The sequence below is a fragment of the Cryptomeria japonica genome, chromosome 5, assembly GCF_030272615.1.
Source record: "Cryptomeria japonica chromosome 5, Sugi_1.0, whole genome shotgun sequence".
Classification (NCBI taxonomy): domain Eukaryota; kingdom Viridiplantae; phylum Streptophyta; class Pinopsida; order Cupressales; family Cupressaceae; genus Cryptomeria; species Cryptomeria japonica.
The window spans coordinates 86382257-86454345 of record NC_081409.1 but is presented as its reverse complement, the minus strand read 5'-3'; positions in this window follow the sequence as shown (position 1 = coordinate 86454345).

Here is a 72089-nt window from a genome sequence, read left to right as displayed (position 1 = left end):
ATTTTTAGATTGAAGAATACATTGAACCTGGACAAGATTGAAGATCTGATGGCTATGATTGATCATGGGAAATGTGATCAAGGAGATTAAGCGGTTAGAAGATTGTTTATAAATAGGAAACTGTTGATAAACAATGCATGCAGGCAAGTGTATGCATAGGGATGCTACATAGTGATTACCGAGCACAAAAGCTTGAAGACCTGTTAGAATATCAGAGTATTGATGCCCACTAGATAGACAAGATTAGTTCTATGTCTAGATTGTATTGAACAAATAGGAATATGCTTTAGCATTTTAGATGTGAAGTTGCAGATAGGTTTTTATTACTTTTATTTTGTGAAAGTGACAGAAAATCTCTTAATCAAGTGGACTTAATAGTCTTATATGTAAATCCTCTAGCAAGGTGACATTTTGATTGAGTGTTTGAAATCCTTTGACAAGGTCACTTCTAACAAAGTGAAGATCTTAACAGATCTGAGGGAAATCCCTTAACCGGGTCACATCTAGCAATGTGTTTGTAATCTTTAACAGGATTTGCTTTTAACTGAGCATACTCTAGAAGAGTATATTTCTTAGTGGGTCCAAAATCCCACAGTGGTTTTTCCCTATTTGGGTTTCCATGTTAAATTTGGTGTTATGAGGTTTATATTGTTCATATGCTTTTGAGTTTGCATGTTTGACAGTTTTTGGTTATATGACTGATATATATGTTACCGAGGTTGAATCTGATGTTTTTATGGATGATTAAGTTTGTATGATTCACCCCCCCTCTCATCTTATTGGCTATTGGATCTGTACTTATATTAAGTATCAGAACTATCAGTAGGTATTGTCGACCAATCCATTGTTGAAGATTTGCAAATTCATTATCAATCTTCTCCAATTGATCAATAATAACCATAGTTAGCGAGTCATCCTCATCAAGAGAAGCATGAGAGTAATGAGTCTCAATGATGTTGGGTATGTCATGTGTAGGATTAAAGGAAGCACCAACATTGACAAGAAATAGGTTAGTCGATTGGGGCTCCATATTGGTGCAGGAGCACCTATTTGATTTCATGCCTCCATGAGGCCATATTGTACAAATTGCTTAGGATAGGGGTTTTAATGATATAATAAGGCCCATATAAAAATTTTAGGGGTGTTTGAGTCCTAAAAAGTTATATCTAAGTTATTTTTCAAAAATTGTTAAAAGTTGTCCAATATTGCAAAAATTGTCAAATGTGTAAAAATGCAATAATGTAAGAAAAGTTACAAAAGGGGAAGATGAAGAGTCAAGGAGTTTAAAATTTAGTTGTAGTTGGTTGAGGAAGTTTAAAGGACTTTGAAAAAGGTCATTTCCATTGTTTAATGGTGTGGTGTTAAGAATTTGATTTTAAAAAATTGATTTTACCATCATCCTCTACAATTTTTGAACGTTTCTTTTTAGTTTTCATGCCTTGTATGGATTTGTACGGGAAGATAATGATGAAAAAGTGATTGATTGTAAAATTAATGTTAGTCTTATTCTAGATAAAATTTGTTTTATTGAAAACCATGTAGGTATGAAGAAGTTATGACAATTTTTCTCCAGGCGGGTATATTCAGATTTACACAGGGCAACAAGCAATAAAAATTGCATATCTTTCATTTTAACCATTAAAAATTCGTAAAAACTTGCATGAAGGTCTTTTTTAAGGTCATTAATTTTTTTACCATTGGTTTAATTCATTTTGGAGAATATTAAGATGATTTTTGAGGAAGCCCTAGGTGATTGTTATAGGGTTTTTATGCAATTTTGTGAGTTGTGTACACGGGTTTATCAAAATATTCATGGAAAAACATGGCTATTGATTTACAAAGATTATAAAAGTCCAATGTAATGTGGTTGAGATTTTTTTGAAGTAATTTTTGTTTGGAAACCATATATCCAAATGAACCCTCTTGGTGAAGCCTTAATTAAGCCTCTGTTGTAGGTTATTAGTCCATTTTAGGACAAGATGTTACAAAACAAGTGTACCTAAAATCAAGATATGTTGTTAATGGACCAAATGTCTATCTATAAATATAATTTTATTATTTATTTAAAGAATCTAAGTAAATTGATGGTTATTTGAGTCAATTTGAAGGGCTAATTGGGGCTAAATGTAGCAAAACAATCCAATTTTGGAAGGTTTGGTCCAAAACAACCTATGCAAAATTGTTGAAATGTTTTAGAAATCTGAAAAGGTTATCCAAAAAATCCTTTTACAATCTTGAATAAAGGTCTGCATCAAAATATAATAATGACAATCCAGTTTGGAAAGGCTACAAGGGTATAGTGAAGTCTACAAGGAAGAACATTGGGTTGAGGTTTTGAAGTTGTTTGTAGGGTTTTGGGTGTTAGTGTTTAACATGGAAAGTTTGTATAAGGCCTGCTAAATTTTTCAAAAGTAATTTTGTTGATGGTTTCTCAAAATGTGTTATTGCAAGGTAAACCAAGAATTCCTAAAGGAATGAGTTGTGAACAAATTGTTGTTGAGTTTAGTTGAGTGATTGAGAAGGGTGGTGGTTTGCCTCCTGATAGTTCTGATACTTAATATAAGTACAGATCCAATAGCCAACAAGATGAGATAGGGGGGGTGAATCATACAAACTTAATCATCCATAAAAACATCAGATTCAACCTCGATAACACATATATCAGTCATATAACCAAAAAAATGTCAAACATGCAAACTCAAAAGCATATGAACAATATAAACCTCATAACACCAGATTTAACGTGGAAACCCAAATAGGGAAAAACCACTGTGGGATTTCGGACCCACTAAGAAATATACTCTTCTAGAGTATGCTCGGTTAAAAGCAAATCCTGTTAAAGATTACAAACACATTGCTAGATGTGACCCGGTTAAGGGATTTCCCTCAGATCTGTTAGGATCTTTAGTTTGTTAGAAGTGACCTTGTCAAAGGATTTCAGACACTCAATTAGAATGTCACCTTAGAGGATTTACATATAAGACTGTTAAGTCCACTCGGTTAAGAGATTTCCTGTCACTTTCACAAAATAACAGTAATAAAATCTGTTTGCAACTTCACATCTAAAATGCTAAAGTAGATTCCTATTTGTTCAATATAATCTAGACATAGAACTAATCTTGTCTATCTGCTGGGCATCAATACTCTGTTATTCTAACAGGTCTTCAAGCTTCTGTGCTCGGTAATCACTATGTAACATCCCTGTGCATACACTTGCCCGCATTCATTGTTTATCAACAGTTTCCTATTTATAAACAATCTTCTAACCACTTAATCTCATTAATCACATTTCCCATGATCAATCATAGCCATTAGATCTTCAATCTTGTCCAGGTTCATTGTATCTTTCAATCTGAAAATGTTTTACCCCGCCTTGGAACTTGCACATTCACCTTGGAACTTGTGTTAGGGTAATGTGGTTCAATCTAAGCTGTAGATCTTCCTGCCGACTTTCCATTGCCTTAGATTCGTTTAACAAACTTCTTCCATGACTTACCAATCATTGATCTACTCCAGCTCATCAACTTCTTTCATTAAATATCACATGTAAACATTTAATGCATTCTGTTATAGCTCGGTTACAACTCGGTGAATACTAAACTTCACTCGGTAGACATTCTGCCTTCATTAACCGATAACGATAACCTTAGGGTTTACCGACTAGGTTCATTTCTTGATAACATAGTATAGTAGTAACCTTTATATTTTACAACATATGTATGATGTTAAAACAATCTAAAACATCAAGATCTCATCATTGTCTGACTCAGTAGTAGTTTCCCATTGAATAACTTATCCCCTTATTCATCATATTCTTTCTTGTGTCTTTACCAACTCCTTTATAATCTTCATATCATACTTCTCAAGATATGGCAACATCATATTGAATTTAGAAAATCAATTTCTTGGCATTAATGACAAAATAATAATATCAAGATAGTAAAACATCTTTAATCAGTTATGTCCATAATCATCAACAACCTTCTCAATATCCTTATTGAAATGTCAACAATCTTTCATTGTCTGTAATAATGTAATATTTTCAACAATCTCCCCCTTTGGCATTGATGGAAAAACCAATTGATTTGACCTTTAAAAGATTCAGATTGCTGTGATTCTGAAATGCTTGAAATTCTCTCCCCCATACATTAGACTTCTCCTTTGTTTTCAGTCTTTATTTCAATCTGTAGTCTTCTCTCACTTCTCCCATATAATCTCTCAGTCTTCTCCCCCTTAGGTCTTCTCCCTCATTGGTAGGTCTTCTCCCCCATTGGTAGGTATTCTCCCCCTTTGACAACAATGCCAAAAAGAAAAGAACTAAAACATAATTTCTTTCTGTAAGAAGTTATTTCCTGCTGTTGTGTATCAACTGAGTCTCGGTCAGAGCATTTGTCTTCAATTCCTGTTCCCTGTTTATTGTTTCCTGCACACCTTTAGAAAACCTCCTAAAGTGTGTAAATCAACATCAAATCCTAAAATATATTCAATAAAGTTATCAGATTGATGCTTTCACCGAACTCGATCAGTGAGTAGAAGATAGGGGTAGGACCCCTAACTTACTTATGAGATATTCAAAAGTGTCCTCTGGTAGTGGCTTGGTGAAGATATCTGCTATTTGCTCATTTGTGCTAACATATTCCAACGCCACTTTCTTCTCTTGAGCTTCTTCTCTAAGATAATGATATTTGATAGATATGTGCTTTGTCTTAGAGTGCATAACAAGATTCTTTGAAATATTAATGACACTAGTATTGTCACAGAATATAGTTACTGGCTCGGTAACTTTCTCATTTATACCTTCCAATAGTTGTTTGATCCATGCAATGTTGGTACAATTCAGTGCTGCAACAACATATTCAGCTTCGGCTATTGACTGAGAAACACATCCTTGTTTCTTGCTAAGCCAACTCACTAGTCTTTCTCCTAAGAAGAAAACTCCTCCACTTATGCTTTTTCTGTCATCAATTTTGCCTGCCCAATCAACATCAGTATAAACTTTTAAATCAAAATCATTTCCTTTCTGATATACTAAGCCATAATCTTCAGTGCCTTTTAAGTATCTAAAAATTCTTTTGATTGCTGTCATGTGTGTTTCCTTAGGATCTACAGAGAATCTTGCAACAATACCTACTGCATGTGCTATATCTGGCCTGTTGTGAACAACATATTGTAGTTTTCCAATCATGGATCAGTAGAGTGTCTCATCAATAGATACAGATTCATCTTTCTTTGATAGTTTACAGCTGGTAGTCATAGGAGTACTTACTAGTTTTGAATCCTCCATTCCAAATTTCTTGAAGATTTCCTTTATGTATTTGGATTGGGTAATGAAAATCTCATTTTTCATTTGCAGTATCTATAAACCTATAAAATACTTTATCTCACCGATTAATGACATCTCAAATTGTTTGCTCATTTCATTTCCAAAGTTCTTGCATAAAGTGTCATTTTCAAAAAAATATAATATCATCAACAAATATGGCTGAGATTAGTATACCATTTTCATCATTCTTCATGTACATGTTGCTATTCTCACTTGTCCTTATAAAACCAATCTTAATCAAATAAGAGTGCAATCTTTCATACCATGCTCTAGGTGCTTGTTTCAGACCATATAAAGCTTTGTTCAATTTACATACCTGATCTTTATTATTGTCTTCAACAAATCCTTCAGGTTGTTCAATGAAAACTTCTTCTTCTAATATTCCATTCAGAAATGCAGATTTGACATCCATTTGATATACCTTGAAGTTCTTCAAAGTAGCATATGCCAACTATGTTCTAACTCCTTCAAGTCGAGCAACAGGTGCAAAAGTCTCACCATAATCAATTCCTTCTTCTTGGGCATAACCTTTGCAAACTAGTTTTTCTCTGTTCCGAATGACCTCACCTTTTTCATTTAGCTTGTTTCTAAAGATCCACTTTGTACCGATTACATTTTTGTCCTTTGGTCTTGGGACCAGTGTCCATGTGTCATTCTTCTTGATTTGATCAATCTCTTCTATCATAGCATTTATCCAATCTTCACTGTTAAATGCCTCTTCACTATTCTTGGTTCAAATTCAAATATCAAACATGTATTCTGTCTCAGTTTGTTCCTTGTCATCACTGGATCATCTTTATCTCCTATAATCTGACTTGGTGCATGGTGTCTTTTGACATACTTGGCTAATACAGGCTTGGTAGGCTCTGTATGATCTTCTTCATCACTCGGTAACTGGATATTTTCTTCATTTTCTTCAACAATTATCTTGGTAGGACTTCTCATTTGCACATAGACAAATTCATCATAGTCTTCTAGTTCCTTGGAATTTCCTTCATCATTTCTTTCTGCAAATTCATCAATTTTCACATTTGCACTTTCTACTATTTTGTTAGATGATTTGATCAGACATTTAAATGCTTTGCTTCTAGAAGAATAACCTTGAAACATTTCTTCTTCACTTTTCTGATCAAACTTGCCATTCCTATCATCTTTATGAACATAGTATTTACTTCCAAAGATCTTAAAATAACTTACATTAAGTTTCTTGCCATACCAGATTTCATAAGGTGTCTTCAAAGTACCTTTCTTCAATTGAACTTGGTTCAAGGTGTAAACAACTATGCTTATTGCTTCTCTCCAAAATGTTTGTGGAACCTTCTTTTCAATCATCAGTGTTCTAGTATAATCCACAATAGATCTGTTTCTTCTTTCAGCTATTCCATTTTGTTGTGGAGTTCTCGGTGGAAAGACTTGTCTTTTAATACCATGATAATTGCAAAATAGGTTGAACTCATCAGATGTGAACTCTCCTCCTCTATCTGATCTAAGACATTTCAGTTGTCTTCCTATTTCATTTTCAACTCTAGCCTTGTACCATTTAAACATTTGAAAAGCTTCTGATTTTTCCTTTAAAAACATTACTGACATCATCCTTGAATAACCATCCACAAATAATATGATATATTTATCACCATAATAACTTTTAACATTCATAGGGCCACAAAGATCAGTGTGCACAAGATCTAAAATTCCCTTAGAAGTGTAGGTCTTACTTGTAAAGCTTGATCTTGTCATCTTACCCATCTGGCATCCTCGACACATAGCATTTTCAGGTTTTTCAAGACTTGGTAGACCTCTTACTCTTTGCTTCTTACTTATTTTGATCAGATTATCAAAATTAACATGACAAAACCTTTTATGCCATAACCAAGTATCATCAATCTTTGCATGCAAACACTTATTGTGAGTTGAGTCAAAGTGAAATTTATTACCTTTTGTTTGTGTCCCAGTAGCAGCTAACTTTCCATTCTTGTGATGAACTTTGATAATTCCTTTCTGAAATTCTATTCAGTAACCTGTGTTGTTTAGCTATGCTACACTCAACAAATTTTATTTCAAACCTTCAACCCAATAAACATCATTGCATCTTGCATTATCAAGAAGTGTTATGGATCCTTTACCTCTTACTGGACATGGTGCATCATTACCAAATCTAACATAGCCTCCATCACAATCTTCTAACATAACAAACTTGTGTTTATCTCCTGTCATATGATGTGAGCATCCACTATCTATAATCCAAGAATCATTAGTGTTTATGTGAGATATTAGGGATTTTTCTTCATACCTTTCTTCATCTGATCCATCCTTGATAGCCACATAAACAACTTCCTCTGTATCAGTCTCATCTGATTTATCATCGTTAGATTCCTCATTAGCTATTAAGCATGTCTTTCTATCTCTTCTTCTAAAGTCTCAGTATCCTCTGTAATGGTTATCTTTCTGTCTGTCATCTCGGTTATCTCTCTTTTCAGTAAAATCTTTGTCAGGACAGTTAGAAGCCATATGTCCAATCTTATCACAACTGAAACATTTCAAAGGTAGTTTTCCTTTACACTTACCTTTTCCTCTCGGTAACCTTTTGGCCAATAGTGCTTCAAACTCTTCTTGCTTTCTGATTTCTTCATATAGTTTGTGTACCTCCTCCATGTTCTTCCGAAATCTTTTACTTTCTCCACTGTGATCTCCTTCAGAGTACTTATACTTTCTTTCATTGGAATCATTAGATTCATTCAAATGAAAAGAACTAAATGCAGACTTAACTTTATTTACCGATGACCCACTGTTATCAAAATTACTTAACTCATATGCATGTAGCTTACCAATAGTAGCATCCAAGGAAACTGGCATAGTGGGTACAGACCTCAATTCATTGATTGCAGAGACTCGGATTGCATAGGCAGGTAGAAGGGTTCTTAACAACTTACTTGTCACATCATTTTCTTCAATAGTTCCTCCTGCTCCTTTGATTTGATTTACAATCTTCTTTAGTCTTGTACTGTACTGGGTTATGTTCTCACCTTCATTCATCCTCATAGATTCAAGTTGTCCTCTTAGACTATCAACTTTTGCTCTTTGAACATGCTCATCTCCTCCATATATAGATATGAGCTTAGTCCACATTGCCTTTGCATCATTACAACCTTCTAGATCATTAAACTCTAAGTCGATCAATGCAGATGTTATTTCAATCATTTCTTGAATATGTTCTTGCTTCACCTTTATCTCTTCCATAGTCAATGGATAGGTGCTCGGTGCAACAAAATCATTCTCCAGATAGTATATAGCATATTCTCCAACTCCTGATAGATGTAGCTTCATCCTTTTCTGCCATGTAGACAAACTTGACTTATTCAACTTAGGTGCATCCCTCTTATACATCTTTGAATCTTTAACTCAAGTTGCTTTAAACTTTCCTTTCGAAGTCCAAATCTTTGATACCAATTGATAGTTCTGATACTTAATATAAGTAGAGATCCAATAGCCAACAAGATGAGAGGGGGGGGGGGGTGGGGTTGAATCATACAAACTTAATCATCCATAAAAACATCAGACTCAACCTCAGTAACACATATATCAGTCATATAACCAAAAAAACTGTCAAACATGCAAACTCAAAAGCATATGAACAATATAAACCTCATAACACCAGATTTAACATGGAAACCCATATAGGGAAAAACCACTGTGGGATTTCGGACCCACTAAGAAATATACTCTTCTAGAGTATGCTCGGTTAAAAGCAAATCCCCTCAGATCTGTTAGGATCTTCAGTTTGTTAGAAGTGACCTTGTCAAAGGATTTCAGACACTTAATCAGAATGTCACCTTGTTAGAGGATTTACATATAAGACTGCGAAGTCCACTCGGTTAAGAGATTTCCTGTCACTTTCACAAAATAACAGTAATAAAATCTATCTACAACTTCACATCTAAAATGCTAAAGAAGATTCCTATTTGTTCAATACAATCTAGACATAGAACTAATCTTGTCTATCTGCTGGGCATCAATACTCTGTTATTCTAACAGGTCTTCAAGCTTCTATGCTCGGTAATCACTATGTAGCATCCCTGTGCATACACTTGCCCACATTCATTGTTTATCAATAGTTTCCTATTTATAAACAATATTCTAACCACTTAATCTCATTGATCACATTTCCCATGATCAATCATAGCCATCAGATCTTCAATCTTGTCCAGGTTCATTGTATCTTTCAATCTGAAAACATTTTACCCCGCCTTGGAACTTGCACATTCACCTTGGAACTTGTGTTAGGGTAATGCAGTTTAATCTGAGCTGTAGATCTTCCTGCCGACTTTCCATTGCCTTAGATTCGTTTAACAAACATCTTCCACGACTTACCAATCATTGATCTACTCCAGCTCATCAGCTTCTTTCATTAAATATCACATGTAAACATTTAATGCATCCTGTTATAGCTCGGTTACAAATCAATGAATACTAAAATTCACTCGGTAGACATTCCGCCTTCATCAATCGATAATGATAACCTTAGGGTTTATCGACTAGGTTCCTTAGGGTTTACCGACTAGGTTCATTGCTTGATAACATAGTATAGTATTAACCTTTACATTTTACAACATATGTATGATGTTAAAACAATCTAAAACATCAAGATCTCATCATTGTCTGACTCGGTAGTAGTTGCCCATTGAATAACTTATCCCCTTATTCATCATATTCTTTCCTGTGTCTTTACTGACTCCTTTATAATCTTCATATCATACTTCTCAAGATATGGCAACATCATTCTGAATTTAGAAAACCAATTTCTTGACATCAATGACAAAATAATAATATCAAGATAGTAAAACATCTTTAATCATTTATGTCCATAATCATCAACAACCTTCTCAATATCCTTATTGAAATGTCAACAATCTTTCATTGCCTGTAATAATGTAATATTGCCAACACCTCCTACCCTCTAAATCATATATACTTAGTTTTTAAACCTTCGGAATCCCTAAGTCTACAACTTCTTCTCATTGGAATATTGGATGTAGGACTAAGGGTAAGTGAACTCATGCACAATGAGGGAAATATTGAGTGTAAAGATTAGAAATGTAATCTATGATTAAAAAATACAATTTCTTTGTAAAATGATTGATAAACAAATAAATTAAGCACTATGAATTATTATATTAAACACTAGATGCATCTAAATCTAAACATAAAATACCATAAAAATTTATTTTGAGCATACAATTGAAAATTATGCAACCCACAAATTAGGTTTAAAAGAATAAATTAGGGTTTTAATGAATTTAACCTCTAAATTTATGTAATTAAAGTGCATATATGATCCATTATTGTGAATATGAATGTTTAAGTGCATACAAATCATAAATAATGCAAATTTAAGAAAGACGAGTTCACCAAAAATGAAGTTGGTAAAATTAGGGCTTCACCAATTAGGATAGTAAAACCACCAATTACACAAGAACAATCTTACATTTAAAAGATGATTGGGATCCAATAGATCTAGCCACAATTCAATTAGAGAAGAGGGCTAAGATGTTGATTGGATTTGCTTGTTTGTTGTTTCCCCTTTTAGAGAGTTGAAATTGGATTTGAATTGTAAAGTTATAGGGTAAAACAATAGAGAATCAAAGCAAAATATTAATAACAAAATTTTCTAGACTTCACACATAGCCACAGACAAATATTTGAGAAGAGAAAGTGAATTAGAACATATAGTTTAAAATATCGGTCGAATTGTCAAGAATAGGAGGGTAGGGCGGCTTGGTCTTGCAACTTCTAAGCATATAAGTGAGATTTTTTTTTTTATATCGGGGAGATGCAAAAAATCCACTTTCATAAGGTCGGGAAAAATTCTTGGGACCGGGGTGGTGGGAGCTACCTAGTCCTCCATTTTTCACACTTGTTAAAGTTGAACCTATTCATCATCATCTATTTTATCAAAATCTTTGATCACAACACCTGAATTGATTTCCTACACACACACAAATAGAGAGAGAGAGAGAGAGAGAGAGAGAGAGAGAGAGAGAGAGAGAGAGAGAGAGAGAGAGAGAGAGAGAGAGAGAAGATTTGTGGATAGGGGTTTTCCTTCTGTCAAACCCCTATTCAAGAATTAACCTTAAAATTGAAATGATAATTATAGTGGAAATGGAATTCAATTGCAACAAAATACTCTCCTTTCAAGGGTGAGGATAGATATTAATTTGAATACTTTTAGTTGAAGTTCACACCTTCATAAAGCTTGATTGAATCCTCATGCCAAGGGTTTAGGATTTCATGTAGAATGTTTTCATGGAAGATTGATCATGAATACCATCTTGAATGCTTGAAAATTGCTTGACCTCTCCTTCAATGCTTGACGAATGCTTGATTTCTTTCTCACTTGAATTGATTTTTCTAGAGTGTAATTGAGAGAGATCCAACCATCTTAGACTTTAAATGAGAGGGATAGGCCTCTTTTATAATTAAGTATCCAAAAATTATTTGAATTTCAAGATTAGGTTGACATGAGACCTAAATTCCTTCCCAATTGAAGTGACCATTGGTGGGACCAAACTTGGGTCCTAATTAGGAGGATGGAGGTGGTGGAGGCGCCATGGTCTCAAGCCAGGACCAGGGTGCCCCCAAAATCTTGGTCTTATTAATTAGGACTCACATTTGAACAAGGGTTAGAAAAGGAGTTGAAAATGCACATTTCTGGAAGGTGTGAGTACAACCAAAGTATATATTAGGCACTAAAAGACAAAACACCAAGGTGAGGATGAATTTGTATGCAAATACAATTTATGACACTACAATATATATACATATATATACACATGTATATATGTGTATATATATGTATATATATACATATAAATGTATATATGCATACTTGAACACACACACAAACACACACACACACACACACACACACACACACACACACACACACACACACACACACACACACACACACACACACACACATATATATATTTGAATAGGGGTTAGAAAGGGAGTTGAAAATGCATATTTTTGGAAGGTGTGAGTACAACCAAAGTATATATTAGGCACTAAAAGACAAAACACCAAGGTGAGGATGAATTTGTATGCAAATACAATTTATGACACTACAACACACACACACACACACACACACACACACACACACACACACACACACACACACACACACACACATATACATACAGACATACATATATATATACATATATATGTATATACATATATATATACATATATACATATATATATATACATATATATGTATATACATATATACATACATATATATATATATATGTATATACATATATACATACATATATATATATATGTATATACATATATATACACATGTATACATATGTGTATATATATGTATATATATATATATACATATAAATGTACATATTATATACATATGTAAATATACATACATATAGGTATTTATATGTATATGATAGTGACCTTAGAGGATGTGTATAGGATTTGATGGCTTCTAGTGTGAGGTAATACCATGAATCTAGTAGGACCATGTACATTGAGTATTGTTGATAAGGATCAGATGTACTACATAGGATGGATCATACTAGGAGACTCAAGAGGTTGCATTTATTTGTGTTATATGCTATAGAGTATTGACAAACTTTATGAGAGATGGAGCATCAACCCATATTTGCATGGGGTCATAGTATTCTAGCACATCTCTATCATGATCTTAGACGATATGTCCACCATGAGACACATAACTTGATTAATTTCATACTTCTTCAAGTGTAGGCATTCAATCATATTACATGCACAAGGATAGTGGTATATTTGATCAAGATCGACTAGAGGAGACCATGAGCACATGCTTACACATTTAGAAGACCATGGTAGAGAGGATAATTACTATACTAGTCTTAGAAAAGAATAGGTAAACAATAATTCATGTAGCTTCAAATCAAATTGTAAATCAAATTTAACAATGTTTATCATATAAAATAAATTAGCTATAACATCAAGAGATAATACCACAAAATATTAAACACATAATACCAAAATCATGTGAAGAAACCCTTCCAAGAAAAACTCCATCTAGAAGAAATGAAAGACTTGTATTATCAACAATACATGAAATTACAATACAACTCTCAAACCCCAATCTTGTCTTCAATTTTACAACATAACCCTTGCAAAGAAAAACTTGAACTAAATCTACAAACCACTACCACAAAACCCTCTTATATAGAGAATTCTATGAGTGGTAAATTATCATGGTAAACCAAAACCATTTTTTGCAAGCCACCTAGAGAAAATACATGCCCACCTCCTTGGAATCATCAATTTGACCCATAAATTACCTCTTGTAGATGATCTTACACTTATTATAAGGCATGTTTCAAATATGGGTGCCCAAAGACCAAAATAAAATAAGATTTTTCATAAATTTTTCCATAGTTTTCATAGCATCTTATTATAGTTGTCATAATTATGATGAGTAATATTACAACTTATGATAAATGTCATAAACCTCCAAAATTGGACATTCCAAAGGTGGACACCAAACTGGGTAAATGTAAAATTTGATCTTTATTGATGATTGCCCAGTAAATAGTAACCCAATAATTACCTACCTATAAATATACAATTTTTGAGGTTGGTAAAAAATTAATAGTAAAATCACCCATCCCTTATGGGTGAACTACAAACAATATTAGGAACATTATTAAAAACATGGATTTACAAGATTGATGGCACATAAAACCCAACAACTGGAGGTTTATATTTGATAGATTAGAGCCTATAGAATTTTTATGGAGGCCATATAGGACTATGCAAGAATAAGAAATGTATAAATTCCCATACCCATTATGGTTTAGTGCCAACCTAACAACTTCTTCTACTCAGGGATTAAGTATCCAAAACTAAACAAAATTTGTAGACTATTGGTTACATTTTGTAGACGGTGAAATTGGGAACTCAAATATTGTAAAACAAAATTAGATTCAACCATATAAAACCATAGTTCTACAATGAAATCCACCATACACCAATGAAGAACCTAAAACATGCAAAGGAACAAATATGAAAGATTATACCATCCACATCCTCATCAGGGTTTGATCTCCATTGTTTTCTATCTTCATTGATCTTGCTTTAACATGTTGGTTTCTCTCAGATTTTATGTGTGCATAAGATCTCAATAAAGAACTGATTGTGGTTGTGTAGAAGCTTGAGTGATTGATCACTTATCAGGGATTAGGGATGGATAAAGAGAAAGGATCATCTTTTATAGAGAGTACACTAGAAAAGGAGGGATATGATTAAGAGGTGGAGGGATAAATGGTCGGCTCAAATTAGAGGGTAGGTATAGAAAATAGGAAAATATTATAGAGGGGGTTAAAGTTAAATTAAGAGATGAATGACTACTGTCATGGATGGAAAAAGATAATGAATTAATGAAACAAATAAAGATTCATTTAATTAATAGAAGAGGTAGGGCCAATTAAATAAATAAAAATATTTATTTAATTTAGGGAAAGGCTAATTTTAATAAATAAAAATATTTTTTTATATAGGAAAAGGCTAGAAGAGGATAAGTGAATTAGTTAAATAAATAAAGATCTTTTTAATTAATATAAGGCTTAGGATAAAATAAATAAATAAAATATTTTGTTAATTAGGCTAGGACAACTTTAGGTGTTAACATTTTGCCCCTCTTTGAGACAATGCATCTTGTTGCATTATTTCAAAGAAAAATAAAGCACTGGTACAATAAGTTTCCCCTAGTAGGGAAGACGATGGCCCCTCAAGAGATTGGGTGAAAAATTTTCAAAAAAATTGGACAATCTCTTTAAAAGAAAAAGGCTAGAAAAAAAGATAAGCAGGATGAAAAAGAAGGTAAAAAGGCTAAGTATGGGCAAGAATGGGGTCTCAAGGGATCACGATGACTACAAGGAGTCACCATGAGCAGCTAGAGTTAGCACCATTATAAATATAAGCTAGGAAGAGGGACCACCTCATTTTTATCCATCACTTTCATTAAATTCGCAAAGCAAAGGAGAGCTAAAGTGTATGGTAGTAGAGCTATGGAAGAGATTCCATTGACCTAAGTGTGTTTGATGGAACGAGCATCCCGAGGAGTACAAAGAGCCAATATGTACCCTATTATACTTTTTATTTTGTGAATTTAATGCATCATTAATATGGCTAGAATACATTTTGCCAAAAACATGGTAGTTAGGAAAATTCTGAAATCGTGTATAGGTTGCATCTTAGTGCGTTTATGGTATGAGAATTAGCATCTAGGGTTTGGGAAAGTGTATTTATGGTAAAAAATATTTAGGGTTGATGTTGGTGCATCTATAATAAATAGTAGTATGTATATGGTCAAAGTGCATATGTGACATCGATAAATGTGTCAGTGGTTTCTTAGTGCATCTATGATAAACATAAACACGTATAGGATAGAAGTGCATTTTTGCATTGTAAAACTCCGTATAGTGATTATGAGTGCATTAGTGATAAACATAAGTGTGTTTATGGCCCCAATAAAGGTAAGATAGGTTGTCATTGTGATAAACAAGAATGACTAGTTGGATAAGTCACGTGATTGATGAAATCCTATGAGTTCCCTAGTAGGATAGGTTGCAAAGCGACTGATGAAGCTAATAAATTTGATGAAGTTGCAAGATAGAGCTAATAAATCTCATGCAAGACTAATAATATTTGATGCTAATGTAGGTGTACTTGTGATTGTAGTCTTACTTAGCCCCTCTAGATTTGTGAGAGAGGTTTTTTGTTGACGTAGAGATTGAGGCCATAGTTGGATGAGAGCGACCATGAGATATTGGGATACTAGCACTATGGCATGCTACCTTTATGCTCGAGATTCAGACAAACCTTGATTTTCTATCTGGGGTGGTCGAGCAGTGGTACAGTAAGCACTGCACTTTCCACTTTCCTACTAAGGAGATATCTGTGAAGATGGAGGATGTCTACTGCATTCTATACATCCCTATCCATGAGAAGATGGTGGTCTATGACTGGGAAGGAGGATATATTAAGGCTTTGTGGTGTGTGTTTGACTATTAAGATTTGGAGGTTCAAGACAGTCTCATCAGCTAGGATGAGATGTATGAGGTGGGTTTGGTAAGGCTAGCTTGGGTAGTGGTTGTCGGCAAGGTGATCAATGGTTATATCCATCCAGACTGCATGAGTCATAGGATGTTTATTGGTTGGGGCTGGGCAATGGACATGATGCTCTCACATGGGACTCAATTTGCTTAAGGGCCAAGCATGTTGGCTCACTTATATTGTGATGTACACTAGTTTGTCTACTTGGGTCGCTGTGGGATATTTGTAGGCATCACACTACTCTAGATATGGGCTTATGAGAATATTGAAATAACTAGGCCAATTTGTTACAAAGGATGTGGGAGGGACAACCTTATGTACATGTATAGTATGATTTTCTCCCAACCTCAACTCGAGAAGATGGAGTATTGGAGATGAGTGATCAATGATATTGATGTTGTCATCTAGAAACCTTGGATTGCAAGCCTTGGGAGGAGGATAACACAAAGATCCCATACTATTATAAGACTAAGTGTCTCATTGGTAGGACAGTGTATATCATTGAGAGACATCTATTAGATAGGGTTTCTAGATAGTTTGGCAGGGTACAGGGCCAACCGATAGGTTTTGCTGAGTTTGCTTAGACCAAACAAGAGATTCCTTAGTGGGGACCATGTCTATCCTATGAGGTTTTTGTGGTTGAGTTCCAAGCATTGAATTCTATGGTATGAGACTTGAGGATGGATGTTGCAAATTCCAGGATGACACTAGATTATGAGGTCTACTTTCGAGTGCACCTGTTTCCATGGCTAATAGGTATTGGTGAACCCATGCTTAGGCTCGAGGATGATACAAATTTAGAGAGACAAAATAGACAATGGAGGAAGAGGGGGAGGTGAGTGGCTTAGAGGGTGATGATGAGGAAGATGAGGGAAGCAGGGACAACCACCTAGGCCATCATATGGGAGAGGAGGAATGAGATAGGTGTGATAGTTCCGATACTTAATGTAAGTACAGATCCAATAGCCAACAAGATGAGAGGGGGGGGTGAATCATACAAACTTAATCTTCCATAAAAACATCAGATTCAACCTCGGTAACATATACTTCAGTAATATAACCAAAACTGTTAAACATGTAAACTCAAAAGCATATAAACATCATAAAACTCATAACACCAGATTTAACGTGGAAACCCAAATAGGGAAAAACCACTGTGGGATTTAGGACCCACTAAGAAATATACTCTTCTAGAGTATGCTCGGTTAAAAGCAAATCCTATTAAAGATTACAAACACATTGCTAGATGTGACTCGGTTAAGGGATTTCCCTCAGATCTGTTAGGATCTTCACCTTGTTAGAAGTGACCTTGTTAAAGGATTTCAAACACTCAATCAGAATATCACCTTGCTAGAGGGTTTTACAAATAAGATTGTTAAGTCCACTTGGTTAAGAGATTTTCTGTCACTTTCACAAAATAACAATAATAAAAATCTATCTGCAACTTCATATCTAAAATGCTAAAGTAGATTCTTATTTGTTCAATACAATCTAGACATAGAACTAATCTTGTCCATCTGCTGGGCTTCTATACTCTATTATTCAAATAGGTCTTCAAGCTTCTGTGCTCGGTAATCACTATGTAGCATCCCTGTGCATACACTTTCCCACATACATTGTTTATCAATAGTTTCCTATTTATAAACAATTAGGTAACCGCTTAATCTCCTTGATCACATTTCCCATGATCAATCATAGCCATCAAATCTTCAATCTTGTCCAGGTTCAATGCATCTTTTGATCTGAAAATGTTTTACCCCGCCTATGAACTTGCATACATTTCTTGGAACTTGTGCCAGGGTATTTTGGTTCAATCTGCACTATAGATCTTCATGCCGACTTTCCATTGCCTTAGATTCTTAACAAACTTCATGCACGTCATACCAATCATTTAATCAGTTCTAGCTCATCAGCTTCCTTCATTAAATAATGCATGTAACCATTTAATGCATTTTGTTATAGCTCGGTTACAAATCGGTGAATAGTAAACTTCACTCGGTAGACATTCCTCCTTCATTAACCGATATCGATAACCTTAGGGTTTACCGACTAGGTTCTTTGCTTGGTAACATAGTATAGTATTAACCTTACAATTTACAACATATGTATGATGTTAAAACAATCTAAACATCATGATCTCATCATTGTCTGACTCAGTAATAGTTTCCCATTGAATACCTTATTCATCCCCTTATTCATCATATTCTTTTTGTGTCTTTTACCAACATCTATATACTCTTGAATTTATACTTCTCAAGATATGGCAACATCATACTGAATTAGAAAATCAATTTCTTGACATCAATGACAAAATAATAATATCAAGAAAGTAAACATCCTTAATCAGTTATATCCATAATCATCAACAACCTTCTCAATATCCTTATCGAAATGCCAACAATCTCTCATTGTCTATTATAATGCTAGATTGCCAACAAGGTGTCACCTATGCATCCACATGGACATGGTGTGCAGGTTCAATGATAGGATACCACTCTCTAGGTTGAGGGAGAGGAGAGATAGGAAACCAGACAGATAGGAGGACATGGATGGGATTGGGTGGGAAATATGATCAACCTAGAGTAGGGGATAGGTGGGATGAGCCAGTTGATTTTGGGACTATGAGAGCCCAATTGCAGATTTTGGAGGATCGGATACAGGTCCAAGAAGGGTAGATTGCATCACTATAGAAGTAGGTCCGAATAGTGACAATAGAGAGGGGTGTGTCTATAGAGAGATATGGGAGAGTAGAGGATACTATCGAGAGTTCTTAGGCTATAGGCTGAGTTGATGTTGCCTATGGTAAGGATTATGTATATTGAGCCACACAAGAGATAACATACTGGCATAACCTTTATGAGTCTATTATGCTAGCTAGCTAGAGAGAATGAAGTTTTGTAATGATGTTCGTGGCTAGGAGCCAAGGATGAAGACAAAGGTTAGACAGTGCAAGGGTGATGATGCCACCTAGAGAAGGGACAACTATAGGTTCAGCTAGAGTAGGTCCTTTGGGAGCTCAAAGGCCACACAGACCAGTAGGGTTCAAGGGCAGTAGTTCATCATAATCCCTTCTAGACCCATTTTGTACTAGTACTATATTTTTGTATGATGATGTAGATGCTTACCTGTGTTTTGTAGACATTTTGAGATATTGACATCATTGTATCATGATATATGTATATACATATATATGTATGTATGTATGTATATGTATATATATATATATGTGTATATATGTATATATATGTATGTATGTATGTATACATATACATATACATATACATATACATATACATATACATATACATATACATATACATATACATATATACACATATATACATATACATATACATATACATATACATATACATATACATATACATATACATATACATATACATATACATATACATATACATATACTGATACATATACATATACATATGTATATATACACACACACACATATACATATACATATCCATGTGTGTGTGTGTGCGCGCGCGTGTGTGCGTGTGTCTATATATATGTATATAGATAGATAGATAAATGTATATATATCTATTGGCATGATGAAGATTGTAATGTATTCATCAAATATTGTCATTCATGAAACACTCACTCACACACATGATTATATTGACTACCGGTGTAACTTCAACTATTTACACTGTCAATTGGTATACTTAGTGGTTAATCTCTAACCAGTACCTTGTGTTAACTGGTATGTGCATCAGAGACAATCTGTGGTTATACTAAGTCGACATCAAGATGAAAGATCAAGATGGAGATTAAGCGAAGATTCAAGGACAACGATTCATATGTTTTACTCAAACTGGTATTTGATTGATCCAACTGGTATTTGGTAATTTTGTGACGAGTTACCACATTTCATGGTGAGTTACTAGCACTGACTGCTTAGCGGTAATTTTTCTAATGAGTTATGATCACTTGTCTAGATACACTACACCTAGAAAATTGTGTTATGATTTCTTAAGGCCGACATGAAATCATAAGGTCTATATATTGACATCGCAATGAATTATTTAAAAAAAAGTGAAAGTGTTATGTTATGTGCGAAGGTAAAAAGAGTTAAGTTTCAGAGTTTGTAGAAGAGAAGTGTTGAATATGTCTAGAAGGATCTAATCAAGCAAGTATTGTGATACTCAAAACAGATCAAACCATTCTTGTTGTTTTTTAACAATTACAACAGAATCAAATCCCCTAACCGGGTAAGCTCTAACAAGCTTTAAAGTATAAATCCTCTAATAGGGTGATCCATTAGTTTGGATTTAGAAATCCTCCACCGAGGTTACTCCTAATAGGGTACTACCTTTAACAGGGTATAAGCTTCTAATCAAGATTTGGGATCTCTAACAAGATTCGCTCCTAGCTTAGCACTTTGTAAACCTTAACCGACCAGTTATCTATTACTGCAGATAGTTAACTTGTGAGTTCCATCTCACTGTGGTTTTTACCTATTTGGGTTTTCCACGTACAAACACTTGTGTTATGGTGGTGCTTTACTTTTTGTGGATGTTTTTATATCATTTTGGATTGCATGCATTGTGTTTAAAAGCTTTGTTAAGTTCATCTACTGGTTAGTGTTTGAAGTAGTTTTATTTTTGGTATCACTGATTCACCCCCCCTCTTAGTGCTTTTCAAGTCCATCAATTGGTATTAGAGCCTAAATTCTTTGAAGCCTAATTGTTTAGAAGGGAGCCTTGAAACCGCCATTGGGGACATGAGCTACTTCGAGATGGCTAGAGAGCTAGAAGCTAGAAGAAATGAGCTTGAAACCCTTTAGGTCAAACTGAAAGCTTCACAAGTCAAAAGGAGAGAGCTAATTGAACAACTGTTAGAGATATCTGATAATAGTGTTGGTATTTCAATAAGTTTGTTGGTATAAATGTAGACACCCAAAATTGTCCAGTCTAATTAAATAAATATTTTATTTATTTAATTACTTTAGCTTAATTCTTCTATTAATTAAATAAATCTTTATTTATTTAATTAATTCATTTATCCTCTTCTAGCCTTATTTCTCATTTAAATAAATACATTTATTTATTTAAATTATCCCTTTCCTAAATTAAATAAATATTTTATTTATTTAATTGCCCTACTTCTTCTATTAATTAAATAAATCTTTATTTATTTAATTAATTCATTAACCTTTTCTACACATGACACATGTCATTCATCTCTTATTTCCTACACTACCTACCCCTTTCATTATTTTGGTATTTCTTATACCTACCCTCTAATCCTAGCCGACCTCTCTTTTTACACCTCTCAATCTTAACCCTCCATTTTCTATTGTGTCTTCTATTTAAGGAGATGCTTTCTTCATTACCAAAGACCCCCTAATGACTAATTTTGGAGAACTTGGCTATACTACGATCCTACTTGCAACCACATTCCGTTCTTTGTTGAGCTCTTGTGCATACAAAAATCTGAGAGCAAGCATATCAAACAAGATCAATGGAGATAGGAAGAATGGAGATCAAAAACCCTAGTGGACATGTGATGGTATAATCTTTGTGATTTATTGAGTTATTTTGCATTGTCTTAGGTTATCTTCATATGTTATGGTGGATCTTTGTTCATTGTTAGGCTAGGGTTTGGTGGTTGAATCCATTTTAGTCTTTCAATATTGTTGTTTATTGCTATCCATTTTCACCATATACATTTTGGCACGCGCGGTGGGACTCTTGTCCCTTTGCATTTAACATTTTGTTGCAGATTTTGCATTTTTGAAGTTGCAGATCGGACGATTTCGACGACATTTTAGGTTTTTTTCGCGTCTGCGAGTGTTCGGATCGCGTTTTTGTATTTCAGAGGCGTCTGTGACATCTTTTATCGCGTCTGTGTTTCTGTCATTTTCTATTTTTGCAGGTTTCCGAAAGTCGCGTCTGTGATCCCGAATCGCGTCTGTGAACCATACGATCGCGTCTGCAGAATATAGAGGCGTCTGTGTTCTGAAATCACGTCTGCAAATCACAGAATCGCGTCTGTGTCGGACAGACGCGTCTGTGTCTGGTATAACAGCGTCTGTGCATTCTGTTTTTGCAAATTTGTTTCAAGTTTTTTTGATTCGGCTTTTCGGATTTTGTACTTAGGGTTTTCAGATCTGGTTTATTTTTGGCTAACCTTTGCAGATCTAGCTAACCTGGTTTGTGCAGCTTGCTTTGGAGGCAAATACGTTTTTGTTGAAGGCCCCTTTTCACAAAGTCTTTTTGGGTTTTTCTTAAAATTTACCTAACTTGTGTGTTTGCAGGAAGGGGTTATCATTTGAAACAACCCAAACTACTAACAATTTTGTTGCAGGGCCTTAGCTAGGGTTTTGTAATTTTATTTGTGGGCCTTGTCTTCATAGCTTAGCAAACACTTCAATTGGTGCACTAAAATTGAACCATTGTCTTTTGTGTCTTGAGCAATAGGCTCTTTGTGTTTATTCTTTAGAGGGCCTGTCTTCCCGTGTGGTCATTAGGACTACTAGTGAGAAGAGAACGACCCAAGTGGTAGCGAGGAAAACCCACCTCATCCAAACCACTATAATCAAATGTATTCATGGTGAAAACTATGAATAACGTGTGCTGATTAGTTCATACCGACACTATGTCTCCCCATAAACCCGTTTGATCAAATTTATTTGATCATTTGTAGGGCGTAACCCCTACCGGCTGGGAGCCTTCTGTATTTACAGAGCTGGAAGTGCCGCATGTATGGCCACACGAGCGGATGCCCTTACTAGCACCTCATTGTTTTAGATGCCCAAATCCTTCTAGTTGTTGAGGCAGGAGGTCGGACCTCTGGTAGCGGCCCACACACATACGGTTCTTAGTAGAGATACAAAGTTCGCCATGGGGAGTTTTCATGGGGACTGATGCTTGGCTGACCCGAGAAGTGAGTGCCGAGGGTGGAGCCAGTGAGGTCAAGCATCTAAGTATCCGCTCTGAATAGCGTAGCCTCGGGGGTAAAACCCCATGTGGGATCAACAATTATTGTCCTGGCCAGCCATAAGAATTGTGCTTGACTTATGATAAACACTCAAACAATCAAGACAAAACAGCAAAACATTGTGTCTTTTGTGTCTTCAAGTGTATGCAAAACTTTTTACATCAAACAACACACTTTTTGGAGTCTAAACAGTCTGCAAACATTGGGTCATCAACACTGTGTCCTCTTGTCACGAAAAACAGTCGAAAAATCAGATTTGGTCACAGCAAAACAAATTCACAGATAGGAAAGATTGCACTAAGGTTACAGAAACGCGTCTGTGTCTGTTAAAACCGCGTCTGTGTCTGATAAACGCGTCTGTGAAGTACAGAATAGCGTCTGTGTTTTTATCAGCGTCTGTGTCGAACAGAGACACGTCTGTGTCTGGAAATAGCGTCTGTGAAGTATACAGGCGCGTCTGTGTACACAATTGCAAAAATCTGTCAGTCTTAGCAAACATCAACAGGAAATCTCGGAATCACGTTTGTGTCAAACAGAATAGCGTCTGTGTCTTAAAATCGCGTCTGTGAAGTATACAGAGGCGTCTGTGTCAGGATTTGAAAAAAGTTTAACAGTCAAGCAAACAAAGAAATCAGTTTCGGCACACTTGAGCTTCCTAGGTTATCTCTTCAGGTTCATCTAGCATTCAGCCTGTTCTAAGGTCTTACACAGTCCATCATTGCTTCATACCTCATTTTACAGTCATACTTGTCTAAACTTGAGTCAAAAGTCACTTGCTTGTCCTCACTATACTTTGTCAACACACTACATACTACAACACTTTGCTAAGTGATCCCTCATCAAGGTTTCTTACCTTTGGGTCTCATTTGGTCTTACTTAGAGTCAAGGTCAGCTTACCTCATCAAGAGAAACTATCCTCTCTTTGGAAGTCACACCTACTCTACAACATACATACTTGGTCTTACACTTTGGACATTGCAAGTAAACTTCAGATTCATTTACACTCCATACAACTCTTGGTCTTACATACCCTTGTCATTTTCGTCTAAGTCTCTCACATATTGGTCTAACACCTAGTTCATGGTTGAAACCCGTCTTCAAAAATCTAGGAGAAAAGCTAAAGAAGCTCAAGGACCCGTAAACATGAGTTCTTATGAGTATGACAATGATGTCTTCTACAATCCTGAGCACACTACATTACCAGACATGAATGTTTATAGACACAATCCAAATATGGAAAGCGCAAACGCTATACACAACGCTACACACAATGATAATGTGGACAATTCTTCAATACTATCAGCAGACATACAAGAATCTATAATGGATCCTCAATTCAATAGATTGGTTGAAGAGATAATGAGGAGGGATCGTCAATACTTTCTAAACATGATGGCACAAAGTGGAGCTAAGATACCACATGATTTTGACTTATCTCAACTTATGGAAAGTAGACCTTCACAACAAACTCAACCAAATAGTGGAGGACCAAATAATATGATGCCGGAGTCACCATCAGTTTTGCTTCAGAAACCAGCAATCTCACATACACAAGCTCAAATGCACGATACTTACACTCAAAGACCATCATGGAGGCCTTATGTTCAAACACATGCTCAAGATATAGGTCAACCAAGACAAATGGATACTCAAGGACTTCCTCAAAATTTTGACACAAGAAGACCTCATGCCAAAATTGGGGGCAACACAATGGAAAATGAAAGGCCCATTGAATATGGTTTATACACACAAAACAGATATGGGGTTCCTCAACAAGAAATTATGCCAAGTGCTCCATACATGTCGCAACAATATAGACCTCCATATGGACATGTCTACGATCAGTATCATCCATACATGCAACAAGCTCCTCCTCAAATGGGTGTTTCAAACATGGGATATGCTACAAGAAATCCATCTCCTCCCAAAAATAATTTGGAGCAACAAATTAGAGATCTACAAAAGAAAGTGGAAGACATGGGCACATCAAAACCCACATATACTATGAGAGATATATGCCCTTATCCCTTTGATAAGAGCATTCCCATGCCTCCGTTTCCTCCGCACTTTGCAACACCGAAATTTGACAAATATAGAGGGAGAGGAGATCCCAAGGCACACATAAGACAATTCTTCACAGCTTGCATTGAGGTAGCGGCAGAAGAAACATACTTAATGAGGTTGTTCCCACAGAGCTTAGGAGATCAAGCGATGGAATGGTTTTCTCAATTACCTCCTGGTATTAAGTCATGGGGTGACTTGGCAGAGGCATTCATTCAACATTTCTCTTACAACATTGAAACAGATGTCTCAGTTACTACCTTGTGCAATACGAAACAAAAAGAAGGAGAATCTTTTGCGTCATTTTTGCAAAGATGGAGGAACTTAGCTAGCAGATGCTCTTGTGAAATCCCGCAAAAACAAATGGTGGAAATGTTCACACAAAATGTTAACAAGGCTATTGGTTATGATCTCAGAAAAGCTTGTTTGTCTACATTCAAGGATGTCATTGAAAAGGGCCTAGCAACAGAAAGAGTCTTAATTGAACAAGGAGTTATCAAACTATTCAAAGAAAACAAAGAAGACTTTAAGGGAAAAGACAAACCAAAGTTTTGGAACAAGAACAAGAACACAGTTAATGATGGTGTTGTGGATGCTAACACAGTGAGACCAAAGTTCATCTTTTCTGGATCAAATTCTACCAACAATCAAGTGAACAATCAAACAGCTTCCAAACCACGAAGGAAGTACACTCCATTGGGAGAACCACTTGAATCAGTGTTCAAAAAGCTTGTAGCAAACAAAGTGATCACGGTCCCAGATTTTCCTCCATATGAACCAAAGGTAAAACCGAATTGGTGGAATGATGATGAATATTGTGAATTTCATAAGAGCAAGGGTCACAAGACAAGTAATTGCCATCGATTGAAAAACATTGTACAAGATCTCATTGACAGAGGAGATATTGAGATTGAGGGACATTCATCTAACCAAGAGCATGAGGTGTTTAAGGAACCATTCCCAAAACATGACAAGGGAAAAGGCAAAGTCACAGATGATCAAGCCAATTACACCAGAACATCTTACAATTATGATTCCACTATTAACCACATCTCAATGGACAATCATATTTCTACCATTACTATCAAAAATAAAAATCCTGAGAATCCTCCTCAGCGACCTAAAATTGTCCTAAAAGGTGTGGGATCTTCATCCGAAGCTACCTCTGAATGTCATGTTACAACTCGTCGAGGTAAGATCACATTGCCAGGAACCTCTTCTAAGAATACCAATCTTCCGTCAACTAAGCCTGAGTACGATCTTGTAGAGCAATTAGGGAAAACACCCGCACTCATCTCTATTCTTGAGCTCTTACGTATATCTCCTGCACATAAAGCTGTCCTTGACAAAACCTTGAGAGATACTGCTGTCCCTACGGATCTAAACGTGGATCAGTTTCAAGCCATGGTGGGATACCTATCCGTTCCACACTCCCTCACATTTACAGAAGCCGATGACGCCTCCATAAGTCAGCCTCACAATGCACCTCTACATATTGAAGCTTTCATACATAAACACCGAATAAAACGAGTCCTGATAGATGGAGGAGCAGGTCTTAATATTTGTACATTGAGCACCATCAGACAATTGGGATATTCTGACAAAGCTGTGAATGCTACAAACCAAATCACTATTAAGGCTTATGATGATGAAGAGCGCTCGTCCAAGGGCACGGTCATCTTACCACTCAGAATAGGGCCAGTAACAAAGGACGTGATTTGTCAAGTCCTGGACCTAGACCTCACGTATAACATATTGCTAGGACGTCCATGGATTCATGAAATGAGAGCGGTCCCATCAACATACCATCAGTGCATAAAATTTCCTCATAATGGAGTCGAGGTAACGGTCAATGGTGATCCAAATCCATTCATATATTGCAATAACTTGAGATCACATACTGAGATTATCATTCCCAGCAATCGTGAGGCTACTCCTTCTTCAGCATATATTGATCCTGAGTCATTAAAGCCCTCGACATCCAAACAGGGTGAACTTAGAGCCAAGTTTCAAGACAAAGGCATGGGAGAATACACTCTGAATCAAACAATGTTCTTACGACAAGTCATGAACTCCCCCAAGGAATATGGGCGACCACATCCAAATAAGCAAATCTCCATCATGCTCCTCAAATGGGATCCTACCGTCTTTCAAAAATGGGGCGAACTAGAGGAAGAAAGTTTATATAAAATGCTATATAAGGACGCTGGAGATGATACACATGATCAAATTATAATACCCTGTGAAAACTATGGTAAAGGTTTCAAAATTCTGCAGAGATTCGGGTATGATGGAAAAAGTCCTCTCGGACTACGCAAAGAAGGTGTCATGGAGCCTCTACAACCTGAGCTAACTACAAGAAGGGAACGCTCTAAGGGGCTTGGTTTTCTAAACCCCAAGATTCAACACAAGAGAACAAAACAGATATGGCAAGTCAAAGTGGCTGAAGTTCAACAAGAGGATAATTATTCCACGGACTCCAATGAGTGGGAATGGGGTTCAGACAAATCCTCCAGCGATTATGAACTTAATGAGACATTTAGAGAGCCAGATGAACCTACAAAGGAGGAGGAGTTTTACAAGAAATTCAGAGTTGGTCAAGAACCGACCCATAAGGATCCCGCACAAGCTTCGTTTCAGGGCCCTAGGTCAGGATCACATAGGATGAGGACACCTGTCCCTGAGGGTGCTACTAGTGATGATAATTTGGACTCACTCACGATCGACACTGATGAGGAGAGTGCCATTGACGACCTCGATGACTACCTTGACATACCTGAATATAACCACATCTTCACCATTAGCCTTGCGGATTCTAAAAACACTAAAGACCTTCCCCTCGTTCACCCCCAACTCATTGACTGGGATCAGGATGGACCACCACAGATCGATACATTTCAAAATGACGAAGCTATTGTTGATTATCTTGGCATTCGCGATGATCTTCCTCTTGGAGACCATAAAGCAGGATACGCCATAGAGCTAAATAACATGGCATACTTTGGTGAGGGTGTCGGGCCTTCTAGTCGCAAAAATGTGAAAATAAAGACAAAACAAGGGTCTTATGGCGAAAACCACACTGTGGCGCTCTCTGACTCTAAAAAAGTAAAAAGAAAGGACGTATCTGAGGGTGAAAACCTCTCTGAGGCGCCCGAAGATGGAAGGCTTGACATTCTCCCAGCATCATACGAGGAAAAATCATCCATGTTGGTAGAGGAGACTATAAAGACAAACATTGGTACAGCCGAGGTTCCACACAACATATTTTTGGCTCAATCATTGACAGAGGCCGAGAAAGCAAGGTTCATAAGCTTCTTTAAGGCACGACAAGTCAACTTCGCCTGGTCTTATGCTGATATGCCTGGACTAGACCCCGACTTAGTAATGCATCATTTAACAGTCAAACCGGGGGCAAAACCAGTAAAACAGAAATTGAGAAAAATGCATCCACAGGTGGCATTATTAGTCAAGGCAGAGCTGGAGAAATTACTAGATGTCGGATTCATACGCCCAATTGATTATCCTGAATGGATTTCCAACTTAGTGCCTGTTAGCAAACCAGATCGCAGCATCCGAATATGTACAGATTTCAGGGATATCAACAAGGCTTGTCCGAAGGATGATTTCCCATTACCAAACATTGATTTAATTGTTGATCTCACAGCAGGCCATGAGATGTTATCTTTAATGGACGGATTCTCTGGATATAATCAGATCAGGATTGCACCTGAAGATCAACATAAAACATCATTCACTTGTCCATGGGGAACCTTCTGCTGGAATGTCATGCCCTTTGGGCTGAAAAATGCAGGTGCCACGTATCAACGAGCCATGACTACTATCTTCCATGATCTCATGCATGTAAAGGTGGAAGATTATGTCGATGACCTTTTGGTTAAATCAATAGACAGAAATACACACTTGGACATACTTTCAGTTGCTTTTGATAGGCTGGAAAAATACAAGGTAAGATTAAATCCAAAGAAATGTGTCTTTGGAGTAACCTCCGGGAAGCTCCTAGGATTCATTGTGTCTAAAAGAGGAATAGAAGCGGATCCAGCAAAAGTCAAGGCTATCTTGGACATGCCGCCACCCAAGAATATCAGTCAACTTCGGTCTTTACAAGGGAGACTCCAGTCCATACGAAGATTCATAGCACAACTTGCAGATAAGTGTAATCCTTTCCAGCACCTGCTACACAAAAACATTAAGTTCAAATGGGACGAGAACTGTCAACAGGCTTTTCAGGCACTTAAAGACTATCTTTTGAACCCGCCAGTTTTGATGCCACCAATTCCGAATCAACCATTGCTACTTTACATATCAGCTACTCCAACAGCACTGGGGGCATTACTAGCACAGCAAATACCTGACGGCAAGGAAAAAGCAGTCTACTATATCAGTCGCACATTGGTGGGATATGAGCTCAACTACACACCAATTGAGCGTGCATGTCTCGCTGTGGTCTTCGCTTCACAAAAATTACGACATTATATGCTCACTCACAAGACCAAGTTGATTGCCAGAATTGATCCACTAAAATATCTGCTCAACAAAGCTACACTTACTGGGCGACTGGCCAAGTGGGTAATGATTTTGAGTGAATTCGACATAGAATACGTGGACAGAAAAGCAATCAAAGGACAAGCCATTGCAGATCAACTGGCAGATGCTCCCATGATAGATGATGTTCCTCTACAGTCAGAATTTCCAGATGAGTCCATTCTAACAATATCACCTGCAAAGCCATGGCAACTATACTTTGATGGCTCATACACACGGCACGGGGCAGGAGCGGGTATACTCTTTATAACTCCCCAAGGCGATTCTATACCAAAGTCATACCGCTTATCATTTCCTTGCACCAACAATATAGCGGAATACGAGGCATTAACAACAGGGTTAAGAATTGCAGTTCAGTGGAAGATCCAGGAACTTCGTGTTTTTGGCGATTCTCAACTTGTCATCCGTCAAGCAACTGATAATTATCAAACAAAAGATGAAAAGCTAATGCCTTACAAACAACTGGTAGATGATCTGAAACAACACTTTGTAAAGATAGAGTTTGAGCAGATACCAAGAGAACAGAATCGCGCTGCTGATGCCATGGCTACAATTGCTTCACTCATTGACCTACCACAAAATGAGACCTATTATGAGTTCCTGGTTGACAACCTGCTGATTCCGTCATATGAGATCACTCTCACGGAAATGATATGTGTTGTTGGTCCTGAATCCCAGTTATATGGTTCCATATTCACATACCTTCGCGACAACATTTTACCTCCCGATTTATCGAACAACCAACGCCGCACTTTCATCCGCCAATCCTCCCGATACGTTATCCTAGCTGATATCCTATACCGACGAGGTCTAGATGGCACCCTCCTTAGATGTTTAGAGAGTGACGAAGCTCAGATTGCGTTACGAGAAGTGCACGAAGGGATATGTGGTCCGCATACTAGTGGTCCTACCTTGGCCAAGAAACTCATCAGGACTGGATACTACTGGCCTACTATGGAAAAAGATGCATATCAGTTTGTCAAGAGGTGCAAGCAGTGTCAAATTCATGGAGACCTCATACACGCACCAGCACAAGAACTATAGCCACTTGCATCTCCTTGGCCCTTTTGTCAGTGGGGACTCGATCTCATAGGCAAGATTCACCCTCCTTCTTCCAACGGACATAAATTCATTATCACAGCCACAGAGTATTTCACAAAGTGGATTGAAGCCGTGCCTCTCACACAAGTTACTGGGAAACAAATCGCTACTTTCATCCTGAATTACATCATTTGCCGATACGGGATTCCTACTTCCATTATTACCGACAACGGGCGTCCTTTCAAGAATCAGGATGTTCATGAACTCTGTGAGCGATTCCATATTTCTCATCGTTTCTCCACACCATATTACCCCCAAGGTAATGGCCAAGCTGAGGCGTCTAACAAAACAATCCTCAAAATACTTAAAAAGACAGTCGACGACGCTGGCCGTAACTGGCATGTCCAACTCAATCCCGCACTTTGGGCATATCGTACCAGTGTCCGCACACCTACAGGAGCTACACCTTACTCACTTGTCTATGGTGCTGAAGCCATCTTGCCTATTGAGGTCGAGTTACCTTCTTTACGGGTCTCCTTGAGAAACATAATCAACGATGAAGACTACAGGGTCTCTCGCTTACAAGAACTAGAACTGTTGGAGGAACGACGACACACTGCTTTTAATCATCTCAAGGCTTACCAACAACGAATGAGTCGCAGTTACAATCACAAGGTCAAGCCTCGCACATTTGAGGTAGGTGACTTAGTCCTCAGAGAGAACCCCAAGAATCAGCAAGATAGAGAAAAGAAGGGCAAATTTGAACCCAACTGGCTTGGTCCTTACATCATCACAGCAGCATATGGATCTGGGGCATATCAGCTCTCAACTACAGAAGGTGAATCTTTGGAGGACCCTATCAACAGCATGCACCTTCGCAGGTTCTACACATAAGCTCTTTTTGAGTATCCTAATGCAAAAATACAAAAAAAATCAAAAAAATTCAAAAATACAAAAAAAATTATAAAAACAAAAAAACCGTTACTTGGTGAAAACCTGGCAAACAGGCGCCTTGTGACAACAAAAAAATTGCAAAATCCAAAAAAGTAAAGAGAAATAATTTCGTCCAATGGTGAAAACCACTTCGGTGGCGCCCTGGGCAAGTACCATGGTGAAAACTGGGTCACCAGCGCCATGCGTAGGGACTTTGCTCCTCCCTCCTTCAGGATTCCCTTTCATTCTTTCACTTCGCACACAATCACGACCAATTCACTCACAATAAACTTACCCATGCCCATCATGGCTTGTTATTGATCTACCCGAGATTGGTTAGCCATTCATAATAAATCAGATCCTATCTGTGACTACAGCCAATTCCTGCGTCTAGTAATGGGTGTGGAACTGAGAACATCACATGTTTCGAGGAGTACAGTTTCTTTCAGCTTTCTTCAGTCTATCCGCGCACAATTCGCAATAAAGCAACATTTTGCATCGCAGATCCGCAATAAAGTTCCATCTTCTCCACAATAAGGTATCAGTTTCATGGATTCAGTCAGTTTCCAAGGAGACACAGCAGCAACAATGGGCTTCAACAAAATCAAATCTTTTAACAGACTCAGACAACATATGGTTCAGTGCTATCTATCCTTTTTGTGAAAGTGAACATTGTGACCACAATCAAAATTTGACTTAAACAAGTGACAAGAGACACAAACTTGAAGACTACAGTGGATGTGGGTGTCGAGTCTTGGTTTTCTTTTGGTTTTATCTTTTTGGTGACATGTCTTTTAGCTTTTCCGGGATGTCTTTGACTAGAGATTCTATCTCCAGGATGTCTTTGACTAGAAAGGCGAGGATGGGGTATCGTCACTTATTTGCATTTGCTGTCTGTGGATTGTCTTTTAGTAATACTATGACTTGTCCAAGGATATGAGGACACTGTGAGTCTAGTGTGAACTGGGGCATTCCTTGTTTGTGACTGTCTTATCTCCATGCAAACAGGTACAATGACTTTCTGGGCCGAACATATGCCTCGATTGTCATAACCTATTCTGCCATAATAAAGCTCAATGATGATAACGCACAAGAAGCTCTTTCACGTTCATATCTTCTGTCTTCCATCCCCCTTTCTTGATTGACTTCCATTGTCCTTCTCGAGTCCGCGTAGCCCGCTATCACATGACTGAGTATAATGACACACCAAAAACATGTGCATTTCATATAGTTGCACCTGCATCACCACATATAAGCATTTCATACATATAGATATTATAATGGCATCACATCCTGCATACAACACATGTTAGCACATCTCACATTTTCATTATATAAATAATCATTTGCATCACATACATTTTCATTTGCATCATGCATCACATATACAACATAAAAGAACAAAAATATATGGCCTTGCATCATATAAGCATCCATATCATAAAACATGCATCACATAAGAACATCTCATCACACAAGGTACACATGCATATAGCTGCCGCAAAAGATGAATCATCTCATATATATAATCAATCAAATGTGTCATAATACAATGATGTCAAAAGAATCATATGGCTACAAAAGAATCACCCGCAGGTGTCTACAATACAACAATGATACATCTACTGATACAATGGGAGCCCACTATAGCTATGAGGAACTCCCTCCCTCGGAGCCACCTCGCCTCGACGGAGTCTGAGCTGTAGATGGCCCTGCCCCTGGATCCCCCTGTCCCTCTGGTGGTGGTGGAGGCCCCATAACCCCACCGCTGGATGCCTGTCTCCTGCGGCTCCCTCCCGTAGCCGTCGCTGTGCGCGACGACCTCTGGAAGCTCCTAGCCCGCTGCTCCGCTGGCACGGCTGCATAATATAGATCCCTCCAGTAGGCGATCTCCTCTCCCGCTCGCAAAACATAGGCGTAGCCTGCCCCTGCATCCTCTGCTGCCCGCCTACCTGCCCTCAGAGCTGTCTCGGCCTCGGTATATCTCTGGATGGCCTGATCCCTCTCCCGCTCTGTGTCTCGGACCCTGATCCTGAGGTGGTTCCTCTCTCGAACCAAATCCTCAATCTCATCTGCCTGGCCCTGGCAGATCTCCCGCAGCCTCACCACCTCATCCTCCTCGGAGTCTCCGCTCTCCGCCCCTGCCTGTGGCTCCTCCTCTACAGGTGCCTGTCCCTGTGCCTCTGCCTGCACCTGTCCCTGTGCCTGTATAGGTACCTGTGGCTGTACCTGTCTCTGTCCCTCTGGCTGCACCTGTCTCTGTCCCTCTCTGGGACCCTGTGCTGCTGGCACCTGTAGGGGCAGTCCACCCCGTCCTCTCACCACTGGAGCTGCTCTCTCCTGACCTCCCTCCCTCCGAGGTGCTACCCGTCTCTCTCCCACCACTCCCCTCCGCCTCCGCCGGCCCCTACCTGCATCCCCTCCTCCCTCATCATCATCTCCTCCACCCTCTCCATCCACTGGCTCTGCCGGATCTGTCAACCTCGGAAATGGATGCTCTGCCCAGTACGCAGAGTACTCCGCGTCCATCCCTGCATCATCTACCTCTGGCCACATGTCCCATGGCATCGGCATCATCTCTGCTAGCTGCATCACTGCCTGATCATAAGATAGCAGTGGGCCAAACTGCACCTGATCTCTAACAGTACGGGCATACATACCCGAGCCTCGGGGCATCCTCTGAATCCTGCCATACTGCCTGCATACCCTATCCACCAGCTGTCTCTCTAATATATAGGGCGTCCGCCCAATCAGGTACCTGCTCCGGAAGGTGTAGGGTAGCTCCAGTGCATCATCACCCCACTCCTCGCACCCCAGGTACGGCCTCCAGATCACCATATCAATGTCATCAATGACTCTCCTCCAGTGCTCCAATCTCCCAATCCGAGGCTGGGATGTGATCATGGCATACAAATGAACAAAACTCTGTCCCTGTCCTCTGCCTCTGAAATGAATCGGCCTCATCACTGGAAGGTGCTCATAGGCCCACACCTGCAATAGAGTCACACCGCAGCCCAGCCCCACTGATCCGTGGTATACAAACTGATGCAGCTCATAGTACAAATGTGCTAGGACACATGGCCCCCATGCATACCTAGTGTGCTCTGCCATCAGCGTCTCCAAGGCCCCTCCCCAGCCCACTGCCAATCCTCGTGTGGCCCTGTCTGGACACAGGTATCCACTGATAACTCCCCCAATAACTGCCGGCAATGCCAATCCTGTGGCAGTCATGGTGTCCCAGGCTACATGCCCTGCTCTCATCTCCAACTCAGGATCCTGAAAAACCCGTCTCAAGGCCTCCCTGTCACCGTCACGGTCGTAGGGGATCAACTCTCCATCAATGGGAACATGTAGTATCCTGTATACATCCTCCAGTGTCACTGTCATCTCACCCATCGGCAGGTGAAACGTGCATGTCTCTGAGTGCCATCTCTCGGCCAATGCAGTCAGCAACCCCATGTTTGCCCGAAACTCAGGCACATAGAGCATATATGTGAGACCCATCTCCTCAATGGAAATCATGTCCTGGATGGACAACTCTGGACGCAGTCTCTGAGTCGATGGGAATCTCTCCCGTGACTCCAACATCGGCAAATACTCCTGCAGTCAAGCAAATCAATCTTGTCAGTTATCGTGGCATTCACTGTTTATCACAAAATGCTACTCGCTACCCAAATGCATATGGCTATCTACCCTAGTGACACTCACTGTTCATCACAAAGTGTTGCTATTTATCCTAGTAGTGCTCACTGTTCATCACAAAGTACTACGTGTGTGACATTCCCTGTTCATCACAAAGTGTCACTCACATTCGCACTCCCTGTTCATCACAAAGTGCTGCTTATCCTGGTGCTCCCTGTTCATCACAAAGTGCCTTGATCTATCCTAGTATTCCTAGAGGACCTGCTTGAGTGTATCCTCTCAGCAGCTTATCCAATCGACAGCGTATGTTCATCACAGAACTGCCGATTTGACCTAAAGGACTAAAACCATGCATTTAAACACATAAACGCACTTTTTCAACACACACGCGCTTTTAACTCATAAACGCGCTTATAGACTGCACAAACGCGCCTCTGCAACACAGACGCGCTTTCTAAACACAAACGTGCCTATGCCAGACATAAACGCGACCAGGGATCACAGACGTCCCTGCATGACATAAACGCTGTTCAAAAGCACAGACGCTACTACATTTCACAAACGCGTCCGCATTCAACACAAACGCGGTTACAGGCACAGACGCGCCTGGACCCGACACAGACGCGCCTGTTGGACACAGACGCGCCTGGCGCTGACACAGACGCGGTTGCGCGTTTTTGCACTTTTAAACTACCCTATTTCTAGCGCATTTATTGCTCCTAAACATGCATTAATGACAAAACTTGAAATGCGTGAAAGTACGAGGAGGTTTTCGGGTACTTACCGGCTCTCCTGCATCGGCTGGTCGCTGGAATCGGCGGACACGATCGAATCTATGAACGAATGCCATCGCTGCTGACTGCTGCTGCTCTTTTCTCGCTCTGCACTGTGATCTTCTATGGGTGTGGATGACAATGAGGATGTCTTTTGCCCGTGGTTTATCTTATAGCCTACCCTAGCCCTGCCCTTCATTTTCCCGAGTCAGTATTCTTCATCCTGTGATTTTGTCCCATTATCCAATCAGCCCATTCTTTCCCATCTTTCTTATCGCGAGATTGTCTGCAATCTTTCCAGACTTTTTCATCCAATCTCTCGAGGGGGCATATCATTCCCATCCTGGGGCAACTCTGTATCAGTTCATCTTATCTTCTTTGAAACAACGCGACAAGCCGCATTGTCTCAAAGAGGGGCAAAATGTAGACACCCAAAATTGTCCAGTCTAATTAAATAAATATTTTATTTATTTAATTACTTTAGCTTAATTCTTCTATTAATTAAATAAATCTTTATTTATTTAATTAATTCATTTATCCTCTTCTAGCCTTATTTCTCATTTAAATAAATACATTTATTTATTTAAATTATCCCTTTCCTAAATTAAATAAATATTTTATTTATTTAATTGCCCTACTTCTTCTATTAATTAAATAAATCTTTATTTATTTAATTAATTCATTAACCTTTTCTACACATGACACATGTCATTCATCTCTTATTTCCTACACTACCTACCCCTTTCATTATTTTGGTATTTCTTATACCTACCCTCTAATCCTAGCCGACCTCTCTTTTTACACCTCTCAATCTTAACCCTCCATTTTCTATTGTGTCTTCTATTTAAGGAGATGCTTTCTTCATTACCAAAGACCCCCTAATGACTAATTTTGGAGAACTTGGCTATACTACGATCCTACTTGCAACCACATTCCGTTCTTTGTTGAGCTCTTGTGCATACAAAAATCTGAGAGCAAGCATATCAAACAAGATCAATGGAGATAGGAAGAATGGAGATCAAAAACCCTAGTGGACATGTGATGGTATAATCTTTGTGATTTATTGAGTTATTTTGCATTGTCTTAGGTTATCTTCATATGTTATGGTGGATCTTTGTTCATTGTTAGGCTAGGGTTTGGTGGTTGAATCCATTTTAGTCTTTCAATATTGTTGTTTATTGCTATCCATTTTCACCATATACAATAAGGATATTGAGAAGGTTGTTGGAGATTATTGATATAACTGATAAAGGATAATTACTATCTTAATAATATTATTTTGTCATTGATGTCAAGAAATTGATTTTCTGATTCAGTATGATGTTGCCATATCATAAGAAGTATGTTTTGATGAGTATAAAGATGTCAATAAGTGACACAGAATGAATGTGAAAATGAAGGGGAATAATAAGTTATTCAAATTGGCAACTATTACCGAGTTAGATAGTGATGAGATTTTGTTGTTTTGATATCCTATATATGTGTATTCAAAGACTGAACAAGAAGAAGAAAAAATTTCATGGAATAAAATGAGTGAAGTTTTAATACTGTTCTATGTTACCGAGCAAGGAGCTAGTCGGTAAACACTAAGGTTATCGATATCAGTTAAAGAAGGCAGAATGTCTACCAAGTGAAGTTCAGTATTAACCGAGTAACAACTGAGCAGTAACATAACACATTGGATGAATAAAAGCATTATTAAATGAAGGATGCCAATGAGATAGAGATGTATAGATGATTGGTATGTCATACAAGAAGTTTGTTGAGGATCTATGACAATGGAAATACAAGAGTCAGATCTACAACACAGATTGAATGGTCATAACCTAGCACAAGTACCAAGGAAGGAATACAAGTTCCAAGGTGAGATAAAACATTTTTCAGATCGAAGGATTCAATGAACCTAGTCAAGTATGATGATCTGATGGCTAAGATTGATCATGGGAAATGTGATCAAGGAGATTAAGCAGTTAGGAATTGTTTATAAATAAGTAATTGTTGATGAACAATGGATGCGGGCAAATAGAAGAACAGTGATGTTGCTATAGTGATCACCGAGCATAGAAGATTGAAGAACAGATTGAGAAGCCCAGCAAGGTGAAAGATAAGTCTTATGACAAGATTATCTTGAGTACATTGAGCACATAGAATCTACTTTAGCATTTCAGATGTGAAGTTGCAAATATATTTTATTACTGTTATTTATTCTGTAAGTGACAGAAAATCTCTTAACCGAGTGGACCTAATAGTCTTATTTGTAAATCCTCTAGCAAGGTAACATTTTGAATGAGTGTTTGAAATCCTTTGACAAGGTCACTTCTAACAAAGTGAATATTCTAACAGAACTGAGGGAAATCCCTTAACCGAGTCACATCTAGCAATGTGTTTATGTAATCTGTAATAGGATTGGCTTTTAACCAAGAATACTCTAGAAGGGTATATTTCTTAGTGGGTCCAAAATCCCACAGTGGTTTTTCTCTATTTGGGTTTCGACGTTAAATCTGGTGTTAAATGTGTTGTGATGTTTTAAGTCTGCCAGTTTATGAGTTTGAATGATTTACAGTCTAGGTTGCATATTGAAGTAAAGGCTACTGAGGTTGAATCTAATGAATATATTGTATTGTGAGTTTATATGATTCACCCCCCCCCTCTCATCTTACTAACAATCGGTATCAGAGCTTTGGACTCCGAAAGAAAAGTTTAAAGGAACTTGAGGCAAGATCCGAAGATGTATAAGAGGGATGCCCCAAAGCTGAACAAGTCAAGTTTCTCCACATGGAAGAAAAGGATGAAGATGCACTTATTAGGAATTGGAAAATATGCAACATATTATATGGAGAATGATTACAGTGCACTTAGCACCTACCTGATGACAATGGAAGAGATAAAGGCAAAGCAAGAACATATTCAAGCAATGATTGAAATAACATCAGCATTGATCGACCCAGAGTTTAATGATCTGGAAGGTTGTAATGATGCCAAAGCTATGTGGAATAAGCTCATATTTGTGTATGGTGGTGATGAACATGTTCAAAGAGAAAAAGTAGACAGTCTAAGAGGTCAACTTGAATCCATGAGAATGAATGAAGGTGAGAACATTATCCAATATAGTACAAGGTTAAAGGAAACTGTCAATCAAATCAAAGGAGCAGGAGGAACCATTGAAGAAAAGGATGTAACAAGTAAGTTGCTTAGAACACTTCTACCTTCTTATCTCATTTGAGTCTCTGCAATTAATGAATTAAGATCTGTACCAAACATGCCAATCTCCTTGGATGCTACTATCAGTAAGCTACATGCATTTGAGTTAAGAAATTTTGATAATAGTGGGTCTTCAGTAAATAAAGTTGAATCTGCATTCAGTTCTTTTCATCTTGGTGAATCTAATGATTACAATGATAGAATGTATAAGTATACTGAAGGAAATCACAGTGGAGCAAGTGAAAGATTTCACAAAAACATGGAAGAAGTACACAAACTATATGAGGAAATTAGAAAGCAGGAAGAGTTTGAAGCATTGTTGGCCAGAAGGTTACCGAGAGGTAAAGGTAAGTATAAAGGAAAGTTACCTTTGAAATGTTTTAACTGTGATAAAATAGGACATATGGCTTCTAACATCCCTGGCAAAGGATATAGTGAAAAGAGAGAATATTGAGATGACAGACAAAAAGACAATCATTACTGAGGGCACCGAGACTTCAGAAGGAGAGATAGAAAGACATGCCTAGTGGCTGATGAGGAATCCAACGATGATAAATCTGATGAGACTGAGAAAAAGGAAGTTGTTTATGTGGCTATCAAAGATGGATTAGATGAAGAAAGGTATGAAGAAAAAGCCTTAATATCTCACATAAATAATAATGATTCTCGGATCATAGATAGTGAATGCTTACATCACATGACAGGTGATAAACACAAGTTTGTTAAATTAGAAGACTATGATAGAGGTTATGTAAGATTTGGTAATGATGCACCATGTCCGGTGAAAGGTAAATGATCTATCACACTTCTTGATAATGCTAAATGTAATGATGTATATTGGGTTGAAGGTTTGAAATACAATTTGTTGAGTGTAGCACAACTAAATAATACAGGATACCGAATAGAATTTCAAAAGGTAATTGTCAAAGTTCATGAAAAATATGGAAAGTTAGCTGCTACTAGGACTCAAACAAGAGGTAATACATTTCATCTTGACTCAACTCGGAACAATTGTCTGTATGTAGAAATAGAAGATACCTAGTTATGGCATACAAGGTTTTGTCATGTAAATTTTGATAATCTGATCAAAATAAGTAAGAAGCACCGAGTAAGAGGTCTACCGAGCTTGGAAAAACCTGAGAATGCAATGTGTCGAGGATGCCAGATGGGTAAGATGACAAGATCAAGCTTTACAAGTAATTCCTACACTTCTAAAGGAATTCTAGACCTTGTGCACACTAATCTTTGTGGTCCTATGAAAGTTCAAAGTTATTATGGTGATAAATACTTTATATTATTTGTGGATGATTACTCAAGGATGATGTCAGATATGTTTTTAAAAGAAAAATCAGAAGCCTTTCAAATGTTCAAATGGTATAAGGTAACAGTTGAAAATGAAACAGGAAGACAACTGGAATGTCTAATATCTGATAGAGGAGGAGAGTTCACTTTTGATGAATTTAACTTATTTTGCAATGATCATGGTATAAAGAGACAATTGTCTGCACTGAGAACACCATAGAAAAATGTAATAGCTGAAGAAGAAACAAATCTATTGTAGATTGTGCCAGAACCCTGATGATAGAAAAGAGGGTACCTCAAACATTTTGGAGAGAAGCAATAAGCACTGTAGTCTACACCTTGAATCATGTACAACTGAAGAAAGGAACTTTGAAGACATCGTATGAAATCTGGTATGACAAGAAACCTAATGTGAGTTATTTTAAAATATTTGGGAGTAGATGTTATGTTCACAAAGATGACAGAAATGGAAAGTTTGATCAGAAAAGCAAAGAAGGAACATTTCTTGGTTATTCTTCTAGAAGTAAAGCATTTAAATGTCTGATCAAATCATCTAACAAAATAGTGGCAAGTGCAAATGTGAAAATTGATGAATTTGCAAAAAGAAATGATGAAAGAAATTCCAAAGAACCAGAAGATTATGAAGAGTTTGTATATGTTCAACCAAGAAGTCCTACCGAGAAAGTTGATGAAGAAAATGAAGAAAATACCCAGTGACCGAGTGATGAAGAAGATCATACAGAGCCTACCGAGCCTATATTAGCCAATTATGTCAGAAGGAATCATGCATCAAGTCATATTATAGGAGATAAGGATGATCCAGTGATGACAAGGAACAAACTAAGACAAAACACATGTCTGATATCTAAATTTGAATCGAGGATAGTAAAAGAGGAATTTAGCAATGAAGATTGGGTAAATGCTATGATAGAAGAGATTGAACAAAACAAGAAAAATGAAACATGGACACTGGTCCCAAGACCAAAAGAGAAAAATGTAATCAGTACAAAGTGGATTTTTAGACACAAGCTAAATGAAAAAGGTGAGGTCATTTGGAATAAAGCAAGGCTAGTCTGCAAAGGTTATGCTCAAGAAGAAGGAATAGACTATGGTGAGACTTTTGCACCTGTGGCAAGACCTGAAGGAGTAAGAACATTGTTGGCATATGCTGCTTACAAAAATTTCAAGGTATATCAAATGGATGTTAAATCTACATTTTTGAATGGTATACTAGAAGAAGAAGTTTATATTGAACAACTTGAAGGATTTGTTGAAGAGAAGAATAAAGATCAAGTATGTAAGTTGAACAAACCTTTATATGGCCTAAAGCAAGCACCTAGAGCATGGTATGAAAGGTTGCACTCTTATCTAATCAAGATTGGTTTTATGAGGACAAGTGAAAACAACAACATGTATATGAAGAATGATGAAGAAAATGGAATATTGATTTCAGCCATATTTGTTGATGATATTTTTTTGTGGAAATGATTCTTTATGCAAGAACTTTGGAAATGAAATGTGCAAAGAATTTGAGATATCATTAATCAGTGAAATAAAGTATTTTATAGGTTTACAAATACTGCAAATGAAAGATGAGATTTTCATTACTCAATCCAAGTACATAAAGGAAATTTTGAAGAAATTTGGAATGGAGGATTCTAAACCTGTAAGTACTCCTATGACTACCAATTGTAAACTATCAAAGAATGATGAATCTGCATCTGTTGATGAGACACTTTACCGATCTATGATTGGAAAGCTGCAATATGTAGTTCACGACAGGCCTGATATAGCACATGCAGTAGGTATAGCTGCAAGATTTTTTGCAGATCCCAAAGAAACCCATATGACAACAATTAAGAGAATTTTCAGATACCTGAGAGGCACTGAATATTATGGTTTAGTATATAAAAAGAGGAATGATTTTGATTTAAAAGTCTATACTGATGCTGATTGGGCAAGAAACATTGACGATAGAAAAAGCACAAGTGGTGGATCTTTCTTCTTAGGTGAAAGACTGGTAAGTTGGCTTAGCAAGAAACAAGGATGCATTTCACAGTCAATAGCTGAAGCTAAATATGTCACTGCAACATTGAATTGCACCAATATAGCATGGATCAAACAACTGTTGGAAGGTATGAATGAGAAAGTTACCGAGCCAGTAACTATATTTTGTGATAATACTAGTGCTATTAATAATTCAAAGAATCCGGTAATGCACTCTAAGACAAAGCATATCTCTATAAAGTATCATTATCTCAGAGAAAAAGTTCAAGAAAAGAAAATTGTGCTGGAATATATTAGTTCAAAGGAACAAATAGCAGACATCTTCACAAAGCCACCACCACGGGACACTTTTGAGTATCTCCGAAGCAAGTTAGGGGTCCTACCCCTATATTCTGCTCACTAATAGAGTTTGGTGAAAGCATCAATTCTATGACTCTACAGAATACTATTTATGAGTTGATGCTGATTTACACAATTTAGGAGGTGGCCTAAAGTTGTGTAGGAAATAGTGATTGAAGACAAGATGCTCTGATCGAGACTGCGATGATACATTTGTATATGTTTTAACTGCAAGGAAATTACTTCACAGGGGAAGAAATCATGAATTAGTTTTACTTTTTGGCATTGTTGTCAAAGGGGAAGAAGACTAATAGGAGAAGATAGGAGAAGACTAATGACCGGGGGAGAGAATTTTAGGAGAAATCAAGGATAACAACAGATAGTTTTACAACAATCTAAAGCTGAATCAATTGAAATGAATCAAGTTGCTATTGCCATTAAAGTTGGTATTGCCATCAATGCCAAAGGGGGAGATTGTTGGTATAAGGATATTGAGAAGGTTGTTGGGGATTATTGATATAACTGATAAAGGATAATTACTGTCTTAATAATATTATTTGTCATTGATGTCAAGAAATTGATTTTGTGATTTAGTATGATGTTGCCATATCTTAAGAAGTATGTTTTGATGAGTATAAAGATGTCGGTAAGTGACATTGAATGAATGTGAAAATGAAGGGGAATAATAAGTTATTCAAATGGGCAACTATTACCAAGTTAGACATTGATGAGATTTTGTTATTTTGATTGTTTTGATATCCTATATATGTGTATTCAAAGACTGAACAAGAAGAAGAAAAGATTTCATGCAATAAAATGAGTAAAGGTTTAATACTGTTCTATGTTACCGAGCAAGGAGCTCGTCGATAAACACTAAGGTTATCGATATCAGTTAAAGAAGGCAAAATGTCTATCGAGTGAAGTTCAGTATTAACTGAGTAACAACCAAGCAGTAATAGAACTCATTGGATGAATAAAAGCATTATTAAATGAAGGATGCCAATGAGTTGGAGATGTATAGATGATTGGTATGTCATGGAAGAAGTTTGTTGAGGATCTATGACAATGGAAATACAAGAGTCAGATCTACAACACAGATTGAATGGTCATAACCTAGCACAAGTACCAAGGAAGGAATACAAGTTCCAAGGTGAGATAAAACATTTTTCAGATAGAAGGATTCAATGAACCTAGTCAAGTATGATGATCTGATGGCTAAGATTGATCATGGGAAATGTGATCAAGGAGATTAAGCAGTTAGGAATTGTTTATAAATAAGTAATTATTGATGAACAATGGATGCAAGCAAATAGAAGAACAATGATGCTGCTGCAGTGATCACCGAACACAAAAGATTGAAGAACAGATTGAGAAGCCCAGCAAGATGAAAGATAAGTCTTATGACAAGATTATCTTGAGTACATTGAGCACATATAATCTGCTTTAGCATTTCAGATGTGAAGTTGCAGATATATTTTATTACTATTATTTATTCTATAAGTGACAAGAAATCTCTTGACCGAGTGGACTTAACAGTCTTATTTGTAAATCCTCTAGCAAGGTAACATTTTGAATGAGTGTTTGAAATCCTTTGACAAGGTCACTTCTAACAAAGTGAAGATTCTAACAGATCTGAGCGAAATCCCTTAACCGGGTCACATCTAGCAATGTGTTTATGTAATCTGTAATAGGATTGGCTTTTAACCGAGCATACTCTAGAAGGGTATATTTCTTAGTGGGTCTGAAATCCCATAGTAGTTTTTCCTTATTTGAGTTTCCACATTAAATATGGTGTTAAATGTGTTGTGATGTTTTAAGTCTATCAGTTTATGAGTTTGAATGATTTATAGTCTAGGTTTCATATTGAAGTAAAGGCTACCGAGGTTGAATCTAATGAATATATTGTATTGTGAGTTTATATGATTCACCCCCCCTCTCATCTTACTAACAAATAGTTCTTTAGATGAAGCCAATATTGATGCTTTAGAAGAGGAAGTTGAAAAGTTAAATGGTGAGAAACTAAATCTGAGGAGAGAGCTAGAAGGTCTCACTGTTCGCATGAGTCAGGAACTAGAAGTCAGAAGAGTTGCTGAAGATCTTATCAAGGAAATAGATCAAGAGATTACCAAGATCAAGTGGGAAAATGTCACTATGCATGAGCATTTGGTTTCTGAAAGAGAAGAAAAGGAGAACCTATAGCTAGATCTTGAACTTGCAACCTCTCTAAGAGAGAACCTGTCAAAGAATAATGAGGATCTCACCAAACAACTTACTGAAGCTAATGAGAAATTGGAGAAGTTCAATAGAAGTTCTGCCATGATGGAAGAAAAAATTCAATCACAAAGGATGAAGGGTGATATCTCTGGACTTGGTTTTCACACATCTAAAAAAGGTGAATCCTCAAGTACAAAGAGAAACATTCCTAAGAACAAATCTGCTCCTAAGATCAATAAGCCTATCGGTAAGAAGGTCTTTAAACCTATTTGTTTTGTTTGCCATAAACCTAGTCACACTGCAAATGTTTATAGAGACAAACCTAACAGAAATTCAAGCTACAATACTACTGCTAGGTATGTGTCCAAGAAATTTGAAGGTCATTGCTTCACATGTGGAATGTATGGACATAGATCTATTGAGTGCAGATATGGAGCAAACAATCCTATACCGCACATGCATCCAAGACCAAATGGTGACTGGATAAGGAATTTTGACAACTGGGAAACCTGAACTGGCAAAGACCCTACGACAACCAGTTTAGTCCATTTGAGATGGAAAAGGTAACAAATGTTATTTGCAACATCTATAATAACTTTGGTCATGTGGCTATGAACTGTAAAAGAAGAATAGGAAGAGGCAATGTAGGACCTTGGAGATCATCTTGTATGTCCTGTTATCATTGTAACAAATCGAGGCACTTAGCAAAATTCTATAGATCCAAAAATAGAAAACCAATCAATTCTTCTAAGGATCAAAAAGGAAAGCAGAAAGTTAATGCTGAGGAAACCAAAGAAGAAATGAATCGGATTTGGAAGAAGAAAAGTGATGACTCACTTGGAGAAGAAACTGTTCCTTCACCCAGTGAAGAGAACCCTACACCAGTGACTTAAGCCTTTTTAATATGGCTAAGGGGATCTTAACGGTCAAAATTACCTCCGGACCCCTTGAGAAAAATGAGCGGTAAAAGAATTTTGAAGCATGAAATTTTGGTAACTTTTTGTCAATATGTTATCAATCGGTTTTCTCCTTGAGTGGTGACATTAGGGTTTGTAACCCTAACGGGTGAGCATTTAATGTAGTAGGTAAAAAGGATAAAAGTGAGTTTTTACTTTCTCATTTTTACCCTAACGTATTCAAGAAATAAATTTGGAGTGCTTGCTGAGCTGAGAAAGATTGTTTTGCTATCAATTGTTGAATTGCATTGTGATTTATGTAATTGAGTTGAATTGAAGGTTGCAGAAGGTCAAACTGGTATGCACTTGGGCATTTCAACTGGTAAATGGGGCAACGTGCGTGAAACAAGGTATTTATTTGAACATCCTACTTTGAATCTTGTCCATCTGGAATGACATCATCTTCATAGACTGTGGAGAGGTTAATGATTACTTCTGAGCCTATGGAAGCTATAGAGGCAGAACAAATTGTGTCGTATAATGCATTGTCACAAGTTCCAAGAGGAGTCTTGGTCAAAGGTGATTTATCTAGTTATATTGACTGCAAGATAGAAGACGTAGGATCTCTATACATTTATACTTAGTTGAAATCACTTTGTGATAAGAACAGAAACATTGAAACAAAGTATGCTAGGGTTTTCGAAAAGGGTTTTGTGTGGGAGAAAAAGTGACACTAAGCAAACATGCCCTAATCTCACTTTCAACCACACACTTATGGAATACGAAAGAGCCTAGAGGTATCACACAATTGGCTACTTCTTCTTGTGGAAGAGAGAGCCACGGGCTACCTATTAGGATTTCTATTCCTTTGTTGTAATTGAAAGATAAAATGATACAAGTTCAATCCCTAACCCCAAAGTGCAAGTATGAACTAATAACAAGATTATAGAATTGAACTTAAATGATGGAAAGCTGTAAACACAAGGACAAGAGAAGAATGCAAATGCATACCCGGAGTTAAAATCTGACTAAAAATGTTCGAGATGGGGGCGTGGGCACCACTGTCCTGATTCTGCCCCTAAAACTGCTCTGGAAACTGCTGTTTTGCACTCTGGAAAAGCTGTCAAAAATGCTGAAAATGCTGTCTGTCAGGAGGACCAGGGCACCCAGCGCCCCTGTCCCAGGGACCAGGGTGCCCAGCGCCCCTGTCCTGGCAGGACCAGGGCGCCCCACGCCCCTGTCCTGGTCTTTTGCTCTGGGATTTGGTGTGAAGTTCGGTCTCCGTCTGCTTTTTCCAGATCTGCAACTTGCGGCGTCGTCCGAATTCTGAAACCTGCACTTATATCTGAAAACGTGTTGGCGGCTATATAGGGTTTTGCCTTAGTCAAACCCCCCGCTTCGGTGATTTCCACCTCCATGAATAGCCAAGTTGTATTGTAAAATGTATTGTGTGTGCAGACCTAGTGTGTGTGCAAGGTCCTTAAATGCAAGAAAGCAAACTAGAGCAACCTAGAAAGTAAACCCTAATTGCTTGTAAATGATAATGTAAATGCTCTAAATCAAGATGCAAAGTGATCTAAAGCATGAATAAAGGATATATTGAAGCTTATGCAAAGACATGAAAACAACATGAAATCATACCCAACCCTCAAGGGAGGAGTACAAGCCAATCTTCAGTCGGTAATCTCCTATTGTTCTTCAATGTCTTCAAAGCCCTAAATGGATGAATGAAATTGATAAATGCTTGATAGAAGGATGTTGAATGTTGTTGAAGTCTTCAAAGATCTGCTCTTTCATTGCATATGAGGTTCCTGAAAACAAAAATCCCTCCTTTCAAATGAAGAAAGAGAGCTCTTATATATGAAACCCTAGGTCTTAATTTCAACTTTTGGCCGACCTAGAGATTGAATATCCCGCCAATTTCTTGGGGTTAAGCTTTATTTTATGATTGGATCGCGCTCTTAAAATTTCGGGAAAAATGTCCAGGACCATGTGCACTCCGGGCGCCATGGTCCTCTCCGGGCGCCATGGTCCCGACAACTTTTCACCAAATTTTCAGGGTCGTCGGATATGATGATTTTAGAGAGAATCCCGAAGTTACAGGTGATTTTGAGATGTTTTGACCCCCGAAATCAAGCCCCCAAGTTCAAAATAGGACCTAATTAGGGTTTTTCATAAAATGATGTATAGGAGGAATAAAATGAAAAGGGCACACTTTAATGAAAGGGCCCAACTTTATGATGTGGGAGATGATAAAATAGAACCTTAGACCTAATTAATTTGATTAATTAAGTGCTAAAGGGGAAATGCAATGCAAAATGCAAAATGCGCCAAGGCGGGTGCTAAACTAGGTGTGAAATTGTACCACCCTAGCAAGTGCGTACAATTTACGACGCTACATTTAACCCCCACTTTAGCGGTCATATGAACACTACGTGCATATGCAAGATAAAGTATAGAAAAGTAAACATTATTTGAAAAAGGATATATCCATAAGTCTGTCGAACGAAGCCCCCAGCGGTATCTGCAGTACACAGTTAGGAACCACACCCTACAAAACACACGTTAGATCACAAAATCACCTAATGCTTACTAAGGAAGGTGATGAAAATTCGAGGGTAGCTATATGCCCCCCCTGTTTTGGCTTGCTAATTTTAGTGAGTTGAAACAGGGTATCATGTTTACCACTTCGAATTGTTAAAGAATATTGATGACAAATGCTCACAAGAAGATTTGATATGAGATCAAAACTAATGGAGAATCATTTGGTAAGAAAGAGGACTAAATCTCAATTCCAACACAACAAAGAGTGTGAGGATTTGAGAGTTCTCTAACACAAGATGAAGGATGTAAATGGAAACAAAATGCAAAGAGAAGAAAAGAAAGGAAAAAAGCATGAATACACACATTGGTGATCCATGAGAAGAATAGTGAGAGAGAAAACATGGACTTCTCGCCCCTAGATCTTGTCTAGGTGATCCATGGGAAAAGGACATGGAAAACTAGCCCCTAGACTCTGTCTAGGTGATCCATGTAAGGGAGGAGAGTGAGAAAGTCTAGCCTTATGCCGCTAGTTCCACTCAACCTCGTGCATGTGTGTGTAAGTGAGGTTAGAAGCACCTCATAGGAGTCTCTGCCCGAGTATGCTACAACCTGTATATGTATAGTACAAAAGCGTGACATCTCGCTCTAAGAGTCTGTGCTCTGGTTCCAAGAATGATCACCTTGCATAAAAGAAAATGGAGACATCTCGCTCTAAGAGTCTGTGCTCTAGTTCCGAGAATGACCCATTGCTCAAAAAGTGTAATGTTTATGTCATAAGCAAAGTAGAACAAGGATACCTACCTTCATCACAAAAGAAGATACCCCAAAAATGCAACAATGTCATAGATCCAAGCAAGAGAGTTTCGCACTCTTTAAGCAAGGATAAGATAGTTGGAAAGGGATATCTTGTAGTATGTGTAAAGGAGATCCTTAGAGGAGAAGAGATCTTTATACAAAAGACACCTATCCTCGAGAGGAACTGTCTTAGACAAATATCTTCTAGAATAAGACAAAGAAGAGAATAAGAATGCAATACTTCCTTCTTTTGCGAGGTGAAAGTGATTCTTAATGAAGGATGATGCTCTTTTTAACCCAATTAGGAGAGTGAATTCATTATGGATGTATTTTACCAAGTGCAAAAGAGGTTGTAGTCAAGGACTTACACCTCTTGTAAGAGAGAATCCTTGAACAAACAACAAATGCATACAAGGAATAACATCAAGTAATAAAGTTCACACCATCCACGAAATAGGAAAAGGTGGATCCTTAGATAAAAATAAGGAAAGATCATTGCCTCCCAAGGATAATGACAATGAGAAGGACTTACACAATCTTCTAGGGAGAGATTTGGACATAAGCAAAAGAAGAGATGTATGAAATCACTCTTGTCCCCATAGGAACAAGAAAATTAGGCTATTGTGTTGCTTCAAAAAAATATGATTGCACTTGAAATTGTACCATCATGAATGACAATGAGCCCCCAGTAAATGAGCTACCAATGTCACATAATGATGAGCAACATAATAGCCATTAATGTTATTTAAAGACATGATAGACTAAATGAGGTATTTGAATATGACATGTTAAATGCTCAACTATAAGTGAGATCAAAAACATGTATAAAAGGATAAAAATTGAAGAAGAAAAGTCACATGAAATCTTAGAAGAGGGATGAGTGTAATTTATTAGAACCTTATCCCTAGAGGAAAGGACTTTATGATGAATAGGAGATAAAGATTCATAAGTGGATTTAGAAATTTGAGGGGATTCATAAAGAGATTTGTTCATTGCCAAGATTTCCTTATGAGGGGAATGAGAGTTGATAGAAGTAGAAGATGATTTAGTTGAAGTGAGATCATCATCACTACTAAATATAGCATTCACATTGAGAGATGGTCTTTTAGATGCTTTGGTACATTTGCAGGGATTATAGCCGAGTCCAAAGGCATAATTGTGAAAATTAGTCTCTAGAGGAACTTTTATCCCTTGTTCATGAGCACCACAACCATTTCCATGATACCCATGCTTAGCAAAAATGCGAAAACCACGACCATAACGATCAGCCATTTCAGGAAGAGAAGGTGGTTTTTCATAAGACAAAGAATCAAACTCTTCATAATTAGAGGTGTGAGGAGAAGAAGTTTGAGAAGCGGCCACAAAATTATTGCTCATAGGTTCAGGTAAGATTGATTGATTTTTAGTTTCTTCCTTCTTTTTAACTTTAAAATCTCTAGGAGGAACCCTATACTCACCTACAAAGGTGGGATTAAAGTCAAGAGATCCCCAATCATCTTCTGCGAGAACCTTCTCAGGATCAAAAGCCTTTTCATGTGTAGATTCAAGTCGAGAAGGATCTTCTTCAGGAGCTTTAGACTCATCCAAAGAATTTTGACTATCAGAGGATGATGATTCATCCATAGGTATCTTGTTCAAAGAGTCATCACTAGAAGAGGAAGGCTTAGATGTTTGCAAACAAGCTTGAAGATTAGTATCACCTATCAAGGTATATGTCTTATTGTTATAAATGAATTTAACTTGTCTATGCAATGTAGAGGGGACAGCTTGCATACTGTGAATCCAAGGTCTCCCTAATAACAAGTTGTATGTTAGATTTCATGACATAACATGGATAGGAGTAGGCAAAGTAAGAGGTCCCACTGTGACGGGTAAGGTGATAATACCTAATGAAGACTTAGCCACATTATCAAAGCCTCGAATGGGACGAGAGTCAGGCTCAATAAGGGATGTATCCACATTCATCTTATGCAATAGATTGATGCTACACACATTAAGGCCAGAGCCATTATCTACCAGTGTTCGCCTTATAGCAGTGTCATTTATGATAACCACAATCATCAAGGGATCATATTGATGTTGAATTTCACTAGTAGGCAATTCATCTTGAGTAAACACAATTTGAGCTTTAGGATTCATCACAGAGTTAACCAAAGATACTATATTACTAGATGTATTAGGTGGAGGAACATTCAAATCTTTCAAGGCATCTTGTAACATTCCATGATGAATGGAAGAATTTTGGATCAAATCCCAAAGGGATATCTTAACAGGGGTAGCTTTAAGTTGTTCTATGAGATCATATTCCTTACTAAGCATTTGTGAAATACGAGGAGCTTGAGGAAGAATAGGTTGGGAAGGAGGAAGTGAAGTGAGGATAACTGGAGGAGGATTAGGTTGCCTATTGTTTCTTGTGTTATAGGTATGAGCAACCACATGATAACTCTCTCTAGTCAGTTGCTTAGCATACTCATAAGGGCTCTTAGAAGAATAACCTCCTTGCACAGTAATAATAGGTTTCTTAGGCGTGCAAAAAGAATCATTAGCATAACAACCTTGAACCAATGAGATAGGCTTATTTAAAGGTTGAGAATTTTGAGAAGGACAAGCACCTTGGACAGTGAAGAGAGGTTTGTTAGGTGTTTCATTCACATGTATCAAATTGATTGAGGATGGTTTAGAGGAATGAACAAAAGTGTTGGAAGAATTATTGATAGTCTTCTCTTGCACTAAAATCTTATCACGGATCAAATCAATTTTAGGAGAGAGACAAGGGATAGGCATTGATGTTCTAGTAGGAAGAGTAATACTAGGAAAGGTCATATCATCCTTTATCATCACAGGATTTACGTGGGGAATAAACTCTCTAGGAGAAGGATCAACACTACTCTCTAAAGTCTCACTTTTGAGAGGGAGATCTTTGAAAGAAATGTTAACCATCTTGCTTTGAACTAGGGTTTCCTTATGAGTAGAACCAAGTTGAGGAGAGGGAGATGCTTTATTTTCAGAGGGAGAATAATTGAGATTCAAGGAAGGGGAGAAACTATCAAGGGAGTTTCCAATCTTGATTTCATCCCCTTTGGCTAGGGGTAGAGAATAATCTATACCTTCTTCTAATGGTTCATCCCAAATAGTGAGGTTGTTGAAAGGAATGTTTGAAGTATTGTCAATTTCGGGAGAGGAGATAACATTGTTTATTAATTCCTCATCCTTAGGAGGGAGAGCATCAATAGATGTGTTAAACTCATCCTCTTTCCTCAAAATATGTTCAATATGATCTTTATGGGAGAGAGAATTAAGGAAATTGCTTATTATTTCATCTTCTTTTTCTAAGGGATGCTTATGGGTAAGACCAACTTTAGGAGAAGGGTAAGCATTTATCATTAATTCATCATCTCTAGTGGGAATTTTGTTGGAAAAGGAAAGGCCATCACTAGGAAATGTAGGGATAATGTCATCTTCTTGCACAAAAGGATCCTCATGAAGGGAGTGTTTTTTAGGAGACACAAAGGCATCAAGGGCATCATTCAATAAAGCATGATCATATCTATTAAAAGGTTTATCTTTTGATTCAAAAGGAGATATCTCTTCATAGAGGGGATCATTGAAAACAACCATGTTACTAGATTTAGTGGAAGAGCTGATAGGAATGTACCCTTGAGAGGAATCATTTGACTTATCTTTCTCATCACAATGAAATGGCATAGTAACAATGTTTATGAGTTTTTGGTAAAATGAAGGTTTGGTATATTTAGGTTTCAAAAATTCATCTAAAGCTTCATCTAACTCATAATCATCACAAATATGAACATCTTGCAAATAAAAATTTGACATTTTGAAATTGCATAAAATTTTAAACACACAATGCAAAGAAACACACTTTTTTTTTTCTTTTTTCTTTTTAATGAAAATGAAATGAAAACACACTAAATCTAGATCTAGATCTAACAAATGCAATGCAAGAGGAAGAAATGATAGATTCACGTCGGGTTCACCAAAATGTGTGGGAGAAAAAGTGACACTAAGCAAACATGCCCTAATCTCACTTTCAACCACACACTTGTGGAATACGAAAGAGCCTAGAGGTATCACACAATTGGCTACTTCTTCTTGTGGAAGAGAGAGCCACAGGCTACCTATTAGGATTTCTATTCCTTTGTTGTAATTGAAAGATAAAATGATACAAGTTCAATCCCTAACCCCAAAGTGCAAGTATGAACTAATAACAAGATTACAAAATTGAACTTAAATGATGGAAAGATGTAAACACAAGGACAAGACAAGAATGCAAATGCATACTCGGAGTTAAAATCTGACTAAAAATGTTTGGGACGGGGGCGTGGGCACCACCGTCCTGATTCTGCCCCTGAAACTGCTCTGGAAACTGCTATTTTGCACTCTGGAAAAGCTGTCAAAAATGCTGAAAATGTTGTCTGTCAGGAGGACCAGGGCGCCCAGCGCCCCTGTCCTGGCAGGACCAGGGCACTCCATGCCCCTGTCCTGGTCTTTTTCTCTGAGATTTGGTGTGAAGTTTGGTCTCCGTTTTCTTTTTCCGGATCTGCAACTTGCGGTGTCATCCGAATTCCAAAACCTGCACTTATATCTGAAAAGGTGTTGGTGGCTATATAGGGTTTTGCCTTAGTCAAACCCCCCGCTTCAGTGATTTCCACCTCCACGAATAGCCAAGTTGTATTGTAAAATGTATTGTGTGTGCAGACCTAGTGTGTGTGCAAGGTCCTTAAATGCAAGAAAGCAAACTAGAGCAACCTAGAAAGTAAACCCTAATTGCTTGTAAATGATAATGTAAATTCTCTAAATCAAGATGCAAAGTGATCTAAAGCATGAATAAAGGATATATTGAAGCTTATGCAAAGACATGAAAACAACATGAAATCATACCCAACCCTCAAGGGAGGAGTACAAGCCAATCTTCAGTCGGTAATCTCCTATTGTTCTTCAATGTCTTCAAAGCCCTAAATGGATGAATGAAATTGATAAATGCTTGATAGAAGGATGTTGAATGTTGTTGAAGTCTTCAAAGATCTGCTCTTTCGCTACATATGAGGTTCCTGAAAACAAAAATCCCTCCTTTCAAATGAAGAAAGAGAGCTCTTATATATGAAACCCTAGGTCTTAATTTCGACTTTTGGCCGACCTAGAGATTGAATATCCCACCAATTTCTTGGGGTTAAGCTTTATTTTATGATTGGATCGCGCTCTTAAAATTTCGGGAAAAATGTCCAGGACCATGTGCACTCCGGGCGCCATGGTCCTCTCCGGGCGCCATGGTCCCGACAACTTTTCACCAAATTTTCAGGGTCGTCGGATATGATGATTTTAGAGAGAATCCTGAAGTTACAGGTGATTTCGAGATGTTTTGACCCTCGAAATCAAGCCCCCAAGTTCAAAATAGGACCTAATTAGGGTTTTTGATAAAATGATGTATAGGAGGAATAAAATGAAAAGGGCACACTTTAATGAAAGGGCCCAACTTTATGATGTGGGAGATGATAAAATAGAACCTTAGACCTAATTAATTTGATTAATTAAGTGCTAAAGGGGAAATGCAATGCAAAATGCAAAATGCGCCAAGGCGGGTGCTAAACTAGGTGTGAAATTGTACCACCCTAGCAAGTGCGTACAATTTATGACGCTACAGGTTTTCATAATGCCGCTTACTTTCTTGAAGATTTTGAGGAAGAACATATCGGAATCATTTTGAGTCGAGTTCATGGAGAGAACATGTATTTAGAGAGAACTCACATAATAACTAAGGAAGCCATTCAGGCTGTAACTGGTTATTTCTCAACAGGTGAAGTACCTATTCTCAGACAAATTTCAAAAGACACAATATTCTCTTTAACCGGTTCTACTTCTGATATGCATGCCTTTTCTATCAACAATATTAGAGACCCCATAATAAAACTAGCAACAATGGTGATAGGCTACCGAGTATTCTACTCTAGTAGACCTAATAGTGTTCCATCTGCAGCAATTCATACAGCTCACAAAATGATTGCTGATAATGCAAATTATGATCTCTGTGAAGCCATCAAAAAGCAATTATTTCAAAAATTGAAATCTATTAAAAAGGACAATAGTCAAAAATTCAAGTATGGTTAGCTATTGGTCGGGTTATTCTTCTATTTTTAGAACTTTCTACCGAGAATTGGAGACATTGAGTGGTCAAAAGACCTACCAGTCACTGAACAAATCAAGAACAAGATTAAGGCTGTAAAGAAAACTTTCCCTGCAACCATGAATAAGTATTTTAATTAATTTTAGAAAAAGATGAGCATGAGAATGATACTACCAGAAGATGTGGTAAGGCACTTTGCAAAAGACATAGTCTTTACTGTTACCATTGACTTTTGCTTGATGCAAGTAATTGAGCCAAGAGAAGAAGAGATAGAAGACATGAGTTATGAGGTGAACTATGATCTACTGGTTGGTTATGCTAATACCCTATTAGCATCTCCCAAAGACAAAAAAAAGGCAAAATTGGACATTGTGGCAGTCCAAGATGCACCAGCAGAAACTAGTACTGCTCCTGTCACTAATGTGAAAGGAAAGAAAAAGAAAACCGACTCACCAACTGTGATAAAGACTACAAGGGTGACTCAGAGTGTCTTAACCAAACATGAACCAACACCTAAAGTTTATGCAAAGAAGGAGAATGCACCAAAGAAGAGAAATTGAAAACTTATTCTTCAACTAGAATCTGAAGGTTCAGATACTAAAGAAGAACCTAAGAAGGTGAAGGCTACCGATAGAGTAGCAAAAAGAGTTAAGGAAGTGCCAAAAGAAATTGTGCCTATTGATATAACATCTTTCAAGCTTGAAACCCATTTTGAAATAACAATGAAGACACTAGGGAGGAATAGGTTTGACAATGTCAAAAAGTATTTTGATTCCTTCACTGTAAATGAGAAAGAGCAAGTCATTCAATAGGCAATCACTCATTTATGTCATTACAGTAGATATCCACATGAATTGGAAAAGGATATCTCAAATTCTTTGTACACTATTCTTTTGGATAAATGGGAGGAAGCTATAAAATTAGAAAAAGAAAACATTGATGAGGTATTTTTACAATATTTTCTTGAACTTTCTAAAGATGATAGTAGTGCTTTAGTCGCTCGATACAAATCTCAGTTTATGTTCAAAGAATGAAGACTGAAGTTACTCAGTGGAAAGAAGACAATTATTGAAACTGGGACCCATCGAATAGCCTGTGAAATCAAAAGAATGGAAGAACTCATCCAATCCTCTATGAATGAGGATAATATCATTGATGATGTTAATCAATCAGAAATGGATGAAGAAGAGATTGTTCAAGATGATGAGGTCTATCCTTTCAAGAAGAAGGATGACTCCATTATTCATGTTGTTGATGATGCTCAAGACACAATTGATCTATCTGGAGACAACACTACACCATATATGGAGCCTCTTGCAATTACTAATGTACAAGTTACCTTATTTGAGCAACTGACAACTCAACTAAAAGTGGACAATCCACCGGAAACAAAACAACTGGAGAAACCCCAATCTCCACTAGTCACTGAAGATAATAAGGAGTCTACTGAAAAGGTTGTCACACTGTCCTCTAAAAAGGAAATGAAGAAGAATCAAGAGAAAGAAATCATTAAGGTTGTATCCTTTGAAGTAGAAAAGCAAAAACAACTTGATGAGGATGATGATTCTTTAAGTATTTCAGGACCCATTGATATGAACAACCTGAGTGCATCAGAAATGATGAAGATTGCAAGTATCATGCAATCTAGAGCACATAAGAAGAGACTGAAAGAGAAAAGGGTTGAAGCTAAAACAATTCAGACTGTAGTAGATATTTTATCTGGTCTGCTATTGGAAATATCCACAACACATCTACCAACACCTATTAGAAAACTTGGTCAGTTAGTTGTAGATGGATCTGATCAAATCAAGTCACTAGAAGATGTTTCTCAACTCTATGCTAAAAAGAGTCAGAAGAAGAAGTATGGAGAAAAACTAGCAAAGGATATTGATAGTGGAAAAATGGCTCTGTCACACAACAAATATTTTTTGAGAAATGCTATTAAAATGGGAGGAAAGTATCTTGCTTCCACCTCTAATGTTTCTTTCTTTTATTCTATCATTTCAAAAAGACAAATAGAAACAGAGCAAGAGCTAAAAAGGATATGCAAGGCATATGTCCCACTTCAGGACTCTATATTTGCCTTTAGCAAATCTGTAGCTGATTTGCATAACAGGATGGATATTTATAATAATGAGAAGGCAAAGAGACTCTGATCTCTCAAGGAACTCAAGAATCTTCTCACATCATAAGTAGAGATATTACATAGAGCCTACTCAAATGTAGAAGCTATCTTAGCAACTCCTGAAACCTGCACACTGGACTCAATGGAAGAATTCCATTCACAACTGATGTCTACATTCTAGTATACTGAGAACGTGTCAGAGTCATGAACCAATGCTTTATCACAATTGAAGCAAAGATACAAATTTATTTTCATTAGAATCGCTTATGGTTGAACTTTGATTCAAGTTTTTCAGTTATTTGTGTATATATGCTAAACACCTTAATAAAATTTTTCTATATATATATATATATTTTTTTTTTTCTTTTTCAATTTGGCATTGTTGTCAAAGGGGGAGTAGAAATATGTATGCGTGTTTTTAAAATTTTTGTATAATGTATGCATTAAGGGGGAGTATGAGTATATGTGTAAATTTGTTGTGTATGCACACTTAGCGGTATTACTCTTAAATTTTCTAAGTGCTGGCATCAATGCCAAAGGGGGAGATTATTGGCATGATGAAGATTGTAATGTATTCATCATATATTGTCATTGATAAAACACTTACACACACATATGATTATATTGACTACCGGTGTAACTTCAATTATTTACACTGTCAACTGGTATACTTAGTGGTTAATCTCTAACCAGTACCTTGTGTTAACCGGTATGTGCATAAGAGACAATCTGTGGTTATAATAAGTCGGCATCAAGATGAAAGATCAAGATGGAGATCAAGCGGAGATTCAAGGACAATGGTTGATATGTTTTACTCAAGCCGGTATTTGATTGATCCAACTGATATTTGGTAATTTTGTGATGAGTTACCACATTTCATGATGAATTACTAGCACCAACTGCTTAGTGGTAATTTTTGTGATGAGTTATGATCACTTGTCTACATACATTGCACCTAGGAAATTGTGTTATGATTTCTTAAGGCCGACATGAAATCATAAGGTCTATATGTTGACATCGCAATGAATTATTTAAAAAAAAGTGAAAGTGTTATGTTATGTGTGAAGGTAAAAAGAGTTAAGTTGTAGAGTATGCCGAAGAGCAGTGTTGAATATGTTTAGAAGGATCTGATCAAGCAAGTATTGTGCTACTCAGAACAGATCAAACTATTCTTGTTGTTTTCTAACAATTACAACAGAATCAAATCCCCTAACCAGGTAAGCTCTAACAAGCCTCAATGTATAAATCCTCTAACATGGTGATCCATTAGTTTGGATTCAGAAATCCTCCACCGAGGTTACTCCTAATAGGGTACTACCTTTAACAGGGTATAAGCTTCTAATAAAGCTTTGAGATCTCTAACAAGATTCACTCCTAGCAGAGCACTTTGTAGACCTTAACCGGTCAATTATCTATTACTGTAGATAGTTAGCTTGTGAGTTCCATCTCACTGTGGTTTTTACCTATTTGGGTTTTCCACATACAAACACTTGTGTTATGGTGGATGCTTTACTTTTTGTGGATGTTGTTATATCATTTTTGATTGCATGCATTGTGTTTAAAAGCTTTGTTAAGTTCATCTACCGGTTAGTGTTTGAAGTAGTTTTATTTTTGGTCTCACTGATTCACCCCCCCTCTTAGTGCTTTTCAAATCCATCAATATCTATATATGTATATCTATCTATATATATATATATGTATATGTATATCTATCTATCTATATACACATATATAGATTTACATACATCTATGTATATATGTGTATATATAAATACATACATATATATATATATATATGTATGCACATATACGTATGTACATATGTATATGTACATATATATATATGTATATATACATATGTTATATATATATGTATATACATACATATATACATACATATATATATGTATGTACATATACGTATGTACATATATGTATGTATATACATGTATGTATGTATGTATATACATGTATATAAATGTATTTATATATATACATACATGCATATACATGTATATACATGTATATACATACATACATACATATATACATGTATGTATATGTATACATAGATATGTATGTATGTATGTATATGTATGTATATCTATGTATATATATAGATGTATACATGTATATATGCATACATACATGTACATATATGTTTAATATATACATATACATATACATATGTATATATATATGTATGTATGTATGTATGTATGCATATATGTATGTATGTATGTATGTACACACACACATATATATGTATGTATGTATGTATATATATGTATATATTAATACACATGTATATATGTATGTACATATACATGTGTATATATGTATACATGTATACATTTATATGTATATGTATATGTATATGTGTATGTGTATATATATATATATACACACATATACATATACATATACATATTATGTATATATATATACACACACATATGTGTATACATACATGTATATATGTGTATACATACATGTATATACACATACATGTATATATATACATGTACATGTATGTATATACATATATACATGTATGTGCATATACATGTATTCATACATATATACATGTATATATATATATATATGTATGTATATGCATATATATACATATATAGATAGATGTATGTATATCTATATATATGTATATAGATAGATAGATATACATATACATATATATGTATATATACATATGTATGTGTGTATATATCTATATCTATGTTTGTTTATATATATATACATACATATATATATATATATATATCTATACATACATACATACATACATATATATACACATATATATCTGTATATATATACATACATATATATACATACATATATACATACATATATTCATATATATGTATATACATATATACATATATACATATATACATGTATACATATATATATGTATATACATATATATATGTATACATGTATATATGTATATATGTATATACATATATATATGTATATATGTATATACATATATATATGTATATATGTGTGTGTGTGTGTGTGTGTGTGTGTGTGTGTGTGTGTGTGTCGAATGAGGCCTATTCCTGGTGGCTATATGATTTTGTGATGATGCATGATTATTGTTTATGTATGATGCTTATGATATTCTACCATGGTGATGCATTTATTCTATATGATGTCTCATATACTCATATATATTTGTGTGTGTGTGTGTGTGTGTGTGTCGGATGAGGCCTATTCTTGGTGGCTATATGATTTTGTGATGATGCATGATTATTGTTTATGTATGATGCTTATGCTATTCTACCATGGTGATGCATTTATTCTATATGATGTCTCATATACTCTTATGTGATCATGTTCTATGCACTTGACATGATTTATATGATGCAGCTATGATGTATGTTTATAGATGCATGATGCAATAATGACCAATGTGATGATGTCTATGAGATTCATTTTACTTATGATATGATGATTTATATGATCCTAGTATGATTATGTTGCATGTTCTAAATTATGGCTATAATATGATGTTTATGTGATGGATGCATGCATTTATAACTCTTATGTACTAATGCAATGTATGTAGGATGTATGCAAGATAATAATATTATGATGATATGTAGGAATAACTATGTGGTGATGCAAAATGCATGCTTTATTTTTTGTGTCATTATACTTAGTTAGATGATGCATGGCTACATGGGACAAAGGGAAATGAAAGGATAATGAAAGGTAAAAGATATGGAGGTGAAATGAGCTTCTTGTGCATTTATCATCATTGAGCTTATTATGGCAAATGTGTTGTGACCATCTAGATATAGGTTTGACCTAGATAGTCATTGTATCATTTACATGAAGATCAAACAATTGCAAAAAAGGAATGCCCCTATTCACACTAGACTCATAGTGTCCTCATATCCTCAAGGATGAGTCATAGTACTACTAAGATACAATCCTTAAACAACCAAATAACTGATCATGCCACATACTGACCACTCTAGTCCATATACATCCTTGAGAAGCATAGGAAACATGGCAGTACAAAAGATCAAATTAAAAAAAAATCAAAGACTTGACACCAACATAAAATGAAATCTTCAAGTTATAAGTGTATCTAGCCACATATGTTAACATTTTTGATTTGGTCACAATGTTTTCATCCTAATAAAGAATAGATAATGTTAAAAAATAATCCTGTTGTAGTCAAACTTCGTCAAAAGATTGATTTGTTGAAATCCCACTACTGCTTATGTCTTATCTGAAACCAAATTACTCTATGAAATCGATACTTTATTACGAAGAAGAATAATTTTTTTATTACAAATTGGTGATGCAAGTGACCTTTATTATAGATTGTACACAAAAAGAAGGAAGGATAAAAAAGATAATGCTCCTCAAAACATTTGATGCCAAGGATCCACTTCCATCACTAGGTTTTGGATATACCCCTAGATATAGATAGGACCTGATTTATTATGAGTGAAAGGAAAAGTGGAAAGTATATATTATGGATGGAAAACCAATCTTAGGTAGATCAATAACAAACTTTAACATCCTAAATTGTTCTCCCTTATAATTTTATCCTCATTTGGGTCCTCACCTTGGTGTTTGTGTCTTGAGGATTGATTGGAGCCCTAATTCTGCTCACACCTTGCAAATAATCCATTTTTCCAGAAGGTACACTTTTTGCCCCCCATTTCTTGGTCCCTAATTGGTCAGGACCAGGGCACTAGCACTTTTCTCCTTAGGGACCAGAGCACCTAACACTCTGGTCTTCCGAATTGGGGCCCCTCAATGGTAACATCATTTGAGCGAGAATCCTGATCCCATGTCAGCTCATGTTGGAAAATTAAATTGTTTTCAGACAAGAAAGTATAAAAGGAGGTCTACTCCTCTCATCTGAACAACTAACAAGTATATTTGATCAGTCAATTCAAGCAATCAAGCATTCAAATTCAATTAAGAAAGCAATCAGTCTTCTTTCAAGCATTGGAACAGAAGTAAGGTCAAGATTCAAGCATTAGAGTTGACATTCATGTTCTATGTTTTTGAAGACTTCATAAAACCCTAATTCCTTGTGGATACAAACAAAACTCCATTAAAATGTACAACATTAGTGTTTAAGAAATTATTCAACATTTCCCTCAAAAGGAGATCACTTGTCATTACTGCAATTCAATTAAATTTCATTTTTATTTCATGGTTAATTCAAAAATCAGGGTTTGACCTAAGGCAAATCCCTATTCCCAACCTATTTGCCTTCTCTAGTGTGCGTAGGAACAAGTATGGAGCTGTGATCTTCAAAATTGGCTTTATTTACAGAGACAAATAGGTTCCCCATTGGATGGTGAAAAGTGCGAAGGAATAGAGCGATCAACATTCTGGTCCTAATATTTTAGGCGCTCCTTTTGGGAACATATCCAAACACTCTTACATTACTCATATTTAGGTTTGTAGCTCGATCGGACAATTGTAGCTCACTATTCATGTATTTTCACTTCAATTCTAGCACATTTCCCCTAATTTCAACATTCAATTATAAAGAGAATAAACAACCACCCCCAAGGTTAACCTAATAAGAATACTTAGCCCTATCCTTGCTAGTTTTAGGGTAGATCTATTAGGTTCACCCCTCATTTAATGAAGTGGTCCCTAATTCTAAATATTAGCGGTATTCATACATCTAATTGTGGAAACCCTAATATTTTCACCATTACATTTTGGTGAACTCAACATCTTACACTTTCATTTTCTAATATATGTTCTCAAATCTGAGTGTCTATTCATTTCAAATTCGAATTTGCATTTACAAGTTTTATTTTCAATTGAATTTAAAATTTTTTGAGGCTAATTTAATAAAAACCCTAATTTTTAATTCTAAAATTGAGTTTGTGGGTTGTCTAATTTGGATTTATTATTCCAGATCTGATTATTCATTTAATTTAAAATTCAAAATTTCCCTCCTAGATCCCATTTTCAAATTGAATTACATAAATTTAGTCATTGAAGTTATAAAAACCCTAATTTATTATTCTCAAATTTACATGTGGGTGGCATAATTTTTTAAATCAATTTTCAAATTTGATCTTTATGATATGCTATGCTATGATCTAAATGCACTTATCTTTCAAATTCACAAATCAAAATGCTTAATTAATTGGTTAATCAAACATCTTCACATAATTTTGCATTGTTTAATCATAATTTTAATTTTTAAAATTTAAATTTCCCTCCCTTGTACATGAGTTTTACTATCATTAGTCCTACCTATAACATCCCCATGAGAAGAAGTTGTAGAATTAAGGCTTCCCAGTGTTTAGTTACTAGGGATATGGAGCCTAATTTGGATAGATTGTTTCATGAGAATGTTGGTGGTTCTTCTATTCCAACAATTGGTGTCATTTATTCTTTACATATTTCTCTTGATGCTGGTGAATCACTAACTAGGGTTTCTATTGATAAATTGGAGAAGGTTGACAATGAATTTAAAAATTTTCAAAAATGGATGAGTTAGCAATACCTGAAAAGTGAGGCAATCCCATTGATTCAAGGATTAAAGAGAATGGTTCAAAGTGATAAAGTTGGTGTTGATTTGTTGTGTGGCCTTGCTCATATTTTTGAATGCCTATGAAAAGTTGTGCTGAAGCCCTTGGTTACACTCAAGCTCCTAGTCAAGTTAATCATTCTATTCCTATGACTACATCTATGCCTAGTGTTCCTACTTCCACATCTACAATCATGGATACTTCCACACAAAATGTTAATCCTATACATGTTAGTCAAGGGGGCAATATTTTTAATCAAAACTCTTTCATACCTCCTTCCGTGAGTCTTCCATTTGTAACCCAGTCATCTCCCATACCTAAATATCATAGTATTATGCCTTCTTACTCTCAACCTCCACCTTCATTCAACAATGTTACTCCTCCATCCCAATCACACGTCCAATTTCAATCCATCCACTAAAGCAACCATTAATAACCTAGCTCAAACTATTTCATCCTTACAATAACAAATAACTTTTATGAACGGATCCAAGTTTAATGTGCTCGCATTTGATGGAGTGAGCCCATCATACCATCCCTCCTAAACATATTTAAGTCCCTCAATTGAAGCTTTATAATGCAAAAGGGATCCCTTGACTCATGTGAAAATATTTTCAAACTTTGTATACATATTTTGCTCATGATCAAAGACTTTTAGCTAAATTGTTTACTCGAGCTTTTAGGGACAAAGATTTGCAATGGTATTGTTCTTTTCCTCCTTATTCTATAATATCTTTTCAACAATTAGCTAATGCTTCCATTAAAAAATTTCACAATAATATTGGTCCTAAGATTACTTTGACTGATTTGATTCATTGTAAGCAAGGTTTTAAAGAAAAAGTGACCAATTTTATTGGTAGATATAAACATTTGTATTCTCAAATTGCTTATCCTATGCCTGATCAATATCTTCAAAGAATTTTTATTTCTAATTAAAAAAATACATTAGGGATAATATTCTCTTTTCTAAGTTTACTTCCTTTACATTGTTGTGTGCAATACTTCATAATTATCAGCTTCAAGTGAGTCATGTTGGTGCCCCAGAATGGGGTTTACATTGCAAGCAGGCAAAAACCAAGTTGATTCTTCAGATTTATCTGAGGAGAAACCAACTCCAACTATCAAAATCTCCAAGAACTTGGACCAACATATGACAAGGATTTCTGCTAATCCTTCTACACTTTGGCCTTTGCAAAACCTGAGAGGGTGATCCTTGATGAACTTATAATATTTGCGCTATACTTAAACCTTCACCAAAATTAAGCAGAAAATCTCAAATATAGGCTTAAAAACAGGGATAATTCTCAAGGATGACAAATCCTTTAGTGATTCTCAACCTAAATGGAGCTTGATACGGTTGAAACATACAATAGTATACATAAAATGAAATGTAATATGCTAATAATCAATTGTGTAACAAATAAAGATGAACAGAGAAGATAAATGACTATAAGGACTCATAACAAAGTATGACTAGTGCCTTCTTCCATTGGGCGCTTGATTTCAAAAGATATAAATAAATTACAACAAAATTTATCTAATAACATTCAGATCTTTAGAAAACATTTCCTTACAATGTTTTCTATCTACAACCTTGATCTAGACTACTTATCAAATCCATAAACAAGCCCTATCACTCTGTAATTCTAGTCAAGCATTTTAATTGACACCTTAGATCAAAGAATGAATAGAAAACACATACACCACAACAGTGCACTGAATGATAAAAATTCTTAATCACATTTCATTCAAAAGATGATAGAATTGCACAATGGAGAGAAATAAATCAAAATTATATTTCATTTAAATTAATTTTCTATTTCTATGATACAGGCCATTTACATATAACTCCTTCAAGAACCTACAAGAAAACTAGACACAAGACTCTTATGTATTGCTCTGCAAAATCCTTACAATTATTCATTTTCAACTAGAAATTACTATAGGAACCTTATGACTCTAAAATTTTTCAAAATAACTAAGTACAAAGACCAAATTCAGAACCCTATCTCTCGGCCTTGAATTCCCCTTTTATAGAAATAAGGGAGCAAAACAAGCTATAGGCCAGAGGTGACACCTATCATTCAAAAGTGATCAATTACCCATAATTCAGTTACAAAAGATTCCATTTAAGGAATGCCACAACCAAGACCAAATATCTGCAACTGATTCATCATATCACTTTATGCACCCCTTTTCCCTTTTGTTGTTGTCGATGAAGATTTGGGATGGGCCCACCTTTCTTACTACTCACGTCCAAAAAAGTGACCGCTGCAAGGAATCAAAACTATCTGCCAAACTTTGACATCACATAGTTAGCCAGCTAATTAGTTGATGTCCTCATTCATCCTTCAAATAAGTATTACTCCATTCAACATATTCCTCATCTGATGACCATTTGAAATTCATAACATCGTCAACTTTTTCCCTGTACGAAGTGTACTTAATTGCCATTTGATTTGTCTCCCTTTCAAAAGTTTCAAAAAATGATCTCGCACATATTATCTTATCCATGCCACCCTCCAACATGACAGTATCTAAATCATCACAAATCATATCTACCTGTGTGTTGATGACTCTTTCTTCCTCTTCTTTCCATAGCTATAAGGGCTTAATTGTGCCATTTATATTCTCAATACTAGGCAGAAGTGTCTCACTCATCTCACCAAAAGTCGTCATCAACTCTCTTATTTTTATTTTTATGTTGTTTGGCAGTATTTGGGATTCCTGCATTGATTTTACCAACAACTAAGTTGGTGGAAGTGTATGTGGCCTCTCAACATGGTACTTTGAAGCCATTGACATTATCCTAAGATCATTTCCCCTCTGTAACCACTTTGTGAATAAAGGGATTGTTACCTCTTTATCTTTATCAAAACTTTGAATAGCATTAAATAATAAAGAATACAAACAATGATTACTATTCAATCTACTATCTACTTTCTCATTAAAATGAGTCAACACAAAGTTGACTATCTCCCTTTGCTTACTAACAGACCGATTTTCTGACTCCTTTAGCTTTTATTCCAACTCATTAATTTTTTCCAAAATTTGAGCTTTGGTTGGGTTAGTAGATCTAATGGGATCAGGTTCATCATCAACATATGGTACTAACAGTGTTATTGGAGTATCATGATAGTTCTGATACTTAATATAAGTATAGATCCAATAGCCAACAAGATGAGGGGGGGGGGGGGTGAATCATACATACTTAATCATCCATAAAAACATCAGATTCAACCTCCGTAACACATATATCAGTCATATAACAAAAAACTGTCAAACATGCAAACTCAAAAGCATATGAACAATATAAACCTCATAACACCAGATTTAACATGGAAACCCAAATAGGGAAACACCATTGTGGGATTTCGGACCCACTAAGAAATATACTCTTCTAGAGTATGCTCGGTTAAAAGCAAATCCTGTTAAAGATTACAAACACATTACTAGATGTGACCCGGTTAAGGGATTTCCCTCAGATCTGTTAGGATCTTCACTTTGTTAGAAGTGATCTTGTCAAAGGATTTCAAACACTCAATCAAAATGTCACCTTGTTAGAGGATTTACATATAAGACTGTTAAGTCCACTCGGTTAAGAGATTTCCTGTCACTTTCACAAAATAACAGTAATACAATCTGTCTGCAACTTCACATCTAAAATGCTAAAGCAGATTCCTATTTGTTCAATACAATCTAGACATAGAACTAATCTTGTCTATCTACTGGCCATCAATACTTTGTTATTCTAACAGGTCTTCAAGCTTCTGTGCTCGGTAATCACTATGTAGCATCCCTATGCATACACTTGCCTACATCCATTGTTTATCAACAATTTCCTATTTATAAACAATCTTCTAACCGCTTAATCTCCTTGATCACATTTCCCATGATCAATCATAGCCATCACATCTTCAATCTTGTCTAGGTTCATTGTATCTTTCGATTTGAAAATGTTTTACCCCGCCTTGGAACTTGCACATTCACCTTGGAACTTATGTTAGGGTAATGCGGTTCAATCTGAGCTATAGATATTCTTGCCGACTTTCCATTGCCTTAGATTCATTTAACAAACTTCTTCCACAACTTACCAATCATTGATCTGCTCTAGCTCACCAGCATCTTTCATTAAATATCACATGTAAACATTTAATGCATTCTGTTATAGCTCGGTTACAACTCGGTGAATACTAAACTTCACTCGGTAGACATTCTGTCTTCATTAACCGACTGCAATAACCTTAGGGTTTACTGACTAGGTTCCTTAGGGTTTATCGAGTAGGTTCTTTGCTTGATAACATAGTATAGTATTAACCTTTACATTTTACAACATATGTATTATGTTAAAACAATTAAAACATCAAGATCTCATCATTGTCTGACTCAGTAGAGTTTCCCATTTAATAACTTATCCCCTTATTCATCATATTCTTTCCTGTGTCTTTACTGACTTCTTTATAATCTTCATATCATACTTCTCAAGATATGGCAACATCATATTGAATTAGAAAATCAATTTTTTGACATCAATGACAAAATAATAATATCAAGATAGTAAAACATCTTTAATCAGTTATGTCCATAATCATGAACAACCTTCTCAATATCCTTATAATGTAATATTGCCAACAATCTTCCCCTTTGGCATTGATGGCAAAACCAATTGATTTGACCTTTAAAAGATTCGGATTGCTGTGATTCTGAAACTCTTGAAATGCTCTCCCCCATACATGAGACTTCTCTTCTGTTTTCAATCTTTATTTCAATCTGTAGTTTTCCCTTAGTCTTTTCCCATATATTCTCAATCTTCTCTCCCTTAGGTAGGTATTCTCCCCTTGGGTAGGTCTTCTCCCCCTTTGACAACAATGCCAAAAAAAATAGAACTAAAACATAATTTCTTTCTGTAAGAAGTTATTTCCTGTTGTTGTGAATCAACTGAGTCTCAGTTAGAGCATTTGTCTTCATTTCCTATTCCCTGTATCATTCTCTATATTACTTCCAGTATTACTTCTAGTACACTTTCAGAAAAAACATTCTAAAGTGTATCACTCCAGCATCAGCTCCCCAAAAGATATTGAATAGATTCATCGAAGTGATGCTTTCACCGAACTTGGTCAGTGAGTAGAAGATAGGGGTAGGACCCCTAACTTACTTCTGAGATATTCAAAAGTGTCCTTTGGTAGTGGCTTGGTGAAGATATCAACTATTTGCTCCTTTGTGTTAACATATTCCAACACCACTTTCTTCTCTTGAGCTTCTTCTCTAAGATAATGATATTTGATAGATATGTGTTTTGTCTTAGAGTGCATAATAGGATTCGTTGAAATATTAATGGCACTAGTATTGTCATAGAATATAGTTACTGGCTTAGTAACTTTCTCATTTATACCTTCCAACAGTTGTTTGATCCATGCAATGTTGGTACAATTCAGTGTTATTGCAACATATTTAGCTTTAGCTGTTGACTGAGAAACACATCCTTGTTTCTTGCTAAGCCAACTCACTAATCTTTCTCCTAAGAGGAAAGCTCCTCCACTTGTGCTTTTTCTGTCATCAATGTTGCCTACCCAATCAACATCAGTATAAACTTTTAAATCAAAATCATTTCCTTTCTGATATACTAAGCCATAATCTTCAGTGCCTTTTAAGTATCTGAAAATTCTTTTGATTGTCGTCATATGTATTTCCTTAGGATCTACAGAGAATCTTGGACCAATACCTATTGCATGTGCTATATCTGGCCTACTGTGAACAACATATTGTAGTTTTCCAATCATGGATCGGTAGAGTGTCTCATCAACAGATGCAGATTCATCATTCTTTGATAGTTTACAGTTGGTAGTCATGGGAGTACTTACTGGCTTTGAATCCTCCAATCCAAATTTCTTCAAGATTTCCTTTATGTACTTGGATTGAGTAATGAAAATATCATTTTTCATTTGTAGTATCTGTAAGTCTATAAAATACTTTATTTCACCAATTAATGACATCTCAAATTCTTTGCTCATTTCATTTCCAAAGTTCTTGCATAAAGAGTCATTTACACAAAATATGATATCATCAACAAATATGGCTGAGATTAGTATTCCATTTTCATCATTCTTCATGTACATGTTGCTATTCTCACTTGTCCTTATAAAACCAATCTTAATCAAATAAGAGTGCAATCTCTCATACCATGCTCTAGGTGCTTGTTTCAGACCATATAAAGCTTTGTTCAATTTACATACCCGATCTTTATCATTGTCTTCAACAAATCATTCAGGTTGTTCAATGAATACTTCTTCTTCTAATATTCCATTTAGAAATGTAGATTTGACATCCATTTGATATACCTTGAAGTTTTTGAAAGAAACATATGCCAACAATGTTCTTACTCCTTCTAGTCTAGCAACAGGTGCAAATGTCTCATCATAATCAATTCCTTCTTCTTGGGCATAACCTTTGCAAACTAATCTTGCTTTGTCCTGAATGACCTCACCTTTTTCATTTATCTTGTTTCTAAAGATCCACTTTGTACCGATTACATTTTTGTCCTTTGGTCTTGGGACCAGTGTCCATGTTTCATTCTTCTTGATTTGATCAATCTCTTCTGTCATAGCATTTATCCAATCTTCACTATTAAATGCCTCTTTCACTATTCTCGGTTCAAATTCAGATATGAAACATGTGTTCTATCTCAGTTTGTTCCTTGTCATCACTGGATCATCCTTATCTCCTATAATCTGACTTGGTGCATGGTGTCTTCTGACATACTTGGCTAATACAGGCTCGGTAGGCTCTGTATGATCTTCTTCATCACTTGGTAACTAGATATTTTCTTCATTTTCTTCAACAGTTATCTCGGTAGGACTTCTCGGTTGCACATAGACAAATTCATCACAGTCTTCTGGTTCTTTGGAATTTCCTTCATTATTTCTTTCTGCAAATTCATCAATTTTCACATTTGTACTTCCTACTATTTTGTTAGATGATTTGATTAGACATTTAAATGCATTGCTTCTAGAAGAATATCCTCGAAATGTTCCTTCTTCACTTTTCTGATCAAACTTGCTATTTCTATCATCTTTATGAACATAGCATTTTCTTCCAAAGATCTTAAAATAACTTACATTAGGTGTCTTCACAGTACCTTTCTTCAATTGAACTCGTTTCAAGGTGTAAACAGCTGTGCTTATTGCTTCTCTCAAAAATGTTTGTGGAACCTTCTTCTCAATCATCAGTGTTCTAGCACAATCCACAATAGATCTGTTTCTTCTTTCAACTATTTCATTCTACTCTGGAGTTCTCGGTGCAGAGACTTGTCTTTTAATACCATGTGTAGACATCTAAAAATGGTCAACGCTTGCGGAGTCATACTTTAACATTTGCACATTGCCTTATTTTAGGGTTCTTGCATCGCATTAACATTTCTTCTATGTTGCACACTTGGTCTTTATCATCTGCGAGCATCGAGTCCTTCTTCTGCATTCCTCATTTTTATCATTTTTGAATTAAGTCTTGTCAATAACAATCTTCAGTCATGATTTTGG